Below are 72,089 nucleotides of genomic sequence, written 5' to 3' on the forward strand. Positions count from 1 at the left end.
CCTATACGTGATAATGATACAATTTAATATCTTCCGTCAAACAGTATTGGGTCCATAGAAATGAAATACTTTTGCTAAGCCAATTTTTTTTTTTTTAAGGTAGTGTCCAGACATTTTCGTTAAAGTTGATCTTAGACATGATCGGAAGTGGTGTCTAACGATGGTCGTTTACTGGCGACCATAATGCAGAAAAATAATAAATGGTGCTAATTCCCTGATTGTCCATCAAAGGAAATTAATGGCCAAACTTCTAAAATCAGCTTATTTTAAAAAGTATTTTTCAAAAAAACACTTTTAGTGAAAAACAGTTTGTGTTTAGCCAATTAATTAAAAAAACACTTTTGAGCAGCCATTAGTGTTTGACCAAGTTTTTAAAAAGTGCATCTATTTGTATTTTTCTCAAAAATACTTTTTAAAAAAGTGCTTTTAGCAAAAACTATTTTTTTTAGCTTCTGAAAAACTACTTCTACTACTCCTCAAAAGTACTTATTTTCTCTCAAAAGTTTAGCCAAATACCTCACTTTTTAAAAAAAAATAAATATTTTTTATAGAAAAGTAAGCTTGGCCAAACAGGCTATAAACTACCATCTTTAATGTTCGAAGAAGAATATTATCTGACGCTCATAAATCATAATTATGATGTACTCACAGGCAGGCCCATCTTATGCTTTTCCTCCAGGAAATTTTAATTGCATGATATTTTTATTCTCAAAAGTGTCACCACTGCCATTCCAACAGCATTTTGTCTGTCAGAGGTCATGGCCCAAATTTGAAATATCTCCACAAAATTTAAAGTATGAATTTTTGAAAACAATTCGACTTTACGTAGTGATTTATAACCACACAAAATATATGTGCCTCATTTTACACAATAATTAAAAAGCCTTCTCAATAATTCACCTTTATGTAGTGATTTATAGCTACACAAAATATTCCTCATTTTACACAACACATTTAAAAACCTTCTCTTCTTTTTTAAACTCCGTATCCGATCAAATAGTTTCACATAAATTGAAATGGTGAAAGTAATATCTTTAGACAAATACAATTTCTAAAAGGTAATTTGCATATTGTCTTCATTTCTGATCCCGCCCTGAATTACTTGAGTTTTTAAATCATCTTCTCCGGTATTTCAGCCAAAAATAAAAAATAAAGCAATAATACTATAGGTGCTCTTTAGGACCTTTTTTTTCTCTTCAAAACCCCCCATTTTGTTCGGCTGCGAGAATTATTCACTATTTTCCGAAATAATTTTTCTTTTTATTTCAAAATTAGTGTTTAGTTAAAAAATTTCTAATCCAGCTTGGAGTTGGATTTTAAATACGGAAAAGGGCCTAGAATACCCTCCAACTATTAGAATTGATGCAAAAATAACCTTCATCCACCTTTGAGCCCCCAAATACCCCTGTCATTCACCTTTGACCTCCCAAATACCCCTGACATCCACCTATGGGGTCTAATATACCCTTATTTCTAACAGTCTCATGTTGATGCCCAATTTTGTCCAATTTACATCGTAAAGCTTCTATTTTAATATTAATTATATTTTTTTTATCACAACCTATAGTTAAATTTCTTGATAATCTCTATTACTAATATTATTATTATTATTATTATTATTACTATTATAATAAAGTGCTCTAGAAAAAAAAAGTGCTTTATTCACCTCCGCAAAAAAGTATAATCAAATACAACTCCTATCTTCAATTTGATAAATTTCTATGGCCAAAACACCAACTTGTTGGTTTTTAAAATCTGCTTCCCCTGTATTTTTTCCGCCAAAAATACAATAAAAATGAAAACAATAAAATACTTTAGGTGCTACACAAAAATCACTAGATTCCTGCCTTGGTTCTGTTGTACGATGCTTTAATACCTTCATTAAACTAACCGTAAAGGTACTGACAGGAATTTTTTATTTAGATTACCCAATAATTGCATGTGATAACTTTATGAAATCCAGAGTGTCAACCGCGTTTGTGTTTTCCTTCGGTCGGCGTTTACCACTCATTTCCATCTCTCTTCTCTCTGTTTCCTCCCGTTTTTCCCTTTCCTCTATCCAAACAAATTTCACCTAATCTTCCCGGCAAAAGACCCTAATCCCAATTTAACCACAAACCGTGTAGTCCGTGTGTCACCGTCCAGTACTACTCTCACCCAAGCAGGCTTAACTAATGAGATCCGGTGCGTACGCTGCAACTCTAATATAAGATTGTGAGTCACCTAGGGAGGGGTTGTAGTAATACATGGATCGAGCTGAACCTGGCAATGCATCGATTGCCAGGATTTTCTGCTTATAAGAAGCGGGTCGACTCTAAGAAAAAACGCGCTGTTTCCTCCGTTAATTCTAAGCCGAGGCTGGAGCGATTGAATGCACGGAAGGGTATTAAATACGAACCGTCTATGATTGAGTTTAGTAAGGATAATAAGAGTTTTCGAATCGAAGGAAAAGGAGAGGTTGAGTTCCTTGAATGTTTCGAGAAGTTAGGGTTTTCGGGTCCTGATGATTTTGCTATACCTGCTGATGAATGGGATGCTATGATTGTTCGTTCCTCCACGGATAATAATCATGTTGTTGATGTTGCTAGTAACGTTAGCAGGGCAATTGATCTAGGTAATAACAAAAGTAAGGATAATATTCTTGGATATTATGATGATAGTTGTAAAGCTAGTGATGTAATTCAGTCAGTTAAGTTAAATGATGATATTAGTGATGTGTGTGAAACAAATAGTAGAATGAACGGAGTTGTTTTAAATGGAAATGAACCTGTAAGTTTACTTGGATGTGGTGGTGGTGGAGGGATTAGGGGTTTAAGGCCGCCGCCTTTTCTGGCTCCTCCACCGGTCATGTCGCTGCCAATAGTTGATGGTTCATGCTCTACTTGGGATATATTTAAGGCATTTGGCCCGGAAGATCATAGGGAATCAGGGCTTTGTAGATCTGAGGTTGTTAACGGCGATGACCTATGTATTAAGAACGAGGAGGATGAGGAGGAGGACAATAGTACTAGGAGGAGAATAAGAGAGACTAGCTTGCTTTCAGTATCGAGTTCTTTCACCAATACTTCGAACGATGATGACTCTTCCAGCAGCACGACAGAGCGTACGTCTATCATCTCACCGAATGGGAGATTCACGCGCTTCATTACAGGATGGGAAAAGGGTGATCTCCTAGGACGTGGATCATTTGGATCCGTTTATGAAGGAATTTCAGAGTAAGCCCGATGCTTTTATGACTCATCTTTAGTTTCTTTTTGCTTTTCAATTTTGAGCATGATTTGCTAGACTGCAGCTAGTTTGCTTGGCTGTAATTTTGGTGCAAAATATCTATTACCTTGATATTAATAAATCAGGAGACAGATTTTTAATACCCTCCATTTTTATTGAAGGAAAGAAATCTTTCTGTTTGAAAGTGGGAATACTAAATAGAGCTTCAAGGAATGAAGGTTTATTTAGTATTTGATGTATCAAGATACCACAAGCTGTTATTTGTGATTCTAAATCTTAAGGAAATTAGGTAATGGAAGCTGTTAGCTATTTAACATAAACCAATGTGGTGTATAAGAAACTTTATCTTTCAAAAAGACAATCAATTATTACGAAAATAGTTACTACTTGACATTTAGTGTTGATAGGTATTGTTTGAAGATACAGTGTAATTTAAGGTTGTCTACAGTTAGGAGCACACTCTTAAATAAAGGCAAGTGTATTTGTGACTGCTTGACAAAACTTCAGAGACATAATGTGTTGCTTAACCCGACTATGGCAGAAAACTTAATGGCTAATAGGAAAACTTGTCTTTTTCTCTTCTGCAATAATGATTTATTGATGAATCCAACTTGTTGGATCTTTTTGATAGATGAGTGTAAACTTTTATTGAGAGGAAGTTAGCAATATGAAAGTGCTACAGAAGCATTACAGATTCTGCAAAGCACTGAGCATGTCTAGAATGACATTTACATCATTCACAAAAGTCAGGCTGCGCTAAGAAGATATTGAATTAATCACCCAGAACAAAAAGGAAACAAAATATTGATATGTACCTCATTAAATTATAGTTTCCTGTCATACTCAATTTGGACTTTTCTCTAATTTCTACCAGTTTTTAGGTCTTTTAGAATTATATGACTTGCTAAACCTTTCCTGCTTTCACATTTTTTATTGGAAAGTAACCTTCTGTGTTCTCATTGCTGCAGTGATGGTTTCTTTTTTGCTGTGAAGGAAGTGTCATTACTTGATCAAGGTGATGGGGGAAGGCAATGTCTATCTCAACTCGAACAGGTTGGTACAATATTTTTGATGGGGTTGGAACTTATCAAAAAACCATTTATTTGAGCTGGAATTTGGAGACACCCCCAATAACAAAATTAATAGAAGTGGAAGTGTGGAACAAAGAAGAGGAATTTGGATTAGAAACGGACCATCCTTTTATAAGACATATGAAATAAGTTTGAATGATGAAGAAAGCTACTATTATGTGCATATGAAATTGTCATTTTTTTGGATAATTGTCATTATATTTCTAGATTCTCATGCTTCCTCCTTTGTGCTTCTTGGTGGTCTATGTTCTACTTTTAGTGGCGTATTCACTGATTTGTTTTGTTTCTTTTTCATTTGTCTTGTTCGTGTATAGGAGATTGAACTTCTAAGTCGGTTCGAACACGAGAACATAGTCCGATATTATGGAACCGACAAGGTAATTCCTTCTCTATTTTGTGCTTCTGCTTGCTTCCTAAAATGGCTCCTTCTCAGAGAGGAACTGTTTTCTAATTCTTTCCCTGTGAATAAATACTTTTCTATATAAAAGCCTTTGGTCTGAAGAGTGCACATTACCATTCACGCATTTGATCCTATATGCAGAAATGCTTTTTACCTAGCCATTTTTCTAGCTGTATGTCTCGCTCTCCACTTTTGGCAGCTTAAATGTAAAATATTGTCTTAGATTTCTTTCCAACCTTTCAAATTTGTTTGTTTACTGTCTCACATCTTCCTTTTCAAAATTCACTTCGCTTGCCACGTTTTTAGTACCATGATTAAATTGGATAAGCTAACTGTCTTAATACTTCAATCTCTTTCGCTTTGTCTAGCAATCTTCTCTCTGTAGTTAATCCTTTTTTCAACTCCTGGCTAAATATTTTGCAGAATGATTCAAAATTGTACATCTTTCTTGAGCTGGTCCCACAAGGATCTCTGTTGAATCTTTACCAGAAGTATCACCTTCGAGATACACAAGTATCCGCCTACACAAGGCAGATTTTACGTGGTTTGAAGTATTTGCATGACCAAAATGTGGTTCACAGGTGAAAATCAGAGCAACAAATGTTTGCTATCTCTACTCTCCTTTCTTTTTATATATGTATTAGATCTCTTTTACCAATTGGTTGGTTTTCTTAATGTCTATTATCGTGATACACTGGATAGTGAACTCAGGAGTTGAGCCTCCTGTCCGTTTTGAATAAGGGTATAGGTTGTTTGCGGATTGTTGCAAGTTAATGACGTTTATGTGAATCACTAGGATTCACCAAATGTTTCATTTATTGATCAATAAAGTAAACATTTGAATTCAGTAATGCCAATTTATTTAAGTGACCGTGGTGGATCACTTTTCTCATCTGTTTTCATACGCTCTAGAAGATCTCTATGAACTATTTTCTTATCTGGTTTGTTATCTAAATTTAGGAAGATGAGGACTTACAAGGTTAAATGATCTAGTAACTCTAGCATACTCATGCTAGCGTGTGATTACTTACTACTTACAAAGAAAATGCATCTGAATTGTGATTTGTGAAAGATGGTTGAGAAGGTGGATCTTTTAACAGAATTTACCAGTCAGGGATAATATTCATGCATTAAAAGAAGGATTTACATGAGAATTTGTTTTGCTTTAGTTTATAACCTTTAGTTTTTAAGTTTTTACATTCTTGGTTGAAGTTAAAATTGGCGTGCCCCATATCTTTGAAAAGGCCTGCACAATAACATAATTATTTCTTATAGATTTCTGATATGCTTTTATTTTATTTTTCTTGTAGAGATATTAAATGCGCTAATATATTGGTGGATACTAATGGATCAGTCAAGCTTGCTGATTTTGGCCTTGCAAAGGTTGTTTTATCATCTCGTTTTTGTCCTTTATTTTGTCTCTCTCATTCTGATGCTTTTATTCTCTTCCACACTTCCAGGAGTTTTAAGCTCTTTTTTTGTGTGACAAATTCTGATAAGTGGATTTGTACAACATGCAGGCTACTAAGTTGAATGATGTCAAGTCTTTCAAGGGTACTGCACTCTGGATGGCTCCTGAGGTAAGCTTTGATTGTCTTTTTTGACTATTAACACTTAACTGGAAATTGGCTAATCTAAATATATATGTAATCTTGCAAATCACTTGAGGGGCCTGTTTTGTTGTGATTATAAAAATATCAATTTTGGTGCATTTTCGCAAGTTAATATTAATGGAAATCAAATCTTTAAGTGTTTTAAAAAAATAGTTGCCGAGTGCATTAATGGGTTTGGGGTTCTTGCTTTCTTGCTTCGTAGCAATCATCAATCAGCATCAAGAAACAGATGTTAAAACTCTTTTGGGTGAGCATGTACTTGGCCCGCACAACAAGAGTCTCATGCTCTCATGCTTGCTTCTTAGCAATCACCAATCAGCTTTGAGATGCATAATTTAGTACTCCTTGAAAGAATTGCATTTGGCGCACACACTAAGAGTCTTGTGGTTTTTAAATGACTTATAATGTTGACTTTTTCACATGGTGAACTGTTAAAATATGAATTTCAGAGGTATCTCTAGATATTATCATCCTTTGGAGTAAATTAGTGCTTGTAGGCAGATAGGAGAATAGCTAATTGACATGGTTGCTCAGTCACCCAATGTTTAATGATTTGTGCGTCAGGCTGCTAGCCAGAGAAACTTGTTTGGTTTGTTTCTTGCAGTTTCAAAAGTTTAAAACCAAGTTATTTTATAGCAGCCACTAGCCTATGCCTCATGGGCCACATATGATCTCATATCTAGTGTGAGGAAAATTTTGTCTCCTCCATTATTAAAGATTGAATATCTTTGTCAAGCTCAATCTGAAAATAGGCGATGCAAATTTTTAGTGGATGTGGATGCAGGTGCTAGAGGTGGTTCAAATTGCATATTTAGATCCTATGTTTGCATGACTGTTATATTTTACTGTCAGCTTGCTTATTTTTACCTTCTTATCAATTTTATTGGTGTATACCTAAATAGTAGATGTAACAATTTGTTGGTCTTGCCTCCGGAATCCAAAAATTTAAGCCCAAATAGTTTCGCTGCAGCTCGAATTAGCAATTCTTTACAACTTCTTCAAGCAAATCTAAATAACTTGTCTATTTATTCTTTGAGTTTGAAGTTGGCGAATGAATTCATGATTGTTCTTTTTGGGTACATGTGCATCCAAATAAGGCAGACATAGGAAGTATTTTAGGGCGAAGTTAATCCACTTATATCTCTAATTAATCATAGATGTAATAGACATTCTAATCTCTGGAGAGTCTTGCAAGTTTGTGTAAGTGTACTGTTGCAAAATCTTGTTTAGCACATAAATTATGTAGTTACATTGTGGGTTGTTAACACATCCACCTATTTTCTTTCATTATTTGAAATTCGAGATTCTTGATACAATCTATACTATTGTTACAATAGAATATCAGAAAGAATGTACATTGTTTTCTTTCCTCTCCATGAGTTTCCATTGGCAGTGGTTTCAGGTGCTCATTTCTATGACCCATCCTCTATGTAGGTTGTGAACAGGAAGAACCAAGGTTATGGACTTCCAGCTGATATATGGAGCCTTGGCTGTACTGTCCTAGAGATGCTTACTCGCAAGTTTCCTTACTCCCACTTAGATAATGTACGTATGCACGAGCTTCATATTTTTTTCTTCATTAAATATTGATTGGTCAGACATACTTGTCAATGGCTTTGTGGTGGTATATGTTATTGGTAAAATCTAGACAAGTATGAATTATTTTGGCTGAAATGGTATTCTTTCTGCCGCATGAGGGTCTAGTACGCTATCCATTAGTCTTGGTAGATCTAATTCATGGGCGAAATATTAACTCATAACTTTTTGAAATTTTATATGTAGCCATTCACTCTGATTGAAAGATGTGCACAAGGTCTATTCTAGAAACGATGATTGGAGTGCTCTGTTATTGATACATGTAGAGTCTAATTCAATACTTGATTAAGCTGTCTCAACAAAATTGTATTTGTACCGAAACGAAATGGCTATTGAAATGTGGAATTATCCACGCCTTTGACCTCTTATATGCTTTAGTCTTCTCTTTTTCCAGTTATTCTAAGGAGGAGAATTTTTAGAGGTGTGCACCATTAGCTGTAGATGTTTGGGATCTATATTCTCACACAAAATGCATTTGTTTATGCTATTCTGCTATGTTAAATGGTCTTTTGCTAGTTATATTTTATTATTGGGAAATCACTGATTAAAAACTATGTCGGCCGGACTCTTCAGAAATGTCGACGGGTGTGCATAGGATCCTCCAAAAGTAGTGCATTTTTGGATGATCTGGCACGTTGCAAAAAACATTTTTCAGGATTAAAACAGACACACATATATATATGAGTATGGAGTTTTTTGTCCTCCCCCTCCCCATATTACTACTATATATAAGGGCAAACTTAGGGACTTTTGTAGTCCTCACAAGAATTTCCAAATTTTTTTTAAACTTTTTAATTAATTACTTTTAGGTCCTAATCTTATTTATTTAAGTCAATTTTTTGTTTTTTGTTTTTAAGGTCTACTTTTCAAAAGCTATCGAACCTCCTACCTCATTTTTCATGTTCTTTGGTTTTCTGTTTGGTGCTCGATATCCGCATTTGAGCCCAATTAAACCAGATAATTCGCACTGTAGCGCGCCCATTCGGGGGAAGCGCTCCCTCCAAAGATTTTTTCCATATCCATGTTCGAACCCCTAATCCCTAATTAAGGGAGGAGCAGCTCCATCCGCTGCACAAGTTAAATTATGTATTTGTCTTAAAAGTTCATTAACTGTGTATAGATTATTTATTTAGAACTAAATAACTTTAGAAAATTAGGATACATAACTTATAAATGTCAAATTCTGGCTCCGCATTTGATTTGAAGTAAATAATTTCATCAAAATGGAAGTTAAAATATTAAAGGAGTGGAATGAAAGTTTTGCTTTCATATATTGAAAATATACTTATATGAAATTTAATTATTACTAACGTAATTACCCACTTGTGGGACTACAATGGGTATATGGTTGTTGTTGTTGTACACTTGTACTAACCCAAATTATATTTCTTTAATTAAAATATCTACTTTTATATCTTGAGTTTGGAGCCCGGGCCTCACATAACTAGTATATAAAAAAAAAGGGCAGCCCGGTGCACTAAGCTCCCGCTATGCGCGGGGTCCAGGGAAGGGCCGGACCACAATAGTACATATATAACTAGTATATATGTGTGTGTGTATATATATATATATATATATATATATATATATATATATATATATATATATATATATATATATATATATATATGTAATGGAGTTTCTGCTCTAAATTGATATAAAAATACTGAAATTCTTTTTTTGGACGAGGAATGAGATGCTAAGTCTTTAAGTTGGAAGTTACCTCATAATACATGAGAAATAGCTATTTTCCTGTCAAATGCTATAAATTTATGAGGTTTCCTTTTGTTATATTTCTTATTATGGTCAACGTAGAAAATGTTATCCTTGTGCAATTGAGTTTAGCTTGTTTATGAAAAAACGAAAAAGAGGGTTTGGGTGGGGGGAAGCATTTCTTTGATTGAACACCTTCTTTGTAATGATGCTGATGCGTGCAAATTCACTATTTTTTGGAGAGTGACCATATATATTTTTGTGGAACAGCCAATGCAGGCACTGTTTAGGATTGGAAAAGGGGAACCTCCAGCTGTCCCTAATACCCTTTCGATAGATGCACGAGGTTTTATTAACCACTGTCTGCAAGTGGATCCTAGTGCTCGTCCAACTGCTTCTCAGCTCTTGGAGCATCCGTTTGTAAAACGAACACTTCCCTCTTCCTCAGGCTCAGCTTCTCCTCTCAATCTAGGCAGGAGGCTTTGAAATCTTGTTGTAAGTTCCAAATGTCACTTGGTTATCTATTTTTACTAATGGTAGTCACTTGCTCAACTGTTGTGTTAGAATTTCAAAATGCTTCCGTGTTCACCTTGATTCCTGCCATTGCTTCAGTTGAGTTGGCAAAAATTTCTGCCATCTAATTGTAGAAATCTGCTTTAGTTAATCTGCACAATCATTTTAAGAGAAATTACTTGTGTTTAGTGTCACTTGAATCAATATAACAACTAAGCCTCAGTCCCAAACAAGTTGGGTTCTTGGTCAAAGCCGTCACTATCTTTAGGATAGACTTTCCTTCATCATTCCTAGTGCCATAACCATATCCCCGCGTACTTGGTCAAAACCGTTACTATCTTTGCCCACATGACCGTATAGATCTCTCCCAAGAAAGATGTGTTGCTCACTTGAATCATTAGTGTATCAAACAAATGAATGGAAATGTAAAAGAAGCAATATGTTCTACAGAAATAAAATATCCGTCTGTGTCCAACTTTGTAGTTTCTTCGTTGTTTGTAAGGATAAAATCGACTAGCCTTCAGATTCTAGAGATTATTAAAACACATGGGATTGTAAAATACTTAAAAAAAGGGACTAATTCAAAGTGGAGAATTAAAATGTCTAAATTTGTTTGAGAGAATCACAGTATACTGCTATTTAAGGTGAAACATTTTGGTTTTTAAGGAGAATTTAAAAGGTACCTCGCTAAAAATACCTTTACTTATCAAAAAAGGTACCTCATTAATTGCATAACAAAAGTTTGCTGTTCAAGTGGTTATGGAAATATAGTTCTGAGGGTGAGGCTTTCTGGAAGCAAGTAATTGAAGCTATTTATTGTGACAGCTGACAAGGATGGATGGAGATCATGTCTACCTAATTCACATTCAAAATGTTGGATCTGGAAGAATATAATCAGGTTATGGGATGAGTTCTATTCACATATTCCCTCCGTGCCAATTTATGTGTGTGATTGGGCACGGAGTTTAAGAAAAAAAAAGGGAAAACTTTTGGATCTTGTGGTTGTGGCTAGCATTTCATTGGGGTAAAATGGGAAGTTTGAACTTAAATTGTTACTAAATATAAAGACGTGTCATTCTTTTTGGGACAGTCTTAAAAGGAAAGAACGACACATAAATTGGGACAGAGGGAGTACCAGATTAGAAGTGGGTAATGGTGAGAATATCAGGTTCTGACAGACATCTGGAAAGGTAATGAAAATTTGAGAAGCAAATTTCCAATTTTATACAGCTGCTCCATTAATAGAGAAGGTACTATTTTTGAGTTTCATTCAGATCCAGGCTGGCAAGTGAACTTCAGAAGAAATCTGAATGATTTTGTCAGATAATGCAGCAGTTGGAAGAAATGCAAATTGGCACTAACATAAGACTTTTTGATATGGATGACTAGCAAGGATAAAAAGTTCTCTGTGAATGACTGCTACAGATTGTTGATGAGGCAGTCAGGCTCTTGGTAAACTAACTGGCCAGGAAAGATGATTTGGAAGACAAAAGCTCCTAGTAAAGTAGCTTACTTTGGTTGGATTGTAGCTTGGGGAGCCTGTTTGACTCAGGACAACCTCCATAGAAGAGGCTTTTCTCTTGTTAATAGATGTTTTCTGTGTGAGGAGGATCTGGAATCCGTTGAGCATCTGTTTCTTAACTCTAAATTTTCTAGACAGTGTTGGGACCTTTTCTTGAGTATCTGTGTTATTCTAACTGCATAAGGGATTTATTAGAGCGTTGGCAAGGACAAAGGATTTATAAAGGCTTGAAGCTGATCTTGGGATACTATTCGTATATGCAGCTTTTGGACTTTATGGTTGGAAAGGAATAGAGCTTGCTTTGAAGGACAAATAGACCATATATGGATTTCTTGGACTTGTTAGGAGGCAGGCAGTTGGAGCAGTCTTGATGTCTTTGAAATTCTGTTCTGCATTTCTTTCGTCTTGTACTGTTCGTACCATCTTTGTACCTTTATTAATAAAACCTTTATTCATTTAAAAATAAATAAAAAAGGTACCTTTATTAAAGAAAATGCTGCTTTGAAGAAGAAAATAAAAATCCAAACTTAATGATAGACAATCCCCTGAGATTTAGAAAGGCCTTGTTACGAGGGCCTGAGCCTGATGGGTGCATTAATTGATAGAACATTTGGCGAATCCAGATGGTAGGGCTTTAATTGGTGGATTCTGGTTCGCGTTGTCCAAGGCTCCAAGCATTGAGTTGGGCCATTTGGCTTGTGCAATAGGACCGGTTTCGTGGGCTTTAGAGAGGAGGGTAATGTGTCAAGCTGGTTCTCCGATCCTATGAGATTTAGCCCCTTTATTGGAAAGAACTTCTGATATTTAGCCTTTCATTGCGCTCCTCCTCCATTCTGAGTACATTCCCTTTCTTATCACATTCTGCATAGAGGTTTTGTTGTTTAACTTGTTATTTTCTCAAGTACGCCAATTCATGTGAAAGGGCACTTCAAACTGACAAACATGAGAACAATCCAACAGTATCGCCTAGTAATGAAGTGAGTGCAAACTTTGGAGACAAGGGTCCAAATCCAATAAAAGCCACTGTGATTTCTCTCCATCTAAGGCCTGATGGGATGAATTACATGGCACAAAGTATCAGTATTTAGTGGAATAGTCAGAGGTACATGTAAGCTGGCCCGGGGAAGGCCAATAGAAAAAAAGAAAAACTGAAGAACATGATAATGATGCTGCTTTGAAAGTATATAGAACTCCATGCGTCGTCTTACGTTATCAGGGTCACGATCTATTCACAGTCTTTGAGTAACATTTACCTTTCCACCTTTGGATGGACTTTTTGATGTTTTATTACAATCTGCTGGTCTCGCTAGGCTTAATTTTAGCAGTACATCTAAGATATATTTTATGTCATTTTTCCTGCAGATCAGTTCTTCCCATTGGATCCTCAAAATTTTGGTGAAAAGTAATCTGCACGCGCTCCCAGAATCTGTATTTGAACTCCGAGTTCAGCTATTTGTTGTTTTGAAACCACGTTGAAGCTGTTTGCAGTTGTGGTCAATGCCTTTGCTGCAGTGTAATTTTGAGCCCCCACCCCCATCATTCTTTCCGCCTTCCAGACGTCTCTCTTCCACCCCACTATGGGAGGAAGAAGAGGTCAGGTTTTGTGGTGTATATGCAGTTCAATTCATAGTTGAGTGCTTGAGCCGGTATGGGATGTAAAGATAGATGACCCATTTGAAATGTATATATCACGAGAAGAGGCCCAGTTGCTTTCTTCCTCTCTTTCTTGTTTCTTTTCCTTTTAGTTAATTGTTCTGTTGTGTAGTAAGATCTAATGTATAACTTTGTATTTCAATTTTCTCGTCTCAAGCTGTGGGCTAGCAGTAAAAGAAGCTGGGCACGACCGTCTTATAGTTAGGCGGAAGATGGAACAAATCTGTGAGTAAAAAGCGCATCCTGTCTAACTCAACCTCAAAAGCTAGTCGATAGAAGTGAACTTGTCCAAGACCATATAAGTAGGTAACAACACATTTCAACTAATGTGGAACAATAAGAATCGTGCATGTCTAGAGTTGGATATTTGGAGCGCAGACTAAATAACATGAGTGACCAACATCAGGTAAATAAAAAACAAAGGCTGGTTGATGTGAAGAAGATTAATGGTCATCTGGAGCATGAACAATATAATATGGGGATTAACATTGGATAAATAAAGAATGGAGAAGAGTTGAGAGTTGTTTAAGACCATGTAAGGAGACAATAACACATATTCTCAACTAGTATGGGACTACAATTGAATAATATGTTACATAGGTGTTTCGCGAAAGAATATGACGTGGTTTTTAAGAAATGAATAACTTCCCGTTTGAGGGGTTGGTAAGGGAGCTTGAGAAAGGAAAAAAAGAAAGAAATGAAGAGGAAGAAAGGAGGAAGACGTCCCAAAGAATTGTATGAATGATTTCTTCGTATAATCTTTTTAAATTGGTTAAGCATCATATTCCTTTGCACTTTTTAAGCTTTTTGGAGAATTTGTCCCTTGTCTGGGAAGGTGGAAGCAACAGAAGTAAATTCATCAGAAAGTACCTGAACATGGAAAATTCGAAGAAGAATTGTATCGATATTCAGTACTGCTATTATTTAGGTATAATGAAAATTGTTACTGGGGAAGCAGATTACTAAATTTTGAACTAGTTAACAGTGATACTGGGTTTGAATTGTGAGTGTTATTGGGTTCAAAATGTGACATATTAAGGCTGAATATATCAACAATTTATTAAATTTGTAAGTAAATTTTATTTAGACACTCGAATTATGGTATGTTTCGACTAAATAACTGAATACATGATAAACTATTTTTATTAAATACTTCCGGCTCATATTTTGGAAAAACTTTTATGTATATTCTTAAGCCATATATTACACAGTAGTTAAATTAATCACTAAAAATGTTACTTCATTTAATTATACACATTAGCATCAATTAACAATAAAACTTCAAACATGTTCCAATTGAGACTAATGTACATAATTAAAATAGATGATATATTTTATATGGTTAACTTATCTATGTAATATAAATTTGAAAATATGTGTAATTGTTTTTTCACAATTTGAATCAAAAGTGTCTAATATAAACAATTTATTATGCGTCACAATCAAAACAGGTCTTAATTCAAGTGTTTAAAGGAAATCATCTTTTAGAAAATATAGGCTTCAATTAAAGTATCATAATGTGGACTATAGAGGTACATAATGTGGACTATAGAGGTGTAACATAATGCTTGGTGAAAAAGTCAGGCACGATAAAATAATGGCGTCACAATGTTAAAAACATGACTCCACCATGTTCACGTTACATCAATACAAAGCAACCCGACCCGTAAAAAATGAAATGACACTGTAATTTGTATTTACAGATAATAACAGTATAAGACCACCCATAGTGGCAAGCAGCAAAACTATTTAGAGAGAGAGAGAGAGAGAGAAACCAATTGTTGGACGCAAACCCTTTCTTCTCTCTCCTCCATATATATATTTTATTTTATTTTGTTTTTTCAAATCATATTTTGATAAATCGATAGATATATATATACAGGTGCAGAGAAACCTAGTACTATTTTTGTTCGTCGATTCGTAGGTTATTCAGGTACATTTGTTGAAGATCCCTCTTTTTTTTTTTTTTTTTTCAGATTTCGATTGCTTGTTTCCTGCTCTAATTTGATGTGTATATCTTTGTGTTTAATTATGTCTGTGTGTGAATTTTGAGCAAATTGATTTGGATTTATTTGTGCCTGACTAGATTTCATTTATATTTTATTGATTAGGTTTTTGTAGTGTTTACAGGTTGTATTATTTTGGTCACTGTTCTATTTGTTGAAAATATGATAGTGTTCCATATTCAAAGGAAAAATACACCATGCATTTACCCGGTTTAGCCCAGTTTTCGCTTAAAAACCTCTTATACACTTTTATACAAGGTGGACACATTGTTTACCGTAAGTGGATAGTGTTTGTATGTGTCGTATAATGTTGTATACCTGTGTGTATAAGCACTGTTGCGAAAAATAAAGTTGGTTGTGTGAATGTAAACTGAAAATATGGCTATGTTGGGTTGTATATTTTTTGTAAAAATCCCATTTGCTAATTGTTAAAACTCTGAAGGCATTGTAAAGTTGGGAAAAATACTTGTTATGGAACCCGCAAGGGTGGCTCAGTTGGTTGAGCATGGGCCTTTCATAATGGAGGTCTCAGGTTCGAAATCCCCTGCCTACGAAAGTAGGGAATTTGCCTTTTGGGTCGAGCTCATTGCACATGGCTTGCGTAGTGCGGGTTACCTCTCCTGTGTGGTTTGCGGGCTATTGCACTAGAGCGGGTTTACCCAGTGCGCACCCAAAGGGTAGCGGCTGCGGGTTCCCTTGTCATAAAGAATAAAAAAAACTTGTTATGGATAACATTGCCTAAGAGTTTCACTTAAGAGTTGGAATTGGAAAATGGGTCTGTTTTCGTGTTTGGAAAGTTTTCTAAAAGGGCTTTCTGGTTTGTTTTTCTGTGTATTGCAATTGTAAATCTGTTTTAAAATACCTTATTAACTCTCAAAAGAGGAGAAATGGAGATCCTGTTCAAAAGGGCGAGTTTGGGAAGTGTAACTACTTGTTTGAAGTGATGACGTAATGAGCGGGATTTAGGTTGGTGGATAGGCTGATCAATACTAATGCTATTAACTTTTACAATTGAGATATTATATTCTGTTGGTCTGTTCAGTTGGTTGAGGATATCTTGTATAAATTGTCAATAACCTAGTTAGAGGATAAAGAAGCCCGAACACTAATTGGAAGATCATTATTCTCCTAGTTGAATGACCTTTCTGCTCATATTTGAATTTTGATCATGCACAATTACTGTTGTTCTCATATTTTTCTTGTTGCAAAGTGCCAAAGTTGGGATATTGAGAGAGGTTTCGATCCTTAGTGTTCTTTTACAAGTTAAACAACCTAGGCTATCTAGTTGATTGTTCTGCCCATATTTATTACTCTCTTCTTCCCAATGTATGTGCCACTAATTCCTTTTTAGTTAGTCCCAGAAAGAATGATACTTTTCTTTATTTAGGAACAGTTAACTTTAAAATGCCCATTTTACCCTTAATGAGATGATTTGTAGTCACCCAAATATCTATGGCTTAATTTAGACCACAAGTTCCTAAAGTCTTTCTATCCTCCTTAAATTTCGAGTTCAGTCAAACACCATCACATAAATTGGGGTGGAGAAAAAAAACTATGGTCAGTAGTTTTGTGTGATTAAACTTCCTCTGACGTTAGCCTATCCTATTTCAAAATCATAGCATTGACCGGTGATTTTAGAAAGACCGCGCCTATTTTGCTCTCTAAATTAGCTACCTCCGATTCTTTTTTTTTCTTCCAGAACTTCCCCTCTTGTTTTCGTATCTTCTGTTTTTCTTTTTCGTATTCTTTTTGTGAAGTTGGTTAACTTCAATTTATGTTATTTTCCCCATTTTTTATTGAAGTATGTTATTGTTCCCATTATTTTCACTTTAAATGTTTTACCTATGATTCAGTACTGTAAGTTATTTTAAATTTATTGATGATATAAATAGAGAAGGTCTTTAAGAATTTGCCGCAAATATTGTCATGCACAAGTGTTATTTAATTTTAAGTGCACTAGATATTAACAATTAAATAAACAACGCACTAGATATTTGAGTCCCATCTCTTTTATTTTCAAATTTTTAGGTAGAATTTTGAATTTCTTTGGCATTTTAAAAATACAACTATTAGGAGCAATTTTCTGTTTTTTCAATTTTATTTCTATTTTAAAAAAATTCATTCTTCAATGTTATTAATGAATGTGTTTATAACTATTTAGTTAAATTTTTTGACTTTTAAATAAACTTTTATCCGTTACATGTGTGAGTCAAATAGCATAAATGAGAAAGAGAAGCACAAATCATACTAGAATACAAAAAAAAAAAAAAAAAAAAAGAAGAAGAAGAAGAAAAAGAATAATCTGAAAGACATGGTTGATAATTGGAAGGGAAAAGACATTGTATTTATAAAATTACCTGTCAATGGTCAGATTTTGAGATAGAGACGGGAGAATATCTAATGGTCTAGAGTCGGACAAGGAGAGTGATTTTTAATGAAAAGTTGGAGAATAAACGAATTCACCTATAAAAGGCATAAACTTCACGGTCCACTGGGGATCTGTTTTAAAACACCAGTATGTGTTGGAGGTTGGCTTTTCATTGGAGCGTTCCTTTTTTTGTGTGGTCGAGCTGGTTCATTTGATGAGCATGTAGCTGGTGTAGATTTACCTGCTCTACTTCCTAAAACTAGTTAGATAGATGAAACAGAGAGGATGTTAATAGTTCAGTTCTCATGTTATGTCGATCAGCATCATGTGCACTGAACAGTTTTAGGTGATTTAAGAAATATCTTTATCCTCTAGTTTTCTTTCATCAAAGGCAGCAAGTTTATCTGTTTTGAGAACAACATCTATGAATGCGCCCAAGGTCTAAGTGCAGAGTTTGTGAAACATTGAAACCTTGCATGATATCTTTTTCATTCTCTCCAGTTATTATTTAATAGTTTAAGCTTGCTCGTTTAGCAAAAATCTGGTTTACTAACCTCTTCCCCTGCCCCCCCACCCTTTCCCATTGGTTTTTTTGTTCCCTTTATTTTGTGGGTGGGGACTATATCTTCTTTTCCAGAAATGACAAAACCAAGCAAGGTGCAACAGGTAACTGATTTCCATCACCATGATTTGCTGTCTTGCCGCTCAAAAATGTGCAAGAAGATTCACCAAAAGGAGAAACGACCAAAATCATCAGAAAAGAAAGAATGGGAAGGGGCAACTTGCGCAGTTTGCATGGAGCATCCTCACAATGCAGTGCTGCTGCTGTGCTCTTCTTATGACAAGGGATGTCGTCCTTATATGTGCGCTACTAGCTATCGTTTCTCAAATTGTCTTGAGCAGTACAAGAAAGCATATACTAAAGTCACTTCAATTGAGGGCTCTGAACCAGGGTTGCTGTCAACTGATGATCCTAATTGCTCGTCAGGAGCAGGTTCGTTTGCTGGGGATTCGGTAGCTCAACTCCTATGCCCACTCTGTCGTGGACAGGTAAAGGGTTGGACGGTTGTGGAACCTGCACGTAAGCATCTAAATGCAAAGAAGAGAGCATGCATGCATGAAAATTGCTCATTTGTTGGAACGTACAAAAAGTTAAAGAAACATGTAAGACGGGAGCATCCTTCAGCATGCCCCCTTGAAGTAGACCCTTCACTTGCAGAGAAATGGAAGAAGCTTGAGCACGAGAGAGAGTTGAACGATGTGTTTAGCACAATCAGATCTGCCATGCCTGGGGCAATTGTAATGGGAGATTATGTAATAGAGGGTAATTTCGGAGGCCTCCATAGGAATTTTGGATTGGATAACCATCTCGATGAGACTGTTTTTAGGTCAGAACCTTTTGGCAGTCGCTGGAATGATAATGTCCACTCAGATGATCTTTTCGATGATGGCTATCAGTCATTTGATTCGGATGATTTTTTCGCCCATCATTCTGGCACTGGGGCTGCATCTAATGTTTTCAACAGAATCTCTCGACTTCACAGTAGGCTCTTATTGGGAAGATCAAGAAGGCGGCAACGTCATCGAGCCAGTAGCAGAATTCGGTGATTAATCAGAAAAAAAGGTTTTCAAGAGTGGTAGGGATGATGACGCATGTATGTTTTACTATGACTTTATTTGTTACAACACAAAAATGTGTGAGACATCCATGTTGCCATTCCTAACCATTGTTTCCTGCAGGTTTTTAGAGGATTGATGACACTGCTTGCAGCAATTTGGAGTTCCTTTAGTTGCCTGTAAATAGGAACCAGATTGCATAGTAAAGTAAATTCAACCCTCCTCCCTACTCCTAGATGCTTTAATTTCATGAATAAGGCGATAGTTTCATAAAATCAGGTAACTTCAGAGGAATTTTTCCTCTCATTGGATAATATCGATCCTTCAGGAAAGGAGGGCGCGACATTGGTGCATGGGGTTAATTTCCTTAAACTATGAACTAGTAGTATTTTGCCTGTATCGTCTTTATTCCGTGCTTTTGATGATTCTTGTAAGAGGCTTATTTGAGAGTCGTACTGTTCTTTATGTTTTTACCGGCTTGCGATGCCTATGTGATTCGTCGTCGTCATATGTTTGATAAGATTTGATAGGATTAGGAAGATGATGACTTTCCTAGTGGAAGTAGGGAAAACAAATTCTATACTTGGCATTCAAAGTTCATTTTCTTCTTCTCACCATTCAATGCCCCACCTCCCACTGTCCCTCGACTGCCCCATTGCCTGACCCCCACTCCCCATATAAATGCTTTTGGGACACTAATGTTTTGTTTTTTAATCAAACACCAGAAAATATGAAAATCATTTATTTTCTTTCGTACCAAACACGCCCATAACAATTAATATAGGAACATAGTTGCTTTTGATGATCAATTGATGCGATATATAACATAAAAATGGATTAGATGCATATACCTTGTTGCATCGTTTTTACTTTCTTTTTAATTATAGATGATATATGCGTCCTATTTGCTTTAGGGGTTGTGGGGTAAAACTTTGACTAATATGCAAACCAATCGCATAGTCTCAAGCTGATAAATTTACTTTTCTTTTTTTTTGCTCAGTGCAAGAAAGGAGGTTGTGTTATAAAACATAGAATTCAGTTATAACATGCAAATAGAAAATGAGAGGGAGGAATGAACTAAAATATGTCAGACGATTAACTAATTGATGGCCTGTGAATAGTTGAAGTTATACCCAATGGAAAAAAGAGTTACTCTTCTAGTTTACAAAATACATATAATCCCAATAAAGAGCCTCATAACGTAAGTGATCCCCAAGCAAACATATGATGAATATCGAAAAATGATATTGGAGCACTGATCTCTTTTTAAATTGATTCTTTATAATAGGGGAAAAGATCGTGCAGTTTCTTATTGAGAGAAAATCTAAACGAATTCTTTCTCCTGCTGACTTCTGAAAATAACACTATCCTGCATATTTTCCAATGGAAAAACAGAGCATCTATCTCTCGGCAATACCGCATCTCTCAATGAGAAGAAATTCAAGGAAGAAGAGCATGGAAAATGCCTTTTTTTTTTTTTTAAACCTTTTGACTGTTTTCATTTTGTTTATAATTATTTACGTTAGAAGTTTCAATCAGAGAAGTTTCAAGTTAATGTTCTTTTTAGCATGTATGCTCTAAAATGCATATTCAAGAATCAAGACGTTTTGTCATGGTACTACTAGAATATATTATTATCTGATCGATGCATTCCCTAATTTTTGGATTTTCATAATATAGACGTGTTTGAGTAATTAACTCTTTTTAAATTGATTATTGATGACAACTGACAAGAGAGTTAGTTTAACACTGAGCAAATGTACATATACCATTCATGGTCATTTAGGAGCATTTTCCGAATCTGATAACAAAACTAGCCATTTGTGGATCATAATTCACGATCATAATTCACAAGCATTTAGCTATCTTCTGTTTTCGACAAATGATAACTGAAAATGAATTTGAAATTCTTGCACAACAGGAAAATCAAATTTACTTCTATATTAGAAACTTCAAAAATTCAATTAAACGAAACAATCATAGGAAGCTTCAAGGCTTAATTATCCGTTTAATAACTTGATAGTCACGATTGCTTAGTGAATTGCCAGACACCTAAGATGTCCTTAAAGAAGCACTTCAATCTATTCTGCATTACACATCAGAAAAATAACAAATTAGTTGGAGCTTAAATTCTTAGCGATAGTATATAAGTTTTTTTTTTTTTTTTTTTTCATCAGCTAAAATTGGCACACAACAAGTAATTCATCGTATCAAGTTTGATATAGTACTCTAGAAAATAAAGTAGGAACTTGCTACATTAAGTTGAGTTGCACTAATAATATAGAAATTCTTTATACTGTCACTGTGTATAACTTACATCATAGTTAACAAGGCAAACATATTATATGGAAATACACATAATATTATTTTAGGGAATAATAGCAATACTCACGCAAAAATGAGCTTTCCTTTTTTCTCCTTTGGAGCCTTGTCTTCCAATGTGTTCATACCTCCATTGCTTATCGTTTCTACGAAACAAACGGGAAAATGACGATCTAATCCTTCTCGACCATCTCCATTTCTGTACAAAGTTGTTAGTCCTATTAACAAGAAAACACGATATATACCAACGAAAAGAAATAGGGAATTTCCACTACTAGATTAAAAAAAGGGTTTCCCACCGACATTCAGTTAAATTTGTGCTATAAAACATAATTTTCCCACCTAATTCCTATCGAACCAGCTCACTGAGAAAACGCAAGGTGGGAAACAAGTTCTCCTTGAAATGATAGGAAATTTCCTAATTTTTCTATGTGAAAACACTACTATATAGGTTTTTCCCACCAACAATAGCCACTGAACATTTTTCAGTGGGAAAATAGAGATTTTTTTAGTAGCGTTCACTAGATCCCAGTGCTTTGATTATTCAATGATAAGAGCGCAACGCATGATGTGTGATTTAGCAGTAAATAATTAATTCTAATCGTATTAGTTTTGGAGCCACCCTTATCCAAGAGTGCGAAAAATTACACTATTTAGATAGGTAATTATTATATATATATAGAATCTTTTCGACTTTTTTGTGTACTTAAAAATTCTTTATGTTTTAACTTTCCTTTGTGAAAATTCTTGCTTCGGCACTGAATCGTACTATGAACAAAAGTCTGAGAGTATTTAAGTAGACAAATCCAATATCCACCGATATTTGCACTGTGCTCCAGTGGGCGCTCGGAAATAAAAACATTATTATAAAGAAAAAGCATTTCATGACCATTTCGATTGTATGTTATAATTACCTTGTGTTTTTGGTTTGATGAATTGTGAGACTTCCATGATATTTGTTGATAATTGCCATGCCTTAACTCATTTGCATAGGCTAGAAGTTGTGCTCGACGATCATAGCCTCTCTTTCTTGAAAATGGATTTGGATGAATCTTTTTCTTGAAGGGATTAGATCTACGTTGTGAATAATCTTTGGTTGATGAAGATTCAACATAGACACTGATTATAACTCCTCCTTCTCTTTTCACTTTCATGTTAAAAAGACCAACTTATTCTATTAAATAATTAGCCTTTGAATGGTAATTTATCGTTTCATCAACTTGTCTATATTGTTACATGCCATTGTGCTTGCAAGGTGAATTCACATTTCTGATTAAAGAAACTAATTTGCGAGGTTTCAGTTATATTTTTGGGGGTCTTTGGCCGATGAAAACTGAGAATTAGTTAGGGAACTAATTACAATGTGACAATTTGATCCTTATATATGACCCTCTAGCAAATCCTGTTCAATTGGATCTTTTTCACTAATCTATTAATCATCATGAAAAAAGAAAACGTAATTTACGTTCCATTTCTCACATACTATTTTATTTTACGTCTCTAACGAGCAGATCTAAAAACATTATGGTGTGTTTGTTATGGACTTATGCTAACATGATTTTTTTTTTCTTTTGCTAAAAAGTATTTAAAAAATATTTCTTACTCCTTTGTAAGAATTCCAATCAATGGTGCAGCCAAAGTGTTCACTAAGCATTCCGAATGCCGAGCGCACGATCATCTGCCCTTAGTATAGTAAGAAGGTTGGATGTCATACCAAAAAAAAGAAAACAGACCCAATTCGGTCGTTTTAAAATTTTAAAAAATTGGCCAAGTGCGGTCGGTGATCGGTTTTTATACCGACCAGCTGTGATCGACCAATGATTGATAGATTTTTTTAGAAATCTATTTTAGTAGAGTGTATCATGTCTATCATCCGAGAATTATTTAAAACTAAAAAAAGGGTTGAAAACCCATGTAGTAGGACGATTATTTATCCTACTACACACTCCATATTTCTGAATTTTATTTATTTTCTTGCATAAATACTCATGCCAGCTTTAATGGTTTAAAACTTAAACATAATGTTTTATCATTATTCATATCAACAATTCAAGAAGGCCAACTGGCCACATCATTTTGAAGGAAACAAAAGAGAAAAGAAAGAAAAAGGAAAATTGACGGCTATTATATCATTTGAATAGTCCTGTTAGATGCATAGGGCAAATAACTCTCATGGAATTACTTGTGATAGCCAACTTGTTTTTCATGACATGTTACCACTTGAAAGTTTGTGACTTATTTGTTGAAATAAACATTATGTCTAATGAATTTCAACCTAGTGATGATGTTGTGATAGTTGGTCAACGTGAGGGTATTGAATATGATATCCCACCTATATCTGATAAACTGATGATGAAATGATTGATTCTAATGTTATTTTTTTTATAGTATTCTTGAAATTGGTGGTAATTTGTTTCAACTAGATGCGCAAAATCTTAATGAAGTACCTTCTTTAAATGAAATTGAGTTAGTTTATTTGTGGTTGATATTGACGATTCTTGTGATAAAGTACTAAGTAGGTATACATTTGAAGAAGTGAATAATCATTCTTATTAGTGTGAAAGTGAACTCACATCTTTCAAGTTTGATATCGATGAGTATTGTTTTCATTTGCTAGGAACACTTAATGAAGTTGATGACGTGAAAGATGATTTTTGTGATACTAATGAGAATCCTTCTCTGAGTTGTCCTCATCTTGATTTTGTGCTAATTTAGAATTTGAACTTGAATTCACAGACCCCATTGCTAGTTATGTTCTAATTGAAGGGGATCCGTGTGTTTTGGTTGATATAATGGATATCAACAAACACTAATTTATAGTATTGAAGAACGAAGGAACAAATATTATATAAACGAAGAACAAGTGAAAATTTTATCAACTTCACCATTTTTAGTTGCACCATCAAGATCAATTTTTTCATAATACCCAGACCAAATTCAAAGCTAATTAGGTTAACCCAGAGTTAGCAACAAAAAAAAACTTAATTAAATATTTGTGGTTGGGAATATTATGACCCAACTGTGCCAACCATTGTATCTGATAAAATTGAAAATTTTCATTATAAATGCTCTTAAAGATGGAGAAAATTTTCTTAGTTATTCCATTTCATTCAACCGAACAAATGTACATCATTTCTCCATTTACTTGTGTTTCAGATTTGTAGAATCTGAAGAAATTACTGTTATCTCCACGGGTTTGTGAACTATCGAAAAGACTAAGCTAATTCAATTACTCATACTAAATGACTAAATCAGGTTAACAAAATAATTAGATTTCATTTTTTTTTTACACTAAAAACAAGGCCTTCCAGAAATTACACCTATCAAATGCAACTTTCCACTAGGGGCGACTCAAGAAAATCTCCTTTCCAAGTTTTTTAAAATTTTATCTTTATTTTTATATTTTTTGACATTAGAATTTTGCTTGACATTTTAAAACTTTGAACTAAACTATGCAAATCTTCAAATTTGACAATGAAATTTTTGACAACAAGAATTAAGGTAGTGTATTGAAACATATGGCTACCATGTTATCAAATTGAAATAACTTTTACCATTATAAATAAATATTACTAATAGAACTTTTGGCTATTAAATGTATAAATTAGCCATCTAACATTGCTTGCTTGAATTATAAACTAGAAATGCAAGTGTGTAAGAGGTAAATTTGCTCTATTTTCCTCTTTATTTCAATATCAAGTTTCATTTTTTTATTTTTTTTGTTCATTTCTAGTGAGGTAACTAGTATATTTTTACTGTTGACCTTTTCTTGATGGGTTCGGTTTGGGTCCAATAGTTCCGGTCAAAGGTCCTATTTGCTCGAAATTTGCAATTTTGAAGAAATGTGATACTAAGGAAAAGTTGCATAACAAGAATGACAGAAGAGTTTTTCATGAAACTAAATGTTATAATTGTGGATATCAATATAGATGGGTCAAAATTCCCCACTATTGATCGCGAGTCATTGTCCTTGAGTATACTTTGGAAATAGTATCTTCGGTACAATTGAAGATTTGAGACCAAGAAAATACAACATGGAATGTTTAAGGGGCATTCCTCTTCATCTGAAGTGGCGGATATTGAGAGGATGATTAAATGATATTGAGAATGCATGTATTTGGGTACTCAAATGTTTGCAATCCGGATAAAAAGAGGGCTAAGGCTCGTGGTCTTATCAAGAAGCTCAAAGTGATAATTTAGCTCGATGAGAGTCATTTGTTAAGCAAGTGGTATCAAAATTTTCACTGCCCATCATATCTTGATGCTAAGCTTTTTGGAGCTGCAATAGTCATAGACAAATGTTTTGGGTCCACTGTTGATGACAATTTGTATCACGATAGTGTATGTGAAGCTTTGAGGTGACACTTAAATTTACGGGCCTATCTTGAGCACTTGAATGCCCAATTGATCCTCAATTGATGTATAGCCCTCACAAATATGATTTTGAGATGGCGAATGATCCTGATTTTCTCACAAGTTGCCTTTCGGAAGAAAATTTGGTTGCAAGAACTCGCGTTTCCCTTTATAGATATTGGAGCAATGGTGCCCCAAATCTATTACGCTTGTCTGAAGGCTAGTATGTATTGAAAGTGACCAGAGAACCTAAGCTTTGACAGTGAGCTTACAATGCATGGAGACTTGCTACACAAATCTTTCCTCAAACTAGAAGGGCATGACAAACTGATTCATGATAGAGAGGTAGCAATGTTCTTGGTTTTCTTGCGGAAAAAAAAAGGGGGATTCACTGGCAAACATCCCAGCATTGAATTGGCCAACAACATTGAAATTGTTACGGGAAATCGGATATGTCTTGCATCTAGTGAACCAGTTTCCTGGTTCTTTGTAATTTTAAACCAGACAATATTCTTATTGATGATGATGATGGTTGTGCACTTATGTGCGATTTTGGCTCAACTCAAGAAGTATTTAAGCTAGTGTTACACAGGTTTGACATGGCGAATTGTGATCCGTAGTTTGATCGTACTACAAAAGAGACATGTCCAATCTTTGATATGTTTAGTTATCGAATGACGCTTTTTCAAATTATCAAGAACCCAAGCACCGTCAACGAATCACTTGTACTCATAGTTAAAAAGATAGAAAATGGTTAAAGTATTATCACAGAAAAGTTGAAGAATAGTGGATGCAACAACCAAAATAATCAAGTTGGGTTTAGATTGCGTTCGAATGCCGAGCGCACGATTACATGCCCTTGGCATAGTAAGAAGGTTGGATGCCACAAAAAAAAATGACCGAATTCGATCGTTCTAAAAAAAAAATTGACCAAGTGCGGTTGGTTGGTTTTTATACCGACCATCTATAAATCGACCAACGATTGATAGATTTTTTTAGAAATCTATTTTAGTAGTGTATGATGTCGATGGCCCGAAGATTATTTAAAACTAAAAAAAAAGGATTGAAAACCCATGTAGTAGGACTATTTTCTCTTACTACACACTCCACATCTCTGAATTTTGTTTATTTTCTTGCATGAAACCCATGCCAACTTTAATAATTTAAACAAAATTTATTATCATTATTCACAGCAACTCAAAAAGGCCAACTGGCCACATCATTATTGGTATCTCCACGGATCTGTGAACTATTGAAAAGACTAGGCTAATTCAATTACTCATACTAACTGCTAAACCGGCTTACCAAAATAATTATATTTCATTATTTTTACACTAAACACAAGGCCTTGATTTCTAGCACAAAGTAAGTTACCACAACAAATGCCATTACTTAAGGTTCAGTAATCAAGTTCGAGCATCAGTTCAACATTCGTAATTTTTTTGAAGTAGATAAAAGTTTAATTAATGAAAGAGCGACTGTAAAATGCATGCTCCTCGACATTGTTCTGCTGCACAATTGATGACCTACAAGAGCGTAAGGGCGCCCAATCTGACCCCCCTAAAAGTGAACCTAGCCCGACCCCTTAAAAATGAGCCCAATCCCCTTCCCCCAAAACTTTTCCCCAACCCGGCTCCTTAAAAGTGAGCTCGTCCGATCCCGTTGGGAAAGGTGAAATGGGCAATGTCAGGCCGTACTAGTGCCCAACTAAGTAGCTGGAAGAAATGCTACATATATCATTCATCTCTTCGTGTTCACATTAAAATCACATTTTTCCTTTTCTTTTTCTTCTTTTCTAATTATATTAATTTTAAAGTTTATCAATACGTTTCACAGTCTACTGATGTCATTCATAGAAGTTCATTTGGTAACATTTTAATTTGACATAGTTTTTAATAAAATAAAATTAACTTGACATATTACAAGTTTTGTTTGGTAATACTTGCAATAGTGTTCTAATGAAGGATAATAACAAAATTAGTAGGAAATATTGAAATGCACGGAAGTGTTTTTCCCCAAAATATGCAATTTTGGTTGGCTAGTAAATTATTTTTGTGAAAATTTCAGAATATGCAAAACGCATGTGAAAAAAATGTGTTATACATCTAAACTGAGGTAACCGACTGTGTGGACGATGGCTTTAGCTTAAATCACATTTAAAAATTATATTTTTGCAATACCACTTGTAAATCGCATTTTTTGCAAGTCTTTTTGTTGAATGTAATTTGTAGATCACATTTAGGGCATGTGACTTGTAAATTATATTTGTAGATGCGGTTGTAAATCACATTTTTGTTTGAGTGTGACTTGGGATTTCGTTTTCTTCTAAAGTCCTTTCAGTCGTCAATAATTTCTTCCATCTAGTAGGGGGACTATTTTCAATTTTAAGAGAGATGAAGTCCTTACACTGAATCGTTTTTTGAAGACACAATTTCGTAACCTATGAATTTTTATTATTCAAAAGATACAGAGTCTAACCTGGAGTTAATTTTAAACCATGGACTCATTTAGATAATATCTGATAATCTATCTATATTTACTTTAAAAGCATGACTATAAATGTTGGTTGACCAAAATATCTTTCAAATATTGAATGACTTTTATACCCTTTAAGATAAATTAAGTCTTAATAAATAATTCTATAATGGATAAAATTGTAAATTCTATATCTTCTCCTAACATGAATTGACATAAAATTCTAATCTTAATCAAAGTGCCAAAACGTTTGGCTGTTTTATTGAGACCTACTAACATTAGATTTATTCTTATGTAGGACTCATCTCCTTGAATGTTTAAGTAATTCCTTTGATTAGTTTTAAATTCCCACAAAAAAAAAAAAACTATTGATCTCCTATCCTAATTAATTAATCTGGGAGAAAGAATAAATTTAGCCAGAGTTATGCATGCAACACCGTGAAAGACAAGCAGGGTTTTGTCTTAGAGAATGCAAAACAAAGCATCAAGGTAAAAAAATGTGGTGAATTTTTGTCCGAAAATCACTTCTAGAAATCTATTTATGTTTAAAAACATTCGATTAAGACATTAAGAATGTGTTTAGTAGAAAATAAGTAATATTAGCAAATTGGAGAATATTTTGATGTTATTTTTGAATATTAGAGATTAAAAATAATGTGCAACTTTCGATGGAAGCAAGTAATACGAAATTAAAACTTATGGATATGAGGAAATTAACTTCCACTCATAAGTGAAGGAAGTAATTTTCCTCCTTTAATTTTAAACACTTTTGGTTGAAACCCAAATATTTAGATAAAATATAGATTTTGGCTTCCGAAATTTAAATCAAGATATTCTTTAAAAATTAAAACAGCCTAAAAGTAGGTCTGTAAGAGTTATCACAATATATTCTTCACCAAAAGACTAGATAAACCCAAGTTTCAAGATGTCACATAAATAAAGTAGTTGAAATTATTTCTTTGTGTAAAATTTTCATTGTGAAATTATGTTGATGTCAGAAAGATTAACAACGGCTAGAGGATTGTCCAATGTGTTGTCCTACTTATACAAGCAACGGTTCTACACTCCTTTTGAAGCAAACACGTGTTTCCGAGCTTAATTCTCTCAGGCACAAAATAAAAAAAATTACATGTTTCCGAACAGTCTCTTACGGGTCTGATGGTTTTCTTCTTGCCAGCCGCGAGTTTTACTCTTTTCACAGGTATTTGTTAGCCTCTACACGTATCTTTTATCTATACCAATCTATCGTCATAGTGAATCCTGTTGAATTGATTCTTTTGATCTTATTCTCTGAAAGTTTTGTTGATGGTTCTTGCGTTACAGATTTATCTTCTTAATATACATTGTCAAATATTGAAAGTTTTTCGTGTCTTATGTGTGGGTGTTACAACATGTGTGTATATATATATATTGGTTGCGGTGAATGCAATACAGAATGAAATATTTTAAATTATTTATCGTCTACGTGTTTTTATTTTAATCCAAAATATCTATATTATATAATGGTGATTGAGCAAGGTTCTCATTTAGATTCTTCATAATCGCTGATTATTTTAATTAAAAGTGTTTTATATTACTATAACAGTGATATTTGATCAAAGTTCTCATCCTAATTCTTGACAGCTATGTGACGGTCAATAATTCTAATAAATTAAAGAAAGTGTGACCTCTATACAGGTAGGTATGAGATGGGTTATGTTATTAAATTTAGTTGACAATGAGTATGAGTTGTTTAAAGAATCGTTCGATTATGCTACAATGTATGCTGAGCCAGTGTTTGTAAAGATTTATATACTATGTACAGATTTATATACTATCTTTTGTATTTTTCATGTATATTGTTACTGATATTTCCTGATTAACAGTGACTTCGTTAAAAATATATCCAGCTGGATCTATAATGCGCTTTGCTTCAAGAACCGTTTAAAAGTCAGAATGTTTTTTGAACTCTTGAATAAGATGCTAGACACCAATCATTGTAATCCCGAGATAAGTACAATCCTCGATAGAGCAGAATTCCAAAACTGGGAGCAAGTTATTAAAAGTTTGAACCACCCTCAAATTATTGAAGTTCTCGATCATGAAAATCGTAGCGGGCTGTATGATATGCATTGTGGATTAATTAGGTTCTTGTGGAAATTTAAGGTGCACTACAACTCTGATATGGAACCTACTGACCCTGACTATTCTACCAATGATTTAGCCATACAGGATGTTCTTGATCTATTTCCGACCCTCCTTGCAACCACATATGTTGATGTTTTTATTAAATGGAAGGACAAGAAGATCAATTCGAGAGCAGGAGCCCGTGAACTTCAGGGTTCATGCGTGTTTTTACTGTTTATTCTTAAATATAAAATAAATATTTAAGTATTTTTTCTTTTATTTTGGGTATCGATACTATTTTGGGGATCACCTACCAATCTTTGAATTGGTAAAAACTCTCATATCATTCTTTTTTATTGTTCGAGTAATCTCAATTCTAATGTCTTTGCTCTAATTTGCAAAATAAACCATGAGAGTTGAGTACAAGGATATTATTCAACCTTAAGGTGCATTTGCTACAAGTCTAACAGCCTCCTCTTTAATTCCATTTTTATTTGAAGTTATAGCTAGAATTTGTTTATGAATTGTGGGAGTTTCTTTTGCAGATACCATTAGAACGATAGAAGTCCATTCTATATAATTGTTTCGAGACACTTTTAAAATGTTGTGGCTAAAGAGAAGCAGTCACCCCACTGCCACTATTCTAATTTTTTATGCAAGAGAGCGCTCTAGACAATATCCAAGTCAGGCTTGCGCCTTCTGAGCTCATCTGTGGCTTGATTTTTGGTATAGAAGTTGCTTCCTTATTATCTACTAGAACAAGGATGATCTTTTTAGTACTCACTTTTGTATTTATTTATAGTTGTAGTGTTGCTAAAATTTTTTGCTAGACAGGGTTAAGGTGAAATGTCCCCCCGTCATGTATATAATTTTTGATTCTATGATATAACAAGAAGACGTAATTGATACAATAAAATATTATTTTATCTACATGGTTGTTGATTCAAAAACTCTTTTAATGATTCAAATCGATGGTTATACATTGTCATAACTTAAAACTTTAATTTGTTGATTTATCAGTAACTCGCAATCTGTTCAGTCTTCACGTATAATTTAGATAGTTCTTAATAGAATAGCATTTGAATCTAAATAGTACCATGTAAGATTTCAGGCATCATGTTGTGGAGTCTTAATTGGAGAACCCAAAAGGTATTTCTGTTTTCTTGAGCTATTTTTCTTTTTTGTTTTTATTTTGATAATATAACGAAGAAATTCTGTTCTTTAATAGGAGCTAAACGATATCCGACTGAGTTATATTACACATCATTGCAATGAAATGCTTCAGTTGTGATTATTTACAGTTTTCAAATTGAGTTTTCAAAATTAATTAGGAAAGAAGTCTATAGGGGGTCTTTTTTCTTTATCTTATTGCTGAGGAGTTATTTTTTTTTTTAAAAGGCTAGAAGCAACCCAAAGGTGGCGCGGACTTCAAAAATGAAAAATTACAACTGGTTCATACAGAAAAACAAAAACTGCAATAAAAGACTAAAAGTAAAGCATCTCTCTCTGTGAGGACTACAACTCTTCCAGGTAACGGCTAAAAGCAACCTGTGCACCCATCATAAACTTGTTATATGCATTATAATCTTTCAAATAGGGTTTAAAGGCAGTTCGAATCGTCTCGGGCAAGGCGAAATACCGTAATAGTAAAATGTCTTCCTTTAGAGTCGTATTTGCCGGGTTAGCGATATAGCCTTTGTAGGCATCGAATGATAACTTAACTCTTTCATCAAACTGAATTTGTTTGTATGTTTTTTTATCCTCTTCAAATGAGCATTTCTGAAGTAACTTGCTCGATGAAAAAAAATTGTATTTACGCCAAACAACATTTCCATCTGATTGAGAAATGGGACCCCAACAAGATCATCCAAGTAGCTCTTCCTCGCATCGATGGATTTCCTAGTTGTGTTGATGCGGAATGCCAACATAAGTTCTGTTGGATGGACAGTAAGTAGGGGTTCAATCTCTTCACTGATCCTGAGATCTTTAAGGAAGGATATGTCAAAATCTTATCAAATCGATTTCACTTAGAAATTTGATTAAGTTGTCAATGGAAGAGCACACAAACTCCTTGTGCTGTTTATAATAGGCGGTGGTTTCAAGATCATCAAAATCAAGCCTAGCCTTCTTAGTGGCCGTCTTAGTTTTAAGACCTTGGTTGAGGCGTTTGAGCTCAGCAACACGAGTAGGAGTACAATAGGAATCAAAATCTGAATTAGGAATGTTATGGATACCCAATTTGCCGATAAATTTCCGAACATATTCCCGACGCATAATCGCTTTGACATAATAAACTGTTTGGTCAGGCACGCCAAGTTATAAACTCTTTTTTATTTATTTAAGGAATTTAATGATTGATTATAAGCTACCAAATTTTGGGATTCAAGGAATAAATCAAATGGAGTGACTGATCTCCATTTGATATTTAACCTCACGTCCAAAGGCTTCATTTCCATGTGGAGGAATATCCCTGATTGGGATGATGATTTTAGAAAAAAAACGAGTCAAATCATGGTTATTCACCATAAAAGGGGCATTGTCATAGATATCATGTCTCCAATCTAGTAATGCAGTTTAATATAAATCAAACATATTTAGAGTGAAAATTAAGATTTCATTTTCTTTTAAAGTCCTTTCAGTCGTCAATAATTTTTTCTATCTAGTAGGGAGACTATTTTCGATTTTCATAAAGACAAAGTCTTTACACTTAATCGTTTTTTGAAGACATAATTTAGTAACCTATGGATTCGTATTATTTAAAAGATAAAAAGTATATCCAAGAGTTAATTTTATGATATAGTAGGAACACGTGTCCTCCTTGTCAGGGGCGAAGCAATAATGTTAGATACAGATACCAACAAATACAATAATTTTCGTATAAACTTTATATTTGTATTAGAGAATTCACTAAATACGTATAAATATTTAATTACGAACTCAATAACAAAAACGAGCTATGAATTTAATTGCAAGTTTAGAATTGATACTTTAAATGTTAATTCTGACTCTGCTCCTTGTTTCGATTTTTTTCTTTGTCCTGAACACAAAATTTAGAATATAAATGATTAAAGAAACTCAAACAACCTCATTAGCTTTGGACTAAACGTTAGAATTTTGGATATCAATCTAGAGGGGATCAAAATTCCCCACTATTTGTCCAAGTCATTGTCCTTGTTGGGATACATGCAGTTCTATAAGTTGGTTTGTTTGCATGATCTCTAATTGACGTTGGAGAGAGTTGGCTATGATCACGACAAAGTACATTGTATATACTTTGGAAAGAGTATCTTCCGTACAATTGACGATTTGAGATCAAGAAAAAATAACAATGAATATTTACGGGACATTCCTCCTCTTCGCAATGTGACGGATATTGAGAGGATGATAAATGATATTGAGAATATACGTATCTAGGTACTCAAATGTTTGCAATGGGGACAAAAATATTACCATTGAGGGCTAAGGCTTGTGGTCCTAACAAGGAGCCCGAAGTGATATTTTAGGTGATGAGGGTCATTTGTTAAGCAAGTGGTATAAAAATTTCACCGCCCATCATATCTTGATGCTAAGCTTTTTGGAGCTGCAATAGTCATATACAAATGTTTTGGGTCCACTGTTGATGACAATTTGTTTCACGCTAGTGTATGTGAAGCTTTGAGGGGACACTTAAATTTAAGGGCCTATCTTGAGTGCTAGAATGCCTAACTGATCCTAAATTGACGTTTAGCCCTCACAAGTATGAATTTTAGATGGCGAATGATCCTGATTTTCTCACAAGTAACCTTTCGAAACAAATTTAGTTGCAAGAACTCGACTCGCTTTATGGATATTGCAACAATAGTGCCCCGATTCCATTAAGCTTGCTTCAGGTCGACCATTTATTGAAAGTGACCGAAGAACCTGGCTTGAGCTTTGACGGTGAGCTTACAATGCACGGAGACTTGCTACACAAACCTCTCCTCAAACTAGAAGGGCATGACAAACTGATTCATGATGGAGAGGTAGCAATGTTCTTCATTTTCCTCCAAAAAAATGGATCAGCTGGCATGATTCATGATGGAGAGGTAGCAATGTTCTTGGTTTTCCTCCGAAAAAAATGGATCAACTGGTAAACATCCAACATTGAATTGGCCAACAACACTGAAATTGTTACGGGAAATCGCATATGCCTTGCATCTAGTGGACACCAGTTTCCTTGTTGTTTGCAATTTAAAACCAGACAATATTCTAATCGATGATGGTGCACTCGTGCGATATTTGCTCAGCTCAAGAGGCATTTAAGCTAGTGTTACATAGGTTTGATAGGGCGAATTGTGATCCGTACTATGATCGTATTACAAAATAGGCATGTCCAATCTTTGTTATATTTAGCTATTGAATGACGATTTTTCAAATTATCAACAACCTAAGCACAGTCAACGAATCTTTTGTACCCACATTTAAAAGAAAATTAGAGGTTGGTGAAAGTATTATCACAACAAAGTTGAAGAACAGTGGATACAACAATCAAATAGAACTCAAAATAACCAAGCTGGGTTTAGATTGCGTTTGAATGCCGAGTGCATGACCATCTGCCCTTGGCATAGTAAGAAGGTTGGATGTCATAAATAAAAAAATAAAAAAAAGCCAATTTGGTCGTTTTAAAAAAAAAAAAAAAAATTGACCAAGTGCGGTCGATCGATTTTATAACTACCCGCTATAATAACTACCCGCTATAAATCGACCAACGATTGATAGATTTTTTTAGAAATCTATTATAGTAGAGTATATGGTGTCGATGGTGTGAGGATTATTTAAAACAAAAAAAAAGATTGAAAATCTAATACAAACCCAAAAATGAGTCTTGATAAATTTTCAACAAACAAGAAAAACTCTAAATTAGAAAATATATTTCAAGGGGGATTAAAAAGATTACATATATTAGAAAGGGGAAATTTCAATAATGTACAATCTAGCATACAAATTACATTTGCATAGCCATATTTTTAAATTACACCCTGCATAGCCACTTTTTCACAATATACAACAGTATACAACTTTATACATCTGGAGTAGATAATGTATCAACCTTGTATAAAAGTGTATAATAATGTATAGAGTGTATAATAATGTATAAGAGGTGTTTATATCCAAAAAAATCAATTGTATACAATATTTTTTCATTTGTAGTGAGGGTACATATATACAACAGGCTTTTGAAGTGAGGGGTACAAATTGGGCCATTTCGGATAATTTTATAAACATGGGCTATTTCGGGTAATTATTTTTCCTAAATAGTCATAGAGGGTTATTTTCCCTATTAGAAATTGATTTGTTTTTAGAAGAAATTGATTAAAATTGTTTTTTTATAACTTTGCATATAAAAACTAGAAAAATAGACTTCAAAAGAAATTTATATAGATATGAAGTCCGTTTTTTCCTTTAAACAAAAACCTTAAGGCTTCCATTGAAGTTTTGTTTTAGGCCATCATATTTGTTTAGTTGCCCATACTTCAATGGGCCCCAACATTTGAACGGACAATAGGGGTGAGATGGAAGGGTGTGCATAGATGTTGTGACTTACTCATAGTCGCTTCTTGATTTAGGCCACTTCTGTAACAAGCAAAAGAATAACCTAATTTCGTCTACTCCCTACTCTATTAGTGAAGAATCTAATAATACGAGTGGTGGATGACTCAGAGTAGCAATTTTAATTAACTCTCCAAAATAATCAAAGTTTTGTTTGAGACCAATAGCTCACGTTTGATTTAAATGGAGTTGTGACACTAATAACTTTTGTTTTTGTAACTAACTGTAGAGCATTTTCTGGAATTAAATACATACCAACGAAACTGAAGCTACTAAAATTGTATAATCGAATCTTTTATCAACTCCAATGAGTACTCCATGCTATAAAATTTTCATGTCGAAATTCAGCCTTGTGGTTTGCTTCCAATACCAAGGATATTTGCCTATAAATTTAAAAACAAGACAATGAATACAAGTAAAAAATTTAGCAACTATTTCAAAGAAAAAAACATTATCAACTTACTAAAATATATCTTCGAAAGTCATCGCCAACTCCATCACAATTATTACCAAAAGTCTTAAAAATTTGTTTGTCTTGGTTGTTTAACCAACTATCAAATGGAGACTCCAAACAATGGTGTATTGGTTCTACTTTTGAAGTTATAAATTTAGTAAAATAATTGAACAATCTTAAATTTTTAGTAGAAGTAAGAAATTACTAGCCTGTTTGACCAAACTTTTAAATATGCATATTTTGAAAAGTGGTTTTTGTTAGAAGTGCTTTTGAAGAATAAAGGTTTGCATTTGACTAGTCAATTTAAAAAACGCTTATTAGAGCAGATTGATCTGTTGGATTTTTATTTTTGGGTTGGGTCGTGGGTCGCCCATGTGGACCCGACTCGGCCCATTTAGAAGAAATAACCCTCTAGGAAGTTACTTAGAAGTTAACCCACAATATAACTCCTACACTATTTGTACGTGTATGTGGGTTTATTCAGAAGAGAACTTCCTGTAACTGCTTCTCTTTTAAAAGGAAAAAGAACGTTTTTTCCCCATGTACTGCAAGTCTGCAAAATATTCTCCTCTTCTAAAATTCTCCCTAAAGAACACACATACAAAAAGGATATCTAGTTTGTGAATAGAACTTCGTTTCCTAGAGAGACAGAGTCGTTCTTGGGTAATTGTTTTTTGGTGGTGAGTTCAACGATTTCCGCTGCAATTGAAAGGCACGCAATTCGTTGTTCTTGCCCCGTTATTATTTTCTAACATTGGTTTACGTGTAATCTTTTCGACAAGACAATTTTCACAGGTTCGCATTTCGATTTTGGAGAAAGGAACTATATGCCCTTTCTTTGCCAATCTATTCATCCGGTCTTGCCCTATGTGACCTAATCTTTGATGCCATGTAATAACATCAACATCACTGTTACTAGAATAACATGTCATTACACAACGGTCAACATAATAGTCATAAGTTGAATGATTACAATCTAAAATGATAAAACCATCATAACGAAATCCAAAACCATAAAAAACATTGTCTTGAGTAATTCTGACACCATTGTGACTAAACTTTAAATTGAAACCAAGATCTAGAAGAACAGACATGGATACTAAGTTACGTCGGATCTCTGGAGCATATAGGACGTCATCATCAAAGATAGACCACCACGCAAGTCCATTTTGCAAGTGCCTATCCCTTTGACTTCAAGCTTTGCATTATTTCCTACATATATCCACCTTGATCTAGGTGAGACTCGACGAAACTCCAAATATGCTTCTCGATCACGACTCACATGGTCGGTGGCCCCTGAGTGTACAATCCATACAAGATAAGATTCAGTTAGTAATATAGTGCTAGAAACATATGTAGCACTTAGAGATGCATTTTGAAATACTACCTTTTTCGGCTCGGGACACTCACTAGCAAAATGCCCTGGGACATGGCAGTTGTAGAATTTCATCTCACTCTTGTATTTCTTCTTGAAAAACCGTTTTCCTTTCATGGGATTTGGCTTGTTCTTTTTCTTGGAGGGTCCTCCTCTGGTCTCTTTACCCTTTCTCTCATTTTTCCAATTCTTCTTGTGCTTGAAGCCAGAAGACTTTGTGCCACTAGATTCTGCCACATAGGAATTAGATACAGTTTTGGCAGCACCAAGCCGCTCGCCTTCAAGCTCGACATGACGGGAAACATCAGAAAAAGTTTTGATGCTATCATTATGGGTTAAGTTAACCTTCAATTGTTCCCAACTATTGGGAAGAGACCGGATAACTGTCTGAACCTGTTGCTCATCAGAGAGAACATGACCAACAATTTTGAGTTGAGCAATCATGTTAGACATCACCCTTAGGTGTTGTTTGACATTGTGATCATGACGCTTCTTGTAAGTGTCAAATTTGATAGTCAGCTGTCTAAGGCGGGTCACAGTAATACCCCCATATGTCTCTCGTAAGTGTGCCCACATAGCATGAGCAGTAGGGTATTCCTCACATTCGTGAATGAGATCATCAACAACAGAACTCATAATAATCCCACATGCAGTAGAATCTTTCTTTTTCCATGCATTGTAAGTTTCTAGATCTCTTCTGTGTTGGGCAGTGTAACCCTCTTCTGGGTGAACAAAAACATGGTTAATACCTTCCAGAGCATCTTGCTCTTCTAGTACATACCACATTTTACGACTCCAGATATCGTAACTCACCGTTTAGTTTCTCACCCTTGTTTAAATCAGCAACGATGCTCTTAGATGTCATATCTGTTGATTGAGACAATTAAGCAAGTTTTTCATACCTCAATATTTACTTTAACAAATTTATGCATGTGATATTCACACTCAAGCAAATTAATTCCCATAAATGACTTCACATTTAGTGTAAAATCGAAAGGTCACAAAGTTTCCGATCATCATCTACAGTCTAAACGTTTAATCAAAAATGTAAAAGAAAATTCTCAGTGTGAATATTATTTTAATAATTTTCAATTATGTCTCGACCCTTTTAAAAAATAAATAAACGGGATATAAAAGAAAGTTAAACAACATAATTCCATATATTGAAAAGAATTCATAATGCAAATTACAAGTTCATAAGGACATGACTCTCCCACTCAGCTTCAAGTATTCGAACATACAACTCAAAATGTTGACTTGGCCAAACCTCGTGATAAATATCAATTAAAATACTACCGCAAGGTTCCCGGAGGGAATCTACTAAAATTGCAAAAGTATCTCAATCCGTGATTACAATAAAATTAGCAAGTTCATCACATTTCAACCGAAAAAGTTCAATATGTTCAGGCACTGAAGCATTAGGAGACAACTTAAAAGCCTTAAACTCTTTGAATTTCTTCTCTCCTTCCCTTCGTATAACCCTTTGATCCCTTAGTAGATTTTGCATCGCTCTCGGGATATTATTCCTTATGACTTCACGTCCACGGAAATGTGTCCTATGACGACGTGCTCTTCTACGTTGTTCCCTTGCTCGATTTGGGGAACTCCCGCTTGGAGTACTTCGAGCTTGTCCCTATCTAGCCATGTCTGAAATAGGAACAATGAAACAATAAGAATGGACATACCATTCAATATGACAACATACGCCACATTACTCGTAGAAGACAAAATTACATTTAAGGATCATATACCAATGTAATGGTGTGGCTATTAGGAGGTTAAAAAAAAACTTTTGTTTTTTACTTAACAAAACTTCAACACTTCATAACTCACTCGTTTTTAATCCGTTTAACATCAATAATATATCAACGAAAACCTTGTAACGAGTAGATTCTGAAAATATATACCACACATTGGAATCTTAACAAGTAATTTCCAGAAATCAATTTATAGAATGCAGTTTTTCAAAAAAAATTGTCACAATTTTCAGCATAACTCCAAAAATTATATCTTACTCGTTTTAAATCTGTTTTTAATGGGTAATATATCAACAAAAAGCCCTAAACAAGTAGATTCCGAAAATATAAGTGTCATCCGAAATTTTAAATGTGTGATACAGAAAAATCAATTTTCAGTACGTTTAATTGGCTTTGAAAGTATATGATTAAAAGTAATCATTAACCTCTTCAAAAGGAAGTCCCTAAAGCCCTCTTTTTTTGGTCATATATAAGTGGCTCAAGAAAAAAAAATGAATTTTCCTTCGGACCTTTTACACACTGTTAACGAAAAGCATCATGGCTGAAAATTGACTTTTTAATCCTCTGAGAAGAAGAACCAAAAGATAAATATTCTTAAATAAATTGATTTCGACTCTTGTAGGCTTGGGGCTAAATAACAGTCACAACGTCCGAAACATCAACTAATATGCCGGTATAATGTAATCAACAACATTTGGACTATTCTTATCAACAATTGAACCACAAGATATACCAAAATTAAAGTCATAATCAGACAAAAAAGATCCTCTTCTCACACAGTGATTCTCAGATTACACTTTCAAACCGAACAAAAATTGGAACACCAATTTTCTTTTACGACAATATTTTCCAGAAAGACTAGGAGGACACAATAAACCCTGGCTCTAATACCAATGTTAGAAAATAATAACGGGCAAGAACAACGAATTGTGTACCTTTCGATTGCAGCGGAAATCGTTGAACTCACCACCAAAAAATAATTGCCCGAGATCGACTTTGTCTCTCTAGGAAACAAAGTTCTATTCGCGAACTAGATATCCTTTTTGTATGTGTGTTCTTTAGGGAGAATTTTAGGAGAGGAGAATATTCTGCAGACTTGCAGTACATGGAGAAAAAACGTTCTTTTTCCTTTTAAAAGAGAAGCAATTATAGGAAGTTTTCTTCTGAACAAATCCACGTACACGTACGGATAGTGTAGGAGTTATATTGTGGGTTAACTTCTAAGTAACTTCCTGCAGGGTTATCTCTTCTAAATGGGCCGGGTCGGGTCCACATGGGCGACCACGACCACGACCCAACCCAAAAATAAAAATCCAACATCTTCTAAAAATATCTTTTAAAGAAAAAACTTCCTTTTTTAACTTTTGAAAAGTAACTGTTTGAACTACTTAAAAACTCTTATTCTCCCCTAAAAGTTTGGCCAAACACTTCAATTGTTACAAATAAATTGCCAATAAAAGCTTACATTTTACCAAGTCAATAGGTGGTGGTACTATGGCGAAGATATCTCATATTCAATTTGTATCTTAAAGTGGATTTATGTCCAACTTTTTTATGCGGATAAATTTCATAAATAGTTGCTTTTTATCCCTATATATATTAAAAAGATCGTCATTGTCATAGAGTTATAAATTTCACATGTGAGTTTGTAAGTTTTACAAACTCACATGTAAATTTGAATTTCATGATAATAACTACTATGTCTGTTCCAATTTAAGTATCTTATTTTTCTTTTTGGTCTGTTTCATAAAGAGTGTCTCTTTCTATATATAGTAAGTTCACAATTCAAACATCCTACATGGCAAGTTTAAAACCACAAGATTCAAAAGAACATTTACTAAATGGAAAAAATTTCAGAGCATAGAGAAAAAGAAGGAAGGAATCTACCTTATTGAGACATTTTGTTCCAGCTCCATTATGTAGCAAATGTCAGGAGAATTCTACTCACTTACCTTGGCAGAATTTTGTCTTCAAAATTCTTCCTTAAGGCAGAGTTTTGCATGCAAAATTCTGCCTTGCGATTTTTTTTTAAATTTTTTTGACATAGCGGGATTTCGAACCCGAAACCAAGAGGTTCTAATGAAGGGCAAAAATTAAAGACCACCAATTTAATAGGCAAAAATTAAAGACCACCAATTTAATAGGCAAAAATTAAAGATCACCAATTTAATGGACAAAAATTAAAGACCACCCCAAAATAAGGGTATTCCTGTGAATAAAAGAAGTTAAGTGGGTACTCTTTTTGATGCGGAGGGAGTACCTATTATGTTGATAACCCCAATAGAAAATTGAAGGCCCAAAATAATATTTAAAAGTAAAATTTTCACAAATAGCTACCTTTTAGCTGCTTCTAACAAGCTATAACTACAAGTTCATTATTTATAATTCGTAGCTGGTTTTTCCTATATTTAGGTCCTGGACGGGTCACATAAATATAGCCAAAATACAGACTAAATACACGGAACTGTTGAGCAAATAATGCCTCTATTTAAGGGGAAAAAATCTTTTTCAAACTAAACAGAAATCTGTTTTTAATGTTCCATAAATCACGCAAATCTCATTCTCTTCCATATCTAATCACATATCTCATTCAACATCTAATCATTCACATAAAATTTGCTTAAAGTAAAATTTTCATGTTAAGCTATGCCAAGTAAAATTTACATTTAAAGTAAAATTTTCACAAATTGCTACCTTTTAGCTGCTTCTAACAAGCTATAACTACAAGTTCATTATTTACAATTCGTAGCTGTTTTTTCCTATATTTAGGTCCTGGACGCGTCGCATAAATATAGCCAAAATACAGACTAAATACACGGAACTGTTGAGCAAATAATGCCTCTATTTAAGGGGAAAAAATCTTTTTCAAACTAAACAGAAATCTGTTTTTAATGTTCCATAAATCACGCAAATCTCATTCTCTTCCATATCTAATCACATATCTCATTCAACATCTAATAATTCACATAAAATTTGCTTAAAGTAAAATTGTCATGTTAAGCTATGCCAAGTAAAATTTACATTTAAAGTAAAATTTTCACAAATTTCTACCTTTTAGCTGCTTCTAACAAGCTATAACTACAAGTTCATTATTTACAATTCGTAGCTGGTTTTTCCTATATTTAGGTCCTGGACGCGTCGCATAAATATAGCCAAAATACAGACTAAATACACGGAACTGTTGAGCAAATAATGCCTCTATTTAAGGGGGAAAAATCTTTTTCAAACTAAATAGAAATCTGTTTTTAATGTTTCATAAATCACGCAAATCTCATTCTCTTCCATATTTAATCACATATCTCATTCAACATCTAATCATTCACATAAAATTTGAATTAAAAAACTCTCTTCATATTTTTTCCCAAAATATAACTAAAAAAAAATCTCTTTTTAATGTTCCATAAATCACGCAAAACTTGATTTGTTCATCAACAGAATTGCATAGTGACAAGTTGAGATTGTCTCCTGATGCTATGACCATCGGTTTTGTGTTCGTTATTAAAAATATTCAATGAAATTACATTATTAAAAATCAAAATGTTCGTTACAAAAAATATTAGTTATTGAGTGAAATAAGCTGATATTGAATATTATTTAGTAACTTTAATAAGATGGGAAAACTTGACTCCATAAAAAAATTTTAATCCCTAAGGGTGGCTTTTGATTCACTGTATTTTATCTGTATTATGATTGTATTTTTTAGTGTATTCTAATTGATCTGTAAGATTTGAATCGTAATGAATATATTTACAATATATTTCACTTGTATTTTGTATGTATTTTTAGAAGTATTAAAATTGTTCTTTAATTTTTGAAGTATATTGTACAGAAAAATGGATTTTATGGTTCAATAATGAATTCAAGTGTACCATGAATATATAAATAAAATGCATAGAACTCTTCCTGGTTCATCAATAAAATCTAGTGAAAACCTGTAGGAAATACAAACTTGATATTGAAATGCACTTTGTAATTTTTTAGCAGTAACTATACAAGAAAAATATAAATGTAATAAAAACAGAATTCAAATCTACGATTAGACTATACAACAAACGGGATCATTACCAAAATACATAAAAGTTCTTCTAAAATTTTCATAAAAATAATGTTGCAACAGTGATGTTATACATCAAAAAAAAGTTGGAGAAGAAAAAACAACTTAAAACATAAATTGTTCTGTCTACAAATCTACTCCTGAACATCTACTAAAATCATTGCATCATAATCAACGGTAGTCTTGACAGGTATTGGTGGTTGCTCGTTATCAATAAATGCATTCAGGGTTGCCTTGTCGATTTGCGTCGTATCTCATACGGAAAAACTTTGCATCAATTTCAGCTGGAATGCGTCAAGATATACTGAAACTTTACATTAACAAAACATGAAAAATAACAAAATAACAAATTAACCACAATAAATAACAACACATTCAAGATATGCTGAAAATATACTATAAATATAATGCAAATATATCAATGTCAAATGCACAACAGTGTGTGACTGTGATGTAAAAATACACTTCAAATACACTGAATATATACTACAAAATATACTTTGATAAAAAGTAAACACAAATTCAAAATCGCATAAATTTACAAGGAACAAATTAGGTAGAAACACATTTAAAAACACAAACTAATTGAAATAATAAAAAATACGACAAAAATATACTTAAAATGTACGCAAAATACAGATCTGGTGAATTGAAAAAAACAGGAATAAACTGAAGTTCAAAACACAAACTAATTGAAATAATAAAAAATACGACAAAAATATACTTAAAATGTATGCAAAATATAGATCTGGTGAATTGAAAAAACGGGAATTAACTGAAGTTCATCAAAAAATACGATGAAAATATACTTCAAATGCAAGTAAAACACATATCTGGTGAAGTGAAAATACATCTCCTTCCTCAACAGATCTCCAGCATTTATGTGTTCGAACCCAAAAATTTCAATAATCTTCGAACGTGAGTTCCTTTTCCACTACCTGACCTGAAAACTGGAATCTCCAAAACAAACAAAATTGGAAAAGCCTTGCTTAAACTCCAATGCTTTTGATTTTACCAATTAAACTCAATTTAATCAGTAACTCATCATTAGGGCTGGGCATAAAATACCGAAAACCGAATTACCGAACCGAACCGGCTATTTCGGTATTTCGGTATTCGAAAATTCGGGAATTCGGTTCGGTATTCGGTACTGAACTATAAAATTTAGTATTTCGGGATCGGTATTCGGTATTTACAATTATACCGTTCGGTAATTCGGTAAATACCGAATACCGAAATTAATAAGTCCACTAGTGAGTAGTCCAGCCCAAATCCTAAATAATGGCCCATTGTAAAAACATTCAAGTGCAGTAGTCCAGCCCAAATCCAATAAAAGTCCCATTGTTAAAACTGTAAATCCTTAATGATCAGTTCACCTCACAGCTTCACGCCTTCACCTTCACTCCTTCAGTGCTTCACACAAAATCTCCCCAAATCTGATAATCACTAATCACGGTATCACCTCAGCTCCAACTGCGAAGTGCGAAGTCTCTTTTCTCACATTAGGTTTTTCTCATTCCTTCCTCAAGGAGAAAACAATGGTGAGATTCACTAATTTAAGCTATAGCTTCCGTATTGTATTTTTTGGTTTTGTTTTACACTTTCAATGCTTCGTTGTTGTTGTTTTTGGGAGAGAAATATATGAATGGATAGTATCCATAGCAGTAGTATTTGGGAGAGAAAGAAAGATATTTGTTAAATTTGTCTCTTTCGTTTCTGGGAAATTAAATGGGTTGAAGATTTTTTTTTTGTGTATATGATGATTGTTAGATTTGATTTACTGGACTTGAAATTGTAAAGATCTGTGAACTTCATTTGATTTAACATTAGTTAATTTGACCTTCATACTCCGAATCAAGCCACATAAATTGAAATAGAGGGAGTATTTTGTTTCTTGTTTACTGTATTGCTTCTGGATTAATCATTCTCTTTCTTTATGAAGTTCTGGTTACTTCCTTTGTTTGATGGTCCAGCTTCATTGCTGGTTCATTTTAGGTAAATTTATTGAACGGTTGAGTCATGAGTAGTTGTGTAAGCCAAAAGAACAGACGGAGGCCAATCCAGTTGTGCTTCTCCATGGTTTTGATAGGTATGCCTCATATTAAGCTAATGTTTTGACTACTTTCTCTTGCTGTGCTCTGTGTTTTTCATTATCCCTCATTGTTCAGCTCACGTTTAGAGTGGAGGTACACATTTCCGATGCTTGAGGAGACTGGATTAGAGACATGGGCAGTTGATATCTTAGGATGGGGTTTCTCTGATGTAGCTTCCAAGCGTGATCATCTTTACCAGGTACCTCCTGATTCCAAACTAAATATCCTGATCTACTGCATACAAGGTTGGAAGGTTGGAACTAGTCTCTTTCTTTGCACATTCTAATAAATGTAAAGTTGCATACCTAAGTTTAAAAGTAAGGTAAAATTCACATTCATTTTTTTCCTAGTAGTGTACTATATAATACTTAGTTTGCCAGGGCACTGGGCACGTACACAGTTATACCCCATTGTGCAGTGCTATGATATCGCAGTTATGCAACATTAAAAAGGGCAACCATTGCTTACTTGGTCAGCTCTACACTATGAAATTATGGAAGTAGTGTTGGATTGTTTGATGTAACTGAACGTATATGTTATAATGTTTGTGTTTTATTACTGAAAGGGTAATTCTTTCATCCTATAATCGATATGCATACTTATAAAAGAGAGAAAAATCTTGAGTATTGATGAGCAAAAAAATGGTATTACCGAATACCGTACCGAATCGCAATTTGATTTACCGATTCCCGAATTACCGAACCGAAGTTTGAAAGTTCGGTATTTGGTATATACTTTTAATTACCGAATACCGAATTACCGAACCCGAACTTTAAAAATACCGAACCGAATACCGAACGCCCAGCCCTACTCATCATCAAATTCAGTTATGGACTACAAATCTTATTGTGTATTTGAGTAAATACCAATTAGACCCAAATTAAGCAGCAACCCATCATACTCTAATATGCAATCAATCGATTTTGTAAGAAGAATTTTTTCAAATTAATAGCAATATAATCCTTCACATCATAGAGCCAATAGTACCCTAATATGAAATAGGATATGTAAGTAAATAATGAAGAAGAGAAAAAACGCCATACCAGAAGAGAATTGACAGCACCAAAATTGGAAGGTCCGCAATGAGGGAGGCGAGTAGGGTTTATGTTAAGCGGAAGTAGATTAGGAGAGGGAGCGAAAAATTTTAGATTAAAAACGAAAAGGGAGAAATTAATGAGCAGTTAATACAGAGTAAAAAAAAAGGAAGTGAAAGAAATCAGAAACTGATTTGAAAAGCACGAAATTAGGGGAGATGGGAGTTCGAAACATATATTTAGGAAAAGGGGAGAGAGAGAAAGTGTGTAGCTAAAAAATAGGAGTGTAGTGAGTGGTAAGTTAATTGGTAGAAAAGTGGGTAGCTATAAGTTGTAAAAATATAATATTATAGCTACTAAACTTAATTATTAAAACGGAAAAGGGCCAAATATACCCCTGTACTATTGAAAAAGGGTCAAATATAACCTTCGTTATACTTTGGGTTTAAATATACTCTTGCCGTTATACTATTGGCTCAAATATAACCTTCATCCGTTAAAGTTGTCCACCTTGAACATCTTATCCTATGTGACAGTGACATTTGATGAGGTGGAAGCCACATGACATTGCCACCTCATCAGCTCCTAACCCATTTTACTCCTCTCCTTTTTCACTACTAAAATTTACACCCCCTCCACCACCATGACCACCATTACCGCCATATAACTACAACTCTAGAAAAAAAAGGACCGCAATTTAAAGGTACCAATCCAAGAATTTCATTTTCGTTTCCTTTTCATACTGCACTAATTTCTGCAAATCAAGAAGAAGTTTCAATAACCTAGCAATGGATGTCAATTGGTAAATGCTCGGATTGAGGTATTGACTAACAAGAATTATAGTGGAAGTATATACTTTAAATAAATTGATTTCAAAAGCGAAAATTTGAACAGAGGTACAGTAGTGCAATTCCGGGTCCGAATTAAATCTGTGAGTGTGCGAACTGCTCCGAATCTTCAAGAAGCTCTTTGTTTTTCTTAATTTCAATAGTAAGTCCTTTGTTTTCTAGAGTTGTAACTATATGATGAAGGGGATGGAAATTTTAGTGGTGTAAGAGTGGAGGAGATTTTAGCGGTGGAAGAGGGGAGGAGTAAAATGGGTTAGGAGGTGATGAGGTGGCAAAGCCACGTGGTATCCACCTCATCCAATGTCACTGCCACGTAGGATAGGATGTCCAAGATGAACAACTTTAATGGATGAAGGGTATATTTGAGCCAATATTATAACGGCAAGGGTATAATTGGACCCAAAGTATAACGAAGGGTATATTTGACCCTTTTTCAATAGTACAAGGATATATCAAGTAAAATTTACTATTTAAAATGATGGGTTTGGGGGCCTATTGGCAGCTTCTGTAAAATAACAACAATCGCAAAGTCGAAAAGGTTGCGAAAATGGCTTCTTCTTGTCCTTCAAGGAAGCTTCTTCTACTTGGAAAACCCCTATGCACAGTTCTCAAACCTAATTCCTCTTCAAAGATACAAAGATCATTTATTTCTACTTTTACTTATAAATATCTTCTAGAACCTTCTGCTACTGTTTCCAAATCAGAAGTTTCTAGAAGGTATTGTTCCAGCTCGTCACCTCTTCAAGATGCTCCTGCTCCTATCGATTACCGGTAGGTTTTATTTAGTTACAATTTTTAGTTCCAAAAAAACAAAAACAATTTTTTGTTTAATTACTTGCTTTTAACATCCAAGTTTGGATTCTTTTTTTTGTTGTTGTTGATTTTGCTGAGTAATTGTAGTGATTATAGAATTTGGTTGAATAATTGGAGTATTTATTACTAGAATATCTTAATTTTCAGTTATGTTTAAAACTAGTTCGATCATAATGTTTTTTGTTGCAAAATTGGGGATACCTTAGGATGTTACTAAAATTGAATGTTAGATTGAAGAGTAGTAGTCAGCAAAAAAGCTTTAAGGTCTGTTGGGGCTTTAAGCGCAAATAAAGTGTGGGCTTTAATTGAAAAAGGGCGCAAATGGATAAAAAAATGCAAATATATATGCTTAGTTGAAGAACAATAATTATAAGCATGGACAACGAAATTGAAATTTTGTCACGATAAAGTGAAATATCAATTGTTTAGTGTACCCTTTTCAGGAAATGCTCATTGGCAAGGAAAAGCATGTCTTAGAGCCTTGACGACGACACTAAAGGGCACATTAGGCAAGGCGAAGGGCTCACCATGTTTTGACCCTTGCTTATGGGCTTAAACGCGCTTTAAGCATGCCTTTGACAACACTGGTAGTAGTAAGTGTAAGGATTGAGAAATGCTAGAAGAAGTAGAAATAGGACCTGGTGCATTTGATATGGAGGAAAGTGTTTTCCATGAAAAATATATTTTGGGTAGTAAAGGCCAAAAACCAAAGTTTTTGAACATTGTTTGAAATAAGTGAGATTGAATAAGAGTTCGGATCTTGTGTACTTCTGCCCATAAGTTGCATAAATCACTTCTAGTATTTTCGTGGAAGACAAATTCATTGAGGAAAACATTTCCCATCATACCAAACGCGCGTGGTCTTTTTGATTTCCCTCCCTCTGTCTCCTTTGTGTAATTTCTAATCATCACTATAAAGGGTGGAAAAACATAATGGTTTTTTTTTTATCAAGTAAAGAATTACAACAACAACAACAACCCAGTGAAATCCCACAACGTGGGGTCTGGGGAGGGTAGAGTGTACGCAGACCTTTTTTAATTGTCTAAAATGAAATCTTTTTTATTTTGATTAAGCAGCTTAGTGTCCTTATTTTATACTGTATCTTGAGAATCTTTGACTTGTCCAATGTGTTTGACTTCCAATGTAAGTGAGGTGAGAATGCAGGTAATAAAATTAATCTGGAAGAGTTCTGCAGGTTAATATACTGATTTTTTGAAGCTGTGGTTCAGCACTAGTAGTGGTTGTGGTAATAGATGATTTTGGCTGTGGTAATAGATGATTTTTAGTGTTGATTTAAATTTGCTCATGATAAAAGGAATAGCTATTTGGGTTTGTTTCCACTGATTGTGTGGTTGATGTTCTATAGTTGATGTGAGGTAAAACTAGGTGGATGTAAAATAAAAATCCGATATGAAAAATAGAAGTAACCAGAAGCTTCAAATGAATGCACATAAGTCAGAAACTGTGTTGCATATCTGATATATAGATCTTATATGAATGAAATAAATTGTCCGAAAAGCTAATACTGAATTTCTGGAAAAATAAGATAAGCATGACAAATGAAAAGTAATGGGGAAGATTTGTCTGTTGCTCTCTCTGTAAATTCTATAGATGAGGTTTTTTTCTGTATCATTTTTAGAATATCCTTCCATAGTTGGATTTTTGTTGGTGTAGAGGAAAATGTGTATCTTCATACTGAATTTATACATCTACAGATCTCTGCTGCAGGAAGATGAGTATCACAGACTGGCTAATGCCACTATCCATGACTTGCTAGATAAGTTGGAGGTATCTTGATGTACTTTTATATACTTTGTTTAACTTTATTTGTATCTAAATTTTAGTTAGATTTTGCTGTAATATGCACCTATATCTCAACAGTTGCACTGTGATATTCAATGTGGTTGCCTATTTGTTTTTGCTTGAGTGTTGGGCATGTGGTTGCCGATGTTTATTAGCCAGTCTAAGATGTTTGTGTTTGTGTTTGTTTGTCATATTGGATCTTCTATTTTGTTTCCAAAAGTTTATATAGTGTCAGGAACTTCTCTAAGTCAATAGCTTGGTATTTAAGTGCAGAAGGGTGGAGTGGTGGGCCCATTATTCATCGAGTTTTGAATCTTGCGCTACTGGCCCGTGGGGACTTATTGGTTATAAAAAAATACATGGACTTATAAAACAAGAATGATTTTTGTGAATGGTAGGCGTACGTTTGAAAGCTTTAACTGGTTAATTAGGCCATCAACTAGCATTCTGAAATATCCACGTTCAAATATACGTCTAAGAGAGTCATAGAAACATTGCTAATTTGGAGCCTGGGCCAGTATCTCAAACCTACATTTGGTTTTTCTGGTTGTTGTAGTTTTTGCGTTTTGGTGTTTAATACAATTAGATCATTATTTACCGTAATTGACATTATATCTTCCTTTTTGTTTCCATAAGTTTAGATAGTATCAGGAACTTAATACATTTTAAGTACATGCATCTACCAAACTTAAAAGTATGATGAGCTTTTAGCTTTCATGGGTGAGGCCAAAAGTTTCATCTTCTGGGGCCACATAAAAGGTAACGATTGCTTGCTATAAACTAGTACCAATTTCATAAATAATTTTGCTGATATCACAACCGCAAATTCATAACTTGAGTTTGGATTCCTCTTTACCTTTATTATGAAAAAGATATTATGGAGAGCTTATCTTGTGCAAGGCGTATTTATCTTGTCTAAATTGACTTTGAGAAGCCTAAACAGAGGAAAGCTGAGGTTGTATTTTGATAAGCTGCTTCTAACATCGAAATCTATCTTCGATAAGTTGACGATGTGAACCTCAACATTTGAGTGTAAATCAGAAAATCAGAGTGGACTCCATTAATATGTGAACTCTTTATGTATGTCATTGGATTGAATGTCCCTATGTTGCTCGGATTCTTCACTTTTGGTGTTGCACCCGTGTCGACACGACATGGGTGTGGGATCCATACCTGATCTGGTCAATCAATTGTGGGTACTTTGACCAAAATCGAGGGAGAAATTCCTGACAGATTCAATGGTTTATGTAATCAAAACAAAAGCTATGGCGAAATTGAAGAAAATGGAAGAACTTGTACATAGAAATTTCAATGTCACTCCTTTTCCTTTTATCTCCTTTGGAGATTCTCCTCTTGATCAATATTTTCTCCTCAAGTTTTCCACATAATATCTCATAATTTAGGTTTTATAACTCTATTTTTAGAAGTTTGAATTATTTTTTGCCAAATCCCAGAACCCGTATCCGTACATAGATCCGTGCTCACGAATCTTAAAATTTAGATCATGACGTATCCGGCACCCGCACCGAGTCCGAGCAACACAGCTAGTGGTTGCTTGAAGATGCTCTACTTTTTGTCGTGGAGTTGGAGAACATGTTACTTCAAACATGGGTTGTGCATCATATATTCATAGCCATGAGAGACTATTGCCCCATTCAGCCCCACCTCCTCCCGTCTCTTGTTAAAATTGTTTATCAATCTGCTAATGTCAAAATTCAGTTGGGTTGTATTGTACATATGATTAGCATTCTGCATGATTTGATTGTTTATAACAGTTATATCTTCTTCTACATGACAGGAGTATGGAGACTCAGTTGACATTGACGGTTTCGATGTGGATTATGGGGTGAGAAGGATAAAATGGCATTTATGTATTTTCTTCAATGTCCTGCATGTCTTGATATTCTGAATTTTATTCTCAGAATGAGGTTTTAACGCTAAAGCTTGGGAGCTGGGGAACCTATGTGATAAACAAACAGACTCCTAATAGGCAGATTTGGATGTCTTCACCAGTGAGGTACCAATTCCCTCTCTCTCTCTGATGTGTTTTGGTTTGTCTTTTTATTTCCATATTTGTACTTTCTATAGCGCATATATAAGACGGTAACATGCTTAGGAAAAAGAATCTATGATACACAGTCCATATTGAAGAAACAACTACGAGGAGTCTAATTTTTACACTGATTATTTAGAGCAGCAAGCAATCGTTATAGTACCAGTGTATGTGTCGGCTCATGTTGAAAGAGTTTGTGGATCATGGATGGCTTTCCTGTACTCTGCTCTATACATGATCGAAACAAAATCTGATTTCCAGTGTTCCACTTTCCTCATTAAAGAATGCATATGGCCATAGTATGTTGCAGTTGTGAAACTAGTACTTGGTTGCCAGGAAAGAATGATAGAATTACCTAAACTTGAATTCTTCCCAAAATTTGAAAGTTGCCTAAAAGTTTCGCAAAAACTAGCTTTAGGTTATGATGCTCATACAGTATGTTGATTGCATCTGACTATTACACTCTCTTAGTGAAACGGTTCTGGAACTGGTTTCTTGAGGCTGAACTAAAATCTTGTCGATTTGTTGGCTTCACCAAGCATCTTGTCCATTAGTTCCTCCATTGGTATTTAAACTTGTATCCAACTAAACCCAGTGTGCTCATTTGACTCTGATTACCTGATCTAGCATTTCCAACAGCATCTAGGCTTCAGATTCCTCATTTAAGTTTTTTTTATTTTTAATTTTTTTATTTTTAATTTTTAATTTTTTAATTTTAGTGTTATCATTTTTCTTTAATTTTCAGTTTTCTACTTGTGCCAAAGGCACCAATTGATTGCAAGCAGTTGTCTCTTCCATGTAGAGCTTTGACCTCTTCTGCATTCTTTAACTGATGATATTTGAACTAAGATCCAAGTACTTTTCTTGGCCATTTGTTCATTGCCACATTTCCCTAGTTTGGTTAACCAAAAATAGAACCAGACAGTGGGTTCTAGCAGATGGAAGAAGAGTGAAGGGTTCGTTGGTACTCCTTTCTGTAAAAAGTTTATTAAATAAATATTCACTATTTCTATATTTTTCATTTCTTTTTATCATTCTAATTCAGAAGTAGAAAGTTGAACAGAAGTTCTCTTTGAAAAGGTAAATATACCATCAAAATGTCTGTTTATTCTCATTGGTCTGAAGTTGCATTATTTCAACTCGGATTTTCATGGTAAAGTTAAGAATAATACATGTATATACATTAATACAGTTGTCGAGTAATTAATGTTGTATCCCCGAAACATCAATTGCAGTTGCAACTGGATTCTAACCAGTTTCTCCATGTTTCTAGCAGCATCACTTAAACGTATTTTGATTTTTCAATTTCGTTTAAGTGTTTTGTCATATCATTGCATGACCATTTGGTCTTTCTTTTTGCTGTTGAATTTGGATTTTTGTATATGCCTTTGTGTCTTTACGAAACATTTTTGTTGCAGTGGTCCATCAAGGTTTGACTGGGATCAGAATTCTCAAGGTTGGGTCTATAGGCGAACCAAGGCAAACCTGGTAAAGGTTTTGGAACAAGAATTAGAAAAACTCTGCGGAAGTGCCATTAATCTTTCTTGAGTTATAGTGGATCTTTGATGTTTAATGTACCATTTCTACTGGCATTTACATGTCTGTAATAATGAGCTCTTTTTCCCTTTACTATTAGCTCCTCCAATCATTCATTTTGTAAGTTGTAAATCTTAACTTTTTAAATGCTACTATTATATACTAGTTCAACCCAGCGTACATCTATCAAGTACATTTACAAGACGATGAAACTATATAAATGATATGCAACTAAAATAGCTGCTTCAATTTCATCACATGTGAAACGGTATTCACCCCTGAGCCTTCTGGTATTACCCTATTGCTGATCAGTCAGCCTGCTAAGGAATTTGAGTGTAGATTTGTTGGTGATAAGTGGGTGTTTTTGTGAGCATGCTCATAGTTTTGAGTAAAGGTTTAAGCATTCTCAGAGACGAGAAGGTATGATCGTGGTGGACTGGTATGTATTTGAAGCTCAATGGTAAGCATGCTCTTAGGATTATTACTTTGAATTGGGGCATTATGGTTCCAAATCTAAATTGCTAAGGAGGTATAGTCGTGAAAAAATATCTCATCAAATATGTTCGCGAAAGATGTAAACATAGGACTGCCTTTATCAAAATAAAATTCTTCCATGAAATGAAAAAAGATATAACTCGAATTTAGATAAAGGTCGAATTGCCGTATAGACACTTGTTCTATTTTGACACCCCTCTACAGGATTTCATCAAAGACGACACTTGAATTCAGTCAAAATTAATCTTTTAAACGCCTCCGACCCTGTGTAGCTCATTCACCCTGTCTGTTGCAGGACATGTTAGAGAAATGTACTTGTCTCTCATCAGTTGTGTATGAAGTTGGGGCTTTTAATTATAGGTGACTGCTAAGTTTTTTTTTTTTTTAGTGGAGGTGACTTAAGTTTTAATTATTGAGTGGAAGTGATGATTTTTGATTAGTGATTAAGGGGTTTTGAACTTGCCCAAAAGTTTTCATTTTGACACTTTGACTCTCAACTTTATTTTTTAACACTTTGACCCACTCCCGCCCCTGCGCCCCGACCCCCTGCTCCCCCCCCCCCCCCAAAATTTTTTTTTTTTTTTTTAATTTTCTTTATTTATTTTTCACCCTCTTCTGCCCCAACACTCCCCCCCCCCCCCCCCCCCCCCGGGAAAAAAATTGTTTTTCTTTATTTTTTTTTAACCCCACCTCTTCCTCCTCCCCCAACCCCCCCACCCCCCACGCCCACCCCAACCCCACCCATCCCTCCCTCCAATTTTTTATTTATTTTCTTTATTTGTTTTTTCACCCCCCCCCTCCTCCTCGCAACCCTCCCCCCCTCCCCACCACCACCCACCCTCACCCAAAAAAAATTGATTTTTTTCTTACCAGCCTCCACTCCTCCCGCCCCTCCCCGCCAAAAAAAAATTAAAAAGTTTTGATATTTTGTTTTTTGTTTTTTCACCAGCCCGCTCCTCCTCCCACCCCACTTCCCCCCTCCCCCCGCCCCACCAAAAAAAATTGTTTGTTTTTTTTTTTAAAGTTTTTCTTTTTGTTTTTTTGCACCTACCTATCCCCACCCTTCCAAAAAAAATTGTTTGAAAAAAAAAGTCTTGAAAAGTTTTTGTTTTTGTATTTTTGTGCCCCTCCCTCCCCCCGCCCCCCACGCACACACACTCCAAAAAAAATCTTGAAAAGAAGTTGGGGGTTTAGGAAAAGTTTGGATAAAATTCATGTTGTTGTTGTTGTGTGTTTGTGTAGGGGTGAGCATTCGGTTCTTCGGTTCGGTTTTTTCAAAGTTCGGTTCGGTTTTTTGAAAGTGGACACCTAACACCGCACCAAATTAGTTCGGTTCGATTCGATTTTTTGAAGTTCAGTTCGGTTCAATTTTGGTTTTTTTCAGCACCGAACACCGCATCGAGATAGTAGACCATATTCTTGTATGCTTCCCAGATTGGAAAAAATGATTTAATATAGGCCATGAGTATTATTGAAGACAAATTTATTTATCCGATTTAAATCCATAGATGTTCTAAATAGTACATCTCACGTCCAAATTTTAATATGATGAACCAAACATCCGACAATAAACAAAATCTTTTTGTGATTATTATCAATTGTCTTCTATTTTGCATTATAATATCTGAATAATTTGTTCCATTCTTATAGGCCCTTTTTATTTTTGAATGGAAAATTTTCCAGTTGAATCTTTGATGGCTTCTGGAATTTAGCAGCTTCTTTATTAATCATATACATTAATTTGGGCCTGAGAGAGTGGACTGAGTATTGCAAAAAAAATTGTATTCATGTGATAAATCTTCAAAAAAAAAAAAACTTCGGTTAAACTGAAATACCGAAGAACTGTTGAACCGAAACCAAACACCGAACCAAACACCGAATTTTTCATAAAAAAAAAAACCGAAAAACCGAATTAATTCGGCTCGGTCTGGTTTTTCGGTCTTTGGTGTTTATGCCCCCCTAGTTTGTAGTGAAATAGATGGTTCTTCTGTTATTTTCCTGGTATGGTTCAGGGTTTAGGAAAAGATATCCAACTGATGGTTTTTTTTGTTCTTGTCCTGGTATTTATCTGATTTTGTTTGTAGAAGATAACCAACAGATTTGTAGTTGTTGCAACAAGTTCTACACTTTTTGCAACAAGTAAACAATCTGTTGCAACGACTCATTCGTCTGTTGGACATAGCTTCAATTATTTGGTTCTGTTTGTAGAAGATATCCAACAGATTTATAGTTGTTGTCCCAGCTAAAATGCTCCATAGTTGTTAATTGCACCATGTTGTAATAATAGTTATCTGTTGGAACTTTATGACATTTTAATGTTGTTCTTTTTTAGAATGGTAATTTATGTTTTTGGTGCTTGTGAACTTGGTTTATATGATATATTGATCGTGTCCAATCATAAATGTGTGTATTGTTGTTAAGAAATTGCTGAACAATTTCCAACAAGTAGTGAATCTGTTGCAACAGCTCTGTAACTTGTTGGATTTTATCCAACAAGTAACAGGACTTGTTACAACAATTAGTAACTTGTGTTTTATCCAACTTCTAAAAGATTTTCAACAAGTAAGCAATCTGTTGCAATAACTGACAGGCCTTGTTGCAGCAACTAAGTTACATGTTAGGGTTTTTTCAGCAAGTGAAGTGACTTGTTGCAGAAACTGAGTAACTTGTTGTGTTTTATCCAACAAGAGTAAGGACCTGTTCAGCAGCTATGTCATTCGCTGCAATAGATACTACAGTTTTTGCAACAGATAGTACACTTGTTGCAACAGATAGTACAGTTGTTGCAACAGATACTATTTGATCCACCCATATTTAGTGATCAACAAAGGGAATCAATGATATTTAGTGATAAACAAAGAAATCAACGATAAGTAGTGATCAATATATAATACTTAATCAATTTAATGGTATTTTATGTCAGGAAAGATGATCGACTAAGTCAGTATGCACTAGATCCAATGATCATTAGAGTGAATTGATGTGAACTACTTTATTCACCCATATTTAGTGATAAACAAATGAAATCAACGATATTTAGTGATAAATAAATGAAATCAACTATATTTAGTGATCCATATATAATACTTAATCAATTTGATAGTAGTTTGAGTCAAGAAAGATGATCTACTAAGTCTGTAGGCACTAAATCGAATGATCATTAGAGTGATTTGATGCGAACTACTTGATTCACCCATATTTAGTGATAAATAAAGGAAATCAACGATATTTAGTGATCAATGTATAATATTTAGTAAATTTGATATATTTTGAGTCAGGAAAAATGATCTACTACTCAGTATGGACTAAATCGAGTGATCATTAGAGTGATTTGATGCGAACTACTTGATTCACCCAAATTTAGTGTTAAACAAAGGAAATAAACGATTTTTAGTGATGAATATATATATATATATATATCTACTAACATCCTTAATGGATTAGATAGTAATTTCATATAATTTCATGGATTAGATGGACAATTCTAATTGTATTCTTCCTAAATCGAGTGATCATTAGAGTGATTTGATGTGAAGTACTTAATTCAACCATATTTAGCAATAAACAAAGGAAATCAACGATATTTAGTGATCAATGTATAATATTTAATAAATTTGATATATTTTGAGCCAGGAAAGATGATCTACTACTCAATATGGACTAAATCGAGTGATCATTAAAGTGATTTGATGCGAACTACTTGATTCACCCAAATTTAGTGTTAAACAAAGAAAATCAACGATTTTTAGTGATGAATATATATATATATATATATCTACTAACATCCTTAATGGATTAGATAGCAATTTCATATAATTTCATGGATTAGATGGGCAATTCTAAGTGTATTCTTCCTAAATCGAGTGATCATTAGAGTGATTTGATGTGAAGTACTTAATTCAATCATATTTAGTGATAAACAATGAATTTAATGTTATTCAGTATAAACAAAGGAGTTCATTGTGATCAATATCATGAATATGTTGCAACAATGGAGGAGTTGTTGCAGCATATGAGATACCTACCGCAACATATGAGTAAGTTGTTGCAGCATATGAGATACTTGCTGCAACATATGAGTAACTTGTTGCAACCTTTTCAACAAGTGTATGATTTGTTGCAACAATTAACTCATCTGTTGCGACATATTTTTTAATTTTTGCAATAATTTAAGCAATTGTTTGATTTTTTTTTCCCAACAGGGTGAGTAATTTGTTGCAACAACCAAGCAACTTGTTTAAAAAGATAAGTAACTTGTTAAAACAAATTAGTAACTTGTTGAAACAAATTAGTAACTTGTTGTTGCAACTTCTTCAACAGTGTATGCATCTGTTGCATACAACCACCTTAGCTCCAAATACCACAACTAATCAAAATAAATAAGTTCATAAACATCATTCACAAATAACATAAAGGACAAAAAAAGAAAAGAAATTGTTCAACAGCAACCTTGGCTCCAAATACTACAACTTAAGTAATAATTTGTTCAGCAACTGCCTTCTGGGGTGTAGCAGATTTCATTGATGTACTCCATCTCCATCATCAGTTTCTTCATCTTCTAGTTCTTTTTCACTTTCTTCATTTGTATCTACTGCTTCTCAGCTCTGTTCTTCATCTCTTTCTGAGGATTGATTGTCAGTTTGGCTGTCAATTTAGCTATATCTTTCCTCAACATTTGCTGATTCATAAATAGATTGTCTACTTGTTGCAACAAGTGTAGAACTTGTTGCAACAACTACAAATCTGTTGGATATCTTCTACAAACAGAACCAAATAACTGAAGCTATGTCCAACAGATTTGTAGTTGTTGCAACAGATTGTCTACTTGTTGCAACAAGTGTAGAAGTTGTTGCAACAACTACAAATCTATTGGATATCTTCTATAAACAGAACCAAATAACTGAAGCTATGTCCAACAGATTTGTAATTGTTGCAATAGATTATCTACTTGTTGCAATAAGTGTAGAACTTGTTGCAACAACTACAAATTTATTGGATATCTTCTACAAACAGAACCAAATAACTGAAGCTATGTCCAACAGATTTGTAGTTGTTGTAACAAATTGTCTACTTATTGCAACAAGTGTAGAACTTGTTGCAACAATTACAAATCTATAGGATACCTTCTACAAACAAAACCAAATAACTGAAGCTATGTCCAACAGATTTGTAGTTATTGCAACAGATCGTCTACTTATTACAACAAGTGTAGAACTTGTTGCAACAACTACAAATCTGTTAGATATCTTCTACAAACAGAAGCAAATAACTGAAGCTATGTCCAACAGATTAATGAGTCGTTGCAACAGATTGTCTACTTGTTGCAAAAAGTGTGGAACTTGTTGCAATAACTACAAATCTGTTGGTTATCTTCTACAAACAGAACCAAATAACTGACGCTATGTCCAACATATTTGTAGTTGTTGCAACAGATTGTCTACTTGTTGCAACAAGTGTAGAACTTGTTGCAACAATTACAAGTTTGTAGGATACCTTCTACAAACAGAACCAAATAACTGAAGCTATGTCAAACAGATTTGTAGTTATTGCAACAGATTGTCTACTTGTTCCAATAAGTGTATAACTTGTTGCAACAACTACAAATCTGTTAGATATCTTCTACAAACAGAAGCAAATAACTGAAGCTATGTCCAACAGATTAGTGAGTCGTTGCAATAGATTGTCTACTTGTTGCAAAAAGTGTAGAACTTGTTGCAATAACTACAAATCTGTTGGTTATCTTCTACAACCAGAACCAGATAAATACCAGGACAAGAACAAAAAAAAACTATATGTTCGATATATTTTCCTAAACCCTGAACCATACCAGGCCAGCAACAGAAAGACCATCTATTTCACTACAAACACACAACAACAACCTGGATTTTATCCAAAATTTTCCTAAACCCAAAAAAAAATAAAAAAAATCAAAACTTCCTTTCAAGATTTTTTTTTGGCGTGGGGTGGGGGGCAGAAAACCAAAAATAAAAACTATTTTTTTTTAACAAAATTAATTTTTTTTGGCGTGGGTGGGGTAAGTAAGAAACCAAAAAAAAAAAAAAAAATTCAAGACTTCTTTTCAAGAAAATCTTTTTTTGGTGGTGGTGGTGGTGGAGGGGGGGGGGGGGGGTGATGGTGCAAAAAAATTCAAAACTTTTTTTTTAAAACAATTTTTTTTTGGAAGGGTGGGGGGTACAAAAAATACAAAAAGAAAAAAAAAATCAAATGTTTTTTTGGGGGCTGGAGGAGGAGTGGGGACTGATAAAAAAAATTAAAAATTTTTTGGGGGGTGAGGGGTGGGAGGTAGAGGAGTGGGGACTGGTAAAAGAAAATTAATTTTTTTAAATTCTTTTTGGGGGAGGGGGGTTGTAAAAGTAAATAAAGAAAATAAAAAACTTAAAAAAAAATGGGGGGAGGAAGAGGAGGAGGGGCTGCCTGATGAAAAAGCAAATAAAAAAAATTAAAACTTTCTTTTTAAAAAAAGTAAAATTTGGGGGAGGGGGGGGGGGGGGGGGGGGGGGAGGGATGGGGACGAGGAGGAGGGGGCTGGTGAAAAAGCAAATAAAAAATATCAAAACTTTTTTTTAAGAAAAAAAATTTGGGGGGTGTGGGTGTGAGGGGCAGGGGTAGGGGTGGGAGGAGAAGAGGGGCGGGGGCTGGGGAAAAAGCAAATAAAAAATATCAAAACTTAAAAAAAAAAATTGGGGGCGGGGGGAAAGTAGTGGGGCGTGGGGACAGGGGTGGGGGCTGGTGACAAAGCAAATAAAAAATATCAAAACTTTTTTTAAATTTTGGAGTGGGGGGGTTGGGGCGTGGAGGAGGGGAGGTGGGAGGAGGAGAGGGGGTTGGTGAAAAAAGCAAATAAAAAATATCAAAAAAAAAAATTAATTTTTTTTTGGGGGTGGGGGGTGTGGAGCGGTGGGGAGGGGGGAGAAGGAGAAGAGGGCTGGTGGGTTTTTTTTAGATTAAATTGAGATCTTTTTGTATTTTGTAAAAAATTAAGAAGTTTGAAAAAATACATTTTGGACCTTAATCTTCTTAATCCCAAATTTAATTGGGTTTTGTTTTTAAGTGGTCCACCTGAGTCACCTATGGTAATTTCAAAACTAAAATGTCACCAATAGCTAATTCTTCCGAGTTTCTACAAGGGTTTATTATATTCTAGGCTACTTCACCTATCGCTTGAGGTTCTGGTTGGAGGTTCATATTTTATCATATTGTATCATAGCTAAACTTTGATGAACTCACTTGCCAAGCGATTTTTCTCTTCAAAAGCTATTGCTTTGGGCTTCTTGCTCAATCTATCTCTCTCTACTTGGGACCCGTCGAACCACTAATGTTGTTCTAAACCCTGTAATTAGCTTGTTGAGCCTAATTTATCTCTCTTTACTGCAAACCCACTACAGTTCATCTCTCTTTACTTTAAAGAAACAAAAAAAGCTAAAATAAAATGAAGAAGAATAAAAAAGAAATATAAGAAAAAGCAATTTCGAGAGGATGCAGAGGAAATATACTTGTCACTCTTCGATTGTATATGGATTTTCAAAGAAGTTTAGAATATTCTGAGCCACTTTACGCATTACCTTGAGATGTTTAGTTGGACGGTAATATGCTTTATATCGAAAGTTGCTATCTTTAACAAGGAGTTCTTGTTATTTGGCATAACATGTGCCATCTTTATTCACCAGATATTTAGAGATAAAATGATTTAATGATATTTGAAACAAATTAAATAATTCATGATATCAATCGCCATACAATGTGTCAACTTCACCAAAAAGAAAATCCCTTGAGAGACGACTTTGTAAGAGAAGAATCTTGTGGATCTGTCCATCTCCCAGGGCTATAGCATAAATGCTGTAAACTTTAGAAGCAATTCCTTTGTACGCGTATGGACAGAACTCATTTGTTTTTCCCACCATTTCCACATTTTTATGGATGAAAATTGTAAACTTTGTCAAAATTTTAAGTTGTAATGACATGAATTGTAATTTCAAATCGAATTACTCACATTATGAGCTAATTTTTATGATTGAATTTGACTCAAGTTCCATTTTCTTTATTTAGTGTCAAAGCTAGATTCATCTTTATTCTAGGTTTAGTTAATGTTGGATTTCCATATTACACTATCCAGCTTGGAGCGTGCAAAAAGGGTTTGATTTTTGTATCCTTGTGTGATATTGGACAATTTTCACATTATGAATTGGCGTTTGAGTTGAATTATATACCACGTGTTTAATCTTTTTTACTCTATTTATCAACTATGTGGAAAAATGGTAGCGATGGGTAGTATGATCTTGTATGGTTCAATTCAATTAGGTGAAACAGTGCCCAATTGAAAAGGATCAAAGGAGAACGGTGTTGAATCAAACTTTGGGAAAAAAACCCTGAGGCAGGAGGTTAAGAGTATTAAATAGACAAGTTGTACAAATTAAAGGAATTATTAATTGAACAGGTGCATCATTATACATACATGACATACAGGGACTGGACTAGAAACAAGTAGTGCTATTGTGAACGTCAAATAGAAGAACAAATATATAAATAATTAAAGAGGAGTAGGAGTAGGTCCAAACTGGATTCTTTGTTGAGTCATAATCGCACATCATGATATAAAAATTATGGTCAAAATTTAAAGATGGATTTTACAAGGCAACCTCTCTCTCAATAATATTTTGTACAGTGGTTAAAAAGCTATAGCCACAAAATGTAAAAAATACTATTTCAAATCAACTCCTTTATGTGTCTGATTAATTCTATACCACAAAATAGAAATAAAAGTGTGTACCTGGTTCTCCTTTAATTTCAAATTATTTTACAATATCCCACAAGTGGCCTTTATTTATTCTCCAAAATAGACTCTTCTTAGCCTCTAGTAAAGCGACAACCAACTCTATGGTTGTAGGACACACAACACAAGAAACTCCTTACAACCCCCTCCGTGGCGTTTGGTTAAAAAATTGAATAAAAGAGAATTTCGTTTTTCATGACCAAAAACAAAACAAAAAAACAAATCAGTTTTCTTTAAAATATTTAAGTTCTATGCACTGAAAAATATAAAAATTACAATCTGCTCACTTAAATGGTTCCACTTTGTTTGGCTTGGTTCGGTACAAGCCGACGAGGATCAAAATAGTTAATTTCTGGTGTGAATATCACATATTTACTTTAAGTTTTTTAATTTTTTTTCATATTTAAAAATTACATAAAAGTATTATGAATAAAAATAGTTAATAATTTAAACTATTAAAAAATATTTAAGAAACTGTGGTCAAAGAAGAACATTAGTAAATGTGCTAAACAAAGTGAAATGCATGGAGTAATTAGATATCCTTTATCTAATAAACATTACTAGTAGTAATTAGTAACTTAAAATAAATGATACATCACTTGTTATAAAACGTTCAATTATTCTGATAGTTTAAATAAGAAGTAGTTAAATTGTTTCCGTCTAAAGAGTTGTGTCATTCTTTTTTAAGGACAATAAGAAAATAATATTACATAAAGTAAGAACGAAAAAATGATTAGCTATACAAACTCAAACCAGGGGTGGAGCCACGCCCACCCAAGGGTGGTCAGATGAACACCCTTCGTCGGAAAAAGTTTCCGGGTATATAGGTTAATTTTATGTTTTTTTTGGATATATATTAGTTGTTGAACAACCTTGATAAAGAAAAGGGTGATGGTCTAGCGGCCAAGGGTGTGTAGATTCTCTTTCTGTGCGCGGGTTCGAGCCTCTGCTGGGACACCTCTTTTTCCTTTTCTTACAAGTGACGAAAACTCCCATTCATTAATTAAAAATCAGCCAAGACGACTCATTTAGACTTTAATGTTTGACTTTGTTTTTTTTAATTAAAAAAGTAGTTACTCATTAAATAAAAGCTAGTCAATATTTGTCTTCTCCTACACTCTTTGGAGAAAGAAACATAACTTGCCATTGCTGCATTGAAAGAAACAAAAAACCCTTCTTCCCTTCTCTTTCAAGTTTCAACCCTTTTCCCTCCACAACCATTATTATGTTTTTTCCTCAAAGACATTGCAGTGAAAAGGTATTCTTTAGTTCTTCTTATCCCTTAGGGGTCGTTTGGTAGATAGTCGAAATTATCCCGGGATTATTTTATACCACCTAAAAGATGGTATAAAATAATCCCAGTATAAGTGGGATAAGAAGGTATAAGCTGGAATATCCCAGCACTAATTTTTGTACCATGTTTGGTACAGGATAAATTTATACCTTCTACCAAACATGGTATAAAAACTAGTGCTGGGATATCCCAGCTTATACCTTCTACCAAACGACCCCTTAGTTATTTAACCAGATTTTTTTTTTTTTTGATAGCATTAATTCTTTTTCTCTCTGAAATTGATGTGTATTTCTTGAAATTGCTTTTGTGCATTTTTTCTTCTTTGAACAGAGTAGTTTCACATTTTAGTTTCTCTTAGTAGATAACTAATGGCCATATAATTAATAACTTAGTAGTTAGTACTATTTGGGGGAATTGAACAAAGTTTCAAGAGTTCTTGAATTCTACCACAGTAGTATTGTCTTTATGTTGTGCTAGTAAAAACTTATTTTGTATGGATTGGATTCTGTTAAAAACTATCAATATGTTAGAGTAGATTTTTATATCCAGGGAGTAATTTGTATGACTAATTTTTAACAAGTGTGATGCATTTAACTGTTATTTCGGTTTGAAGTTTTAATGAGCTTGAGAAATATTTCCGTAAAGTATCAAAAACAAGTTCGGTGTCTCAAAATCAAAATCAACTACATCGAGATGAAAATGCGGACCAAATAGAAATACCATCTCACTCTTCTCTGAGATAAAAATTTAATGTAAATAATCTAAAGGCTGACCCGGCTGAAAGAACTCCAATTTTGGATTATCATCCAAACATTCGTGATGAGATAAGGAGAGCATACATTCAAAAACGTCCTTGCCAATCTCGGGGTCATGTGTTCCCTCAAACTAACTTTTTTGGAATACCACGTCGTTTTGTTTCTGGAAGGTTTGATGAATATCCTGATTGGTTGGAGTATAGTACAAGTGCAAATGCAGCTTATTGTTTGCCTTTGCTTCTACTAGTTGCCACTGCGACAGTTGAAAGAGCTTTCTCAGCAATGAAGTTTATCAAGAATGACTTGCGGAATCGAATGGACGATGAATTCTCACCCACCCTGTTCTAAAAGTATGAACACCCTTGACGAAAATCCCGACTCCGCCACTGACTCAAACGATATCTCTCCGATGACAAATTTGTTAATTATTAGAGTGCACTCATTTGGGGGGCCGTGCGGTTCAATGTATATGTGCATCTGCATATTTCATGATCTTTTCAAGTACTAAATGAAGATATGATTATCTCTTTCGGTGAACTATAATTATGGTTTTAATTATCGCTAATGGAGTTCGTACTCTTTGCGGGTTAAACTATCATCATTGACATTAATAATAATTAATACAACAACAATAACAACAATCCAGCCACATCCCACAATGTGATCTGGGGAGGGTAGAGTGTACGCAGACCTTACTCCTATCAAGGTAAGACGGCTGTTTCCGAAACACCCTCGGCTCAATAGAAAGCATAAAAAGAGGTTAGATAAGGCCAAGAAATTCAAAGCATTATGAAAATGAAAATAACGAAAGCGACTAAGCCATAATGAAGCAGTTTGCAAAGGGACAGTAGCTAACACAGATAAAATAAAATAATCATAGTATAGAAAATAACATATAGTAGTAGGGTGAATATAATAATACTCCCTCCATCCCAATTTATGTGATATAGTTTGACTAGGCATGAAGTTTAAGAAAGAAAGACTTTAAAATTTTATAATCTAAAACAAATCATACATATTTGTGTGATTGTAAATTATTTTATTAAGGATAAAAGAGGAAGTTTTAAATTAAATTATTTATAAATATAGAAATAAATTATTATTTTTTGAAACAGACTAAAAAAGAAAGTATATGACATAAATTGGAATTGAGGGAATACTAATTATTACTATTTTCTATATATTATAAGATACCCAAGAATTTCTTGTTAGTTGTAATGCAACACTTCTTTTTCACAAGCTATACATCTCGATTGGTTCCATCAAAACTCGGAGTTTCGTCTTTCATATTGTTTTTACCATGAATACATAGTATATTTTTGTTTGATCAATAGTCTATGTTATATCCAATTAACTCTTTTGAAGTTATTATCACTTTCTCTAGTAAGTTCTGCAAATTCAATCGGCTTGTCCACTGTCGTATGAAAAAGGAAACGATGTTGCAAAAAGGAACACACTATAAAAAAGGAAGAATTTTATGTTTGCCGGAAACAGTTTAGCTAGTATTCTTTCTGAGAGACACTAGATGATGAAAGCCATTGCTAGCACGCGTCCAACACAAAAAATAGTACCACACTTTTTATTTTAATTTGTCTAAAAAAAATTATATATTTTTATGTTTAGAAATCATTTAATTTGACACTTCCCCTTTTACTTTTAATGAAATGATTTAAATCCACACAAATATCTATGATTTGTATTAGACCACAAGTTTCAAAGATCTTCCCTTTTTTTTTTAAACTTCGTGCCTAGTTAAACTATGTCACATAAATTAAGACATAGAGAGTACTTTTTTGTAATATAATTATGAAATTTTTATTATAGAAAGTATTTTAATTCAATTAATTGAAAATATCAATAAATTATTTTACTTAGTCCGCTTCTCCCATATTTGACTTTCCTGGTTTGGGTCTCCAATTGAAAGATTTGAAATATACCTTCTCCTACTGAGTTTCATGCGATCATCTCTTTCTACTCAACAACATTGAAAAACGCTTTCAAGGGTTAGCATCTGTTGTAGTCTTGACCGTTTATATTTCGTCTTCTTGATGTTATTCCTCATTATTTGTGTGAGATGTATGTGTCTAAACTTATACCCAAATTTATACTTACTGTCACGACCCGACCTGAGGGCCATGACTGGCACCCGGTGCTAACCCACCCGGGTGCCTCTTATCGTACATTCGTATTCACATCCAGGTGAGCCACATATCTTAATCATACTTCCTATCCATCATTCATACTAATCTCATTGGGCAACAATACATTTATATCACCATCAACAACTATGCCCATATCAATGTACATAAGCCGACGAGGCTATCAAAATGATATACAAAATATAAGCCGACAAGGCTAAAGACATCTAACCATACACAACTATCTACGAGCCTCTAAGAAGAGTAGGTAACATCATATAGGCGGGACAGGACCCCGCCGTGCCCATGTATGTACACAAAAGAATAGTACCAAAAGCTGTAGCTCCGAATGAAATGGAGCTCCTCCATGTAGTCCCTGAGTAAGAAAGCTATGGATCAAGCCTGTCTCCCTGGCCACCTGCGGGCATGACGCAGCGTCCACAAATAAAAGGACGTCAATATGAACAATGTACTGAGTATGTAAAGCATAATCAACATCATAGTAAGAACATAAGAAACAACATAAGGATTAGCATAAGAAATAGCATAAGATGGGAGAATCGGGAGATAATAGAGCCATCAGCATAATCACTTACTTGTCTTTCATAGGGACCTTCCGTTTCTATAGCGTGCTCGTGTACATACATATATACATATACATATATCCATATCCGTATCTGTATTCGTATCCGTATCCATATTCATATTTATAGCATACCCGACCATGAAGGTTCGGTATTTCACATACCCGGTCATGACAAGGCTCGGTGATTATACATACCTGGCCCTACCAAGGCTCAGTGTTATCCGTACCCAACTGTAGTGGTGTGCGTGCAATAGATATCATACCCAGCCACATAAGCTCGGTGTTACATAATAGTCATACATACTTAGACACGTTTACTAAGAGCCCATAAGCATCGTCAACATCATTACTATCATCGTTTCGTTACATCTATCCTTAGAGGATCAATCATCATATAAGGAAAGTAGTAGAATCGTAAAAGTATCGAGAATCATGAGCTTTAATAGCTTTAGAGATAGAATCATTTGAAGGACATTGTAGAGCTCATGAAAGGATATATATATATATATATATATATATATAGCCAAGGAACCATGCCTTATTGAAAGAAGGGTTAGCCTTATATACCTCTTCGACTTCTTAACTATCTAGCGTTCACTGTCGAAACTCGAATAATCTACATTTAGAAGAATTCATACCATGGTTAAACCTTAGTGATACTATTAAACTCAAACTAGGATCATTCATGATCTAACGAAAATTGGGCAGCATTTTTCCTATTTCGTCAACTTCCACCATTTTACGAAACAGCTCCCAACAACCACAATAACATCCCTAATACACTCATAATATCATAATCAAGTAATCACACTACATTAGCCTTCCAATTTCATCCTTATGTTCAACTTACTAGCAACTTCATACCCATTTTAGCACATTTTCATATAATGCTTCTTCATCACCATTATTACCTCCCATAACATGATTATACCCGTATCATACTAAGAATCATGACTCATTTTTGTTTACCATTCATAAACATCACAAAAGCTACATTTAGACTTCATTTTCTACTTTCTTCTTCTACCCAAGTTTTGCTACAACCAAACATTCTCATTAACATGAAATAAGCATGGAAACTAACCTTTTCATCCCATAGAAACAAGCTTTGGAGCAGCTACTAACTTGTGCAAAAACCCTAACCACAATGCTCAAGTATTCTTGAAATCTACCAACCCAAGGAAATCTTCTAGCATATGAACACTTGATTTCTTGCTATTTAATCTATATAATCTCTTGGGTTTGAGTAAAATATGTTGGGAGAAGGGTTTTGGAGCTTTAGAGAGTGTAGAATAAATGTGGGAAATAAAATGCAGTGAGGGTCGTCCGTTATTTATAAAAATAAAATGTGACCCGACCCGGTTTATACGGCCTACTATACGGGCCATATAATTTATACGGTCCGTATATCAAGCCGTATATTTCCACCAGGATGCACCCTTTTCTGGACCAAACCTACGGACTATTATACGGGCCGTATAATTTAGAAGGTCCGTACATATGGCCGTATAACTAGAAAATTCCGATTTTTGTTCTCCTCGACTCGTTTGATTTCCAATCCTCGTGGAACCTTCTTGACACTTATATAACACTTCGTTAGCCATACAATAGGCCCTATAGCAGACCTTCAAGATATTACTAAATAAACGTTAACTCAATTGTAGCGGAAACTTTTCCGAACACGAATTACATTTCACATCCTTCAACATACTAAACTTCACATATTCGTATAACTTCGAAGTCTTATGGTATGAACCTTAAGCTATATAATACTTCCCGTAATCTCATAAGGATTTCATAATCACCTTAAGCTCACATTAGCCTATCCACAAGGCAACGCATATGAAATTTCCGACGTGTAACATTCCCCCCCCCCCCCCCCCCCTATTAAGAACATTCGTCCTCGAATGTTAGGTTCTTGGTAATTGTATAAAAATTTCATCAGAGTTTTCCCTATAATATAGCACTACCATCCTGCACAGCAACCTAAAATACATCGCCTCATAGGGCTACAACAACAACAGCAATAACCATGGCCACACACGACCAAGAAAACATCGAGAAAAGCATTACATACCTGAGGATAATGGCGTCTCTGCCTGAGTCTCCTCTGAAGGTGAAAATAAATGTGGGTACTGGAATTTCATGTCCTCTTCGGCTTCCCAAGTCATTTCCTTTCTATTATTATTCTTCCATAAAACCTTAACCGAAGCTACCTCTTTGGTCCTAAGCTTTCGTACTTGTCTATCTAAAATAGCAATGGGGACTTCTTCATAAGACAATTGTTTAGTAGCTTGAACATCATCTGTTGGTACTATTCTAGAAGGGTCTCCAATGCACTTGCGAAGCATCGATACATGGAAAACTGGGTGGACTGACTCCAAATCAGGAGGTAGATCTAATTTATAAGTCACTTTGCCTACCTTGCGTATAATCTCATAAGGCCCAATGTACCGGGGACTAAGCTTTCCCTTTTTGCCAAATCTGATAACGCCCTTTATTTGCGACACCTTTAAGAATACCCAATCTTTCACTTGGAACTCTAAGTCCCTTCGACCATTATCCGCATAGGACTTTTGACGACTCTGAGCTGTTAATAATCGATCTTGTATGAGCTTAACTTTCTCTATAGCTTGTTGGATCAAGTCTGGTCCTATTAATTTAGTCTCTCCTACTTCGAACCACCTAATTGGGGATCTGCACTTTCGCCCATATAAAGCCTCATACAGTGCCATTTGGATGCTAGTATGATAACTATTGTTGTAAAGAAATTCAATGAGCGGTAAAGGATCATCCCAACTACCTTCAAAATCTAGTATATATGCCCGTAACATATCCTCAAGGGTCTGAATGGTACGTTCAGCTTGTCCATCAGTCTGTGGGTGAAAAGCTATGCTAAGACTCACCTGAGACCCCAAAACTTCTTGGAAAGATTTCCAAAAATTGGCTGTAAACTGAGTTCCTCTATCAGAGATAATAGATACTGGAACACCGTGAAGTCGCACTATCTCTTTAACACAAAGCTTTGCATGATCTTCTGCCACATATGTAGTTCTGACGAGTAAGAAATGAGCTGATTTCATGAGTCTATCCACAATCACCCATATAGAATCATACTTACGTCGAGAATGGTGTAAGCCTGTAATGAAGTCCATGTTAATTACTTCCCATTTCCAAGTTGGAATTTCTATAGCTTGCAACAATCTGCCAGGCTTTTGGTGCTCGATTTTCACTTGCTAATAGTTGGGACATTGAGCTACAAATTCTGCTATATCCTTCTTCATCCCATTCCACCAATATATAGATTTAAGATCATGATACATTTTAGTTGCTCTTGGGTGAACAGAATAACAGGAACAATGAGCTTCTCTCAATACTTGGTGGCGTAATCCTGCAACATCAGGAACACATAACCTGCCTTGACATCGGAGAAATCCATCTCCAGAAATCTCGAATGATGACTTCTCTTTCTGAGGGAGTGTATTTCTGTAATGAATTAGCATGGGATCATCATACTGGCGCTCCTTCACTTCAACCACTAGTGATGAGACCGTTGAATTCTGAATGGTAGCTCCCATGTTGCCTGAGTCCACTACCCGAACTCCTAGGCTAGATAATCGCTGGAGCTCACGGGCTAGCTCCCTTTTCTCTGGCTGAACATCACATAAACTTCCCATGGATCTACGGCTAAGAGCATCAGCCACAATATTTGCTTTTCCGAGATGATACCGGATGTCAACATCATAATCTTTCAATAATTCCAACCACCGCCGCTGTTGTAAATTCAATTCTTTCTGCTTGAAGATATACTGAAGGCTCTTATGATCTGTATAAATATCCGCATGGACACCATACAAATAATGTCTCCACATCTTTAATGCATGAATCACTGCAGCCAATTCAAGATCATGGGTTAGATAATTCTTGTCATGTTTTTGTAACTGTCTTGAAGCATACACAATCACCTTACCATGTTGCATCAACACACAACCTAGCCCAACGCCTGAAGCTTCACAATAGACAACATAACCTTCAAATCCCTCTGGAAGTGTCAGGACTGGGGCA

General features: G+C 34.5%; 4 protein-coding genes across 6 annotated transcripts; 3 read left to right on the top strand and 1 right to left on the bottom strand.

Moving 5' to 3' along the window:
- The first annotated feature begins 1,934 nt into the window (after window positions 1–1,934).
- Window positions 1,935–13,409, top strand: LOC132620375 (mitogen-activated protein kinase kinase kinase 1-like). Of its 2 annotated transcripts, XR_009574817.1 has the most exons (10): window positions 1,935–3,215; window positions 4,197–4,281; window positions 4,634–4,696; window positions 5,143–5,300; window positions 6,030–6,102; window positions 6,240–6,299; window positions 7,767–7,877; window positions 9,912–10,136; window positions 10,980–11,052; window positions 13,039–13,409. XR_009574817.1 is itself a non-coding variant. In XM_060335036.1 (9 exons), exons 1-8 carry the CDS (start codon window positions 2,269–2,271, stop codon window positions 10,125–10,127), a joined length of 1,713 nt encoding a protein of 570 aa, XP_060191019.1. In that variant the 5' UTR covers window positions 1,936–2,268; the 3' UTR covers window positions 10,128–10,136; window positions 13,039–13,409. The 2 variants fall into 2 exon arrangements, 1 of the variants encoding a protein (XP_060191019.1); XM_060335036.1 differs by lacking the exon at window positions 10,980–11,052 and having other exon boundaries at window positions 1,936–3,215.
- A 1,653-nt stretch (window positions 13,410–15,062) lies between these two features.
- On the top strand, window positions 15,063–19,808 carry LOC132616549 (uncharacterized). 2 transcript variants are annotated; one of them, XM_060331030.1, is made up of 3 exons: window positions 15,063–15,262; window positions 18,341–19,340; window positions 19,444–19,808. In XM_060331030.1, the coding sequence occupies exon 2, from the start codon at window positions 18,343–18,345 to the stop codon at window positions 19,309–19,311; it is 969 nt and encodes a 322-aa protein (XP_060187013.1). In that variant the 5' UTR covers window positions 15,063–15,262; window positions 18,341–18,342; the 3' UTR covers window positions 19,312–19,340; window positions 19,444–19,808. The 2 variants fall into 2 exon arrangements, with proteins under 2 accessions (XP_060187013.1, XP_060187012.1); XM_060331029.1 differs by having other exon boundaries at window positions 15,065–15,262; window positions 18,341–19,358.
- Window positions 19,809–21,127: 1,319 nt separating this feature from the next.
- LOC132620442 (uncharacterized) lies at window positions 21,128–22,888 on the bottom strand. Its single transcript, XM_060335112.1, has 3 exons — window positions 22,557–22,888; window positions 21,713–21,841; window positions 21,128–21,406 (listed from the first exon to the last, which is right to left on the bottom strand). Exons 1-3 carry the CDS (start codon window positions 22,794–22,796, stop codon window positions 21,344–21,346), a joined length of 432 nt encoding a protein of 143 aa, XP_060191095.1. The 5' UTR covers window positions 22,797–22,888; the 3' UTR covers window positions 21,128–21,343.
- A 25,353-nt stretch (window positions 22,889–48,241) lies between these two features.
- LOC132617881 (frataxin, mitochondrial) lies at window positions 48,242–54,131 on the top strand. Its single transcript, XM_060332951.1, has 5 exons — window positions 48,242–48,530; window positions 50,289–50,361; window positions 52,175–52,222; window positions 52,299–52,393; window positions 53,848–54,131. The coding sequence occupies exons 1-5, from the start codon at window positions 48,307–48,309 to the stop codon at window positions 53,975–53,977; spliced, it is 570 nt and encodes a 189-aa protein (XP_060188934.1). The 5' UTR covers window positions 48,242–48,306; the 3' UTR covers window positions 53,978–54,131.
- Window positions 54,132–72,089: the final 17,958 nt, after the last annotated feature.

Source organism: Lycium barbarum, chromosome 11, assembly GCF_019175385.1.
Source record: "Lycium barbarum isolate Lr01 chromosome 11, ASM1917538v2, whole genome shotgun sequence".
NCBI classification, from domain to species: domain Eukaryota; kingdom Viridiplantae; phylum Streptophyta; class Magnoliopsida; order Solanales; family Solanaceae; genus Lycium; species Lycium barbarum.

Coding starts and splice junctions, on each gene's coding strand:
- LOC132620375 (XM_060335036.1), top strand. CDS start 2,269: ATGCATCGATTGCCAGGATTTTCTGCTTATAAGAAGCGGGTCGACTCT. Junction 4,697..5,142: donor GATATTATGGAACCGACAAG/GTAATTCCTTCT, acceptor AATATTTTGCAG/AATGATTCAAAATTGTACAT. Junction 6,300..7,766: donor CACTCTGGATGGCTCCTGAG/GTAAGCTTTGAT, acceptor TCCTCTATGTAG/GTTGTGAACAGGAAGAACCA.
- LOC132616549 (XM_060331030.1), top strand. CDS start 18,343: ATGACAAAACCAAGCAAGGTGCAACAGGTAACTGATTTCCATCACCAT.
- LOC132620442 (XM_060335112.1), bottom strand. CDS start 22,796: ATGAAAGTGAAAAGAGAAGGAGGAGTTATAATCAGTGTCTATGTTGAA. Junction 21,842..22,556: donor CATCAAACCAAAAACACAAG/GTAATTATAACA, acceptor AACTTTGTACAG/AAATGGAGATGGTCGAGAAG. Junction 21,407..21,712: donor AAAGGAAAGCTCATTTTTGC/GTGAGTATTGCT, acceptor TGTGTAATGCAG/AATAGATTGAAGTGCTTCTT.
- LOC132617881 (XM_060332951.1), top strand. CDS start 48,307: ATGGCTTCTTCTTGTCCTTCAAGGAAGCTTCTTCTACTTGGAAAACCC. Junction 48,531..50,288: donor CCTGCTCCTATCGATTACCG/GTAGGTTTTATT, acceptor ATACATCTACAG/ATCTCTGCTGCAGGAAGATG. Junction 52,223..52,298: donor GTTTCGATGTGGATTATGGG/GTGAGAAGGATA, acceptor TTTTATTCTCAG/AATGAGGTTTTAACGCTAAA.